At 47.8% G+C, this 70,570-nt stretch overlaps 2 protein-coding genes and 1 long non-coding RNA gene across 7 annotated transcripts in view; 1 reads left to right on the top strand and 2 right to left on the bottom strand.

Annotated features, from left to right (window-relative positions):
* CDK2AP1 (cyclin dependent kinase 2 associated protein 1) overlaps positions 1-255 on the bottom strand; it is a 7,785-nt gene extending 7,530 nt beyond the window's left edge. The window contains exon 1 of the mRNA XM_037051941.1: positions 161-255. Coding sequence (XP_036907836.1) covers positions 161-188 — 28 coding nt within the window. The 5' untranslated portion in view covers positions 189-255. The remainder of the gene's footprint in view (positions 1-160) is intronic.
* A 4,560-nt stretch (positions 256-4,815) lies between these two features.
* On the top strand, positions 4,816-6,547 carry LOC118991031 (uncharacterized). The gene is made up of 2 exons (XR_005067334.1): positions 4,816-5,235; positions 5,964-6,547. It is a non-coding gene; the product is annotated as an uncharacterized LOC118991031 (long non-coding RNA).
* Positions 6,548-14,467: 7,920 nt separating this feature from the next.
* SBNO1 (strawberry notch homolog 1) lies at positions 14,468-65,924 on the bottom strand. 5 transcript variants are annotated; one of them, XM_037051935.1, is made up of 32 exons: positions 65,753-65,924; positions 56,485-56,616; positions 55,433-55,537; positions 53,791-54,106; positions 50,645-50,745; positions 47,203-47,299; positions 45,662-45,822; positions 44,490-44,623; positions 44,265-44,355; positions 42,561-42,722; positions 41,569-41,704; positions 41,384-41,489; positions 41,115-41,268; positions 40,497-40,679; positions 39,376-39,473; positions 37,420-37,571; positions 33,898-34,095; positions 33,350-33,517; positions 33,084-33,259; positions 32,526-32,657; positions 30,526-30,661; positions 29,822-29,934; positions 29,667-29,738; positions 28,946-29,045; positions 25,458-25,532; positions 24,283-24,429; positions 24,103-24,197; positions 23,916-24,008; positions 19,897-20,034; positions 19,214-19,290; positions 17,213-17,406; positions 14,468-15,959 (listed from the first exon to the last, which is right to left on the bottom strand). In XM_037051935.1, the coding sequence occupies exons 2-32, from the start codon at positions 56,614-56,616 to the stop codon at positions 15,817-15,819; spliced, it is 4,185 nt and encodes a 1,394-aa protein (XP_036907830.1). In that variant the 5' UTR covers positions 65,753-65,924; the 3' UTR covers positions 14,468-15,816. The 5 variants fall into 5 exon arrangements, with proteins under 5 accessions (XP_036907830.1, XP_036907832.1, XP_036907831.1 ...); XM_037051937.1 differs by having other exon boundaries at positions 47,203-47,296; XM_037051936.1 differs by having other exon boundaries at positions 53,791-54,103.
* Positions 65,925-70,570: the final 4,646 nt, after the last annotated feature.

Raw genomic sequence — 70,570 nt, 5'->3', positions numbered from 1 at the left:
CTCTGACGGGGCCCGGCCCGCGAGGCGGCGGCGGCGGCGAGGCCGGGCGGCGGCGAGGCGGGCCCGGCGTCCGTGCGCCCGTCCGTGCGCCCGCCGAGCTCCCGCGCACTTTTTGTTGTTGACGGCTCGGGCCGCACCGGCAAATATGGCCGTCCCTCACCCTGACACCGCCGCAGTATATCACCCATACATCGGGCGGGCGCAGGGGCGGCCGCAAACTTTGAGCCGAGCCAGCGGGGCCGGCCCGGGCCGGGAGGGGGCGGCCCGGCGTCAGGGGGCGGCTCCGCCCGCAGCCGCGCCCCGCGCCTCCCCGCGCGCTCGGCGCCGCAACTTGGCAAAGTTTGGGGGGCTGGGGTCCCGGCGGCGCCCGTGGCCCGCGTGGGTCCCTTTCTTCTTCGCTTCCAGCACCTGAAGATTTCTTATTTTACCGATTTTTTTTTGTTTTTGTTTTTTTTTTAAATAGCAAGGTCGGATTTCGGAATTACTTTTTTGTCCCCTTGACTGTGGGGGCAGGGATGGAAAATTACCTGGAGAAAATGGTGGCGAATGGTATTTTTAAGCGCGTAGATCCTTCCAGACGCCGAGATCTGGCTAGCCCCCAGAATCAGAACAACCAATTCTTGACATTGATTTCAAATAAATTTCACGTCCCCGTCAGTAGTAAGTGGTTTTTAACCCTTTGGGGGCCTGCGACTCCTTTGAGACTGACAAAGCCAGAGCAATTTCCCGCTGGAAGATTCACCCTCGCATCCACATAATTGTGCATATTAACTCATTCAAATATTCAAGAAGCGCCTACTAGGTGCCGGATACTTACAGGCGCCAAGGGTACAAGAATGAACTTGGCCAAATTTCTCCTCTCCTACAGCTTACCTGATAATCATCTTTGGCCCTCCCTCGACCCCAGCCCAGTCCAGCCCAGCCCAGCCCAGCCGCAAATCCGATTGCGAGGTAATTAATCGTCAAATGTATTGGGGATTAAGATGATTAAGCTTTTGAAGGTCCTCTTTCTTGGAGTTCTGCTAAAATAGTAAAGCTCGTCAAAATGCACGAGGTGCCCACCCTTTTCCGCCCTTTTTAATCACCGTGGCTCGCAAATTTTTAAATTAGTCACAGACAGTCAGACACATCTGAAACTAACGAGGAAGGTTCTTCTCCCACCCCCCACCCACCCCACGTGCCTTCCGTCCTTCCCCTGAGGATTGAAGGTGCAGGCAGCACCCCCTGCCCAGCTTAACCAGCCCCCCTGGGGAGTAGCCCTAGGCTTGCTCCCCCAGGATGCTCAGCGAAATTTCACTTCATAAACAAATTCATGACTCCTTCGCCTTCGCCCCCCCACCCCCGCCCCAGGGACCCAATGCTCAAAAGTACTGTAGCGCTGTCCATTGCAAATATATTCCAAGGCCACGATGTAATTTTCAATGTTTTCGTAGTCACAGATTTGGAAGAAGAGACTGGGGAGATGCATCTTTGACACATCTTCTTTGACACCATACATCCCGAACACTATGGTTTCGGTGTGCAGCGAATACGAAGACATCAAGGTGCTTTACATTATTGTTACTATCCCGAGTCTTCAAACCCCAGCGCGCCTGGTCCACTCCGGGTGCGTCTGCACCCAGACCAGCCACGTTGCCAGCGCTCATTAGCCGCCGGCGCTGGCGGGTCTCCTATTGGCCGCGGCCGGGCGGAGGCTACAAGCTGCGGGCTCATAGGGCAGACGCCCGGCCCTCATGCGGGCTCCGCTGCCTGGGAGCGGTCGGCGCCTCCGAGTCCTTGGGGCAGCGCTCCAGATCGCAGCGGCTGCCGGCCCGGGCCCCCCTCCCCAGATGTCTGCGCTTTTCTCTTTCCGTGTGGTTGTGTTTTCACCATGAGGCCGGGCCCCCTCACTTGAAGTCCTGGTCGTCATTGGGAAAAAAAAATAGTGTTTGCCTTTTTAAATTGAGATACAATTCACTTAGCATAAAATTCACCCTGTTACAGTACAGCATAGTGGCCCGTAGTGTCTTCTCGGGGCTGTGCAGCCGTCCTCACCATCTCATTCTAGAACATTTCCCTCACCCCCGAAAGGAAGCTCTGTACCCAGGGGCAGTCACTGCCCTCTCCCCACTGCCCCTGGCTTCAGGCAGCCACCAGTGGGGTCTCTGTCTCTGGATGAACCTCTGAACCTGGGGCGACTCAGTGTGTGACCTGGGTCTGGCTCCATTCGCTCAGTGACATGTTTCCAAGGTCCCTTTCTGTGGTGACTTGCATGGGCCCTCTGTCTCTCTGGGATCTGTGGGTGAACGATGCTCCACTGGAGACAGGGACGGCGTCACCAGCTGACACATACTGGGTTGTTTCCAGTTTCCGGCCATTATCAATATGGCTGCCGGGAACACGTGTTCGCAAGCAAGTTTTCTGCTTTCCATTCTTCGGAGGTGTCCACCCAGGAATGGAATTGCCGAGTCTTCTGGTGATTCTACGGTTCCCTTTTGGGGGAACCCCCAAACTGCTTCCCGTCACAGCTGCCCCATTGTAGCTCCCCCCACGAGCAGTGGGTGAGGGTTCCAGTGTCTCCTTATCTTCAGCAACCCGTCCTATCATCTGACTTTTTTTTTTCAGGCATCCTAGTGGGTGTGGCCTAGTATGACCTGGGTTTGACTTGCATTTTCCTAATGAGTGTGATGAGCATCTTTTCATGCATTTACTGGTCATTTGTATATATTCTTTGGAGGAACGTCTATTCCAGTTTTTTGCCTATTTACAACACATATACAATCAGGATACCGGCCCCTTCTCAGATATGTAATTTGCAAATAGTCTCCCCTATTCTTTGGGTGGTCTTTTCATTTTCTTCAGAGGGTACTTTGGCACACACGAGCTCTTTAAATTTTTAAAATATTTATTTATTTATCTTTAATTTGTCCATTTTTAAATTTTCATGAAATCCAATACTCCCATTTTTCCTTCAACGAGCTGTGCTTTGGGTGCCATATCCAGCCCAAGGTCACGGTCATTTTCCCCTGTGTTCTTGTGGAGGAGCGTTTGTGTTCCTCCCTTTGGGTCTCCCGTCTCTTCCCCGTTCGTCTTTGTGTGTGACTGAGGCGGGTCTGGATTCGCTCTCTGTGTGAATGATAAAGTATGAGGGTCTGCTCCTGGGTTCGGTTCTGGTCCATTGACTGACTGACCCGATCTGCGTGCCTCCCCCGTGGCCGACACCACACTGCTTCGGTTGCTGTAGGTTTGTAGTAACTTCCCATGGAGGAAGCGTGAGTGCTACAGTTCCGCTTTTCTCTCTCGAGATTCTTTTAGCTGTTCTGGGTCCCTTGCATTTCCGTATGAGTTTTAGAATCCTGCTTGTTCATTGTGTGTGTGTGTGTGTGTGTGTGTGTGGGTGACATACAAAGAAGGCACTTGGGAATTTAGCAGAGCTTGTATTAAATCTGTGTATCAATTTAGGGAGCACTGCTGTCTCAATTGCAATATTAAGTTTTCCAATCCGTGAACAAAGGGTCTCTTTCCATTCAGGCAGTTATTTCTTCAACGATGTTTGATAGTTTACAGTGTGCAGGTCTTGTACTTCTTTGGCCAAATTCTTTCCCAAGTATTTCATCATCTTTGATGCTACTGCAAATGGCATTGTTTCCTTAATTTAATGTTTAGATTTTTTAAAGAATATTTTATTTTTAGACAGAGGGGAAGGGATGGAGAGAGAGAAACATCAACGTGTGGTTACTTCTCATGTACCCGCGACTGGAGACCTGGCCCGCAACCCAGACATATGCCCTGACTGGGAATTGAACCCGCGACCCTGTAGTTCTCAGGCTGGCACTCAATCCCCTGAGCCACACCAGCTGGGGCTGATGTTTGGATTGCTCACTGCTGGTGCGTAGAAATACACCAGGTTTTCACGTATTGTCTTGTATCCTGCAACTTTCCTGAGCTTATTAGCTCTACTAGCTTTTGTGTGTGTGTGTGATTCTCACTGGTTTTTCTACACATAATAAGATCACGTCACCTGCACAGAGTGTTACTTTTTCCTTTCCAGATGGGATGTCTTTTATTTATCTTTCTTGGCTAATTGCCCCGACTAGACCCTCAAGGACAGTGTTGGAGAGAAGAGGTGAGAGCAGGCACCCTTGTCTTTGATCTTCAGAGGCAAGATTCTAGTGTTCCACCATTCGTATGATGTGCCCTGACCGGAAATTGAACCTGCCAACTTTCAGTTTATGAGACAATGCTCCAACCTACTGAGCCACACCGGCCAGAGTCTAATGCGTGATTTTAGAATGATCTGGAATGGTGTCTTCTTAGGAACCATTTTAATGAGCACTTTAATGAGCACTTCCTGGATGGGCCTGCCGGGGACCAGGGGGCAGAAGGGTCCGAGCCCAGGGGAATCACTCAGCGCGTTGAAGCTCAGGACCTGCCACAAACCTCTCCTTAGGCCTCAGGTGACTGGCGTGGTCTCCCCGCATCCTAGCTCAATCTGTAGGGTTAGCGAGGCTGGACAGGATGGGGCTCTTCAGAATTCTTGAAACGTGAACATCCCAAGGAGGCAGACAGACAACCCATGTGCCATTTTCTGTAATGAAATACGCCAGCCCAGAAAGGCCTCCGCACAATTTCCACCCCTGTACGTCATTCTGGGGGTGCCCCCAAGGCGGTGCACCGGCCCCAGGCCGTGAGAAGGGAGACTCACGTGGGGGAATATAGAAATTCTGCCCACATGCGATTTCCCGTGTATACATTCGCACAGCAGCACACACGCACCATACACACAATTTACCAAACAGTGGCGAAGCTGTGTCCAGGGACGCTGCGAATTTTTAATTGGAAATTGTGACCGTATGTTTGGACCCCACTAACCTAAGAAACTAGTGACGTCGGTGGCCTGACCCGTAACTTTGACACGGGGATGTCCCATGGGGGGAGGGACGTGCCAAGGTCTGTGAGCTCGGGATGGCAAAGCCACACTTCGCGCTGCCATGAAGCTGAGGCGTGCGCACAAGTCTGCTCCCCAACCTGTCAGTTTGCAGCTGCGTGTCTGCCCATCAGTCCCCCATTTTGACCAGGAGCCAGCAAAACCGTTCCTGTGAAGTGAGCAGGTCGTACAGACTCCAGGCTCCACGGGCCCTCCAGTCTCTCAGCTGCTCACCTTTGTCCTTCTGAGCAGCCTGGAACCTAGGACCACGGCAACCAGGATGCACCCTGCTTGTGTTCCCATGAAACTTCACTTACGAACCCTGAGATGTGAGTTGCACGTCATTTTCACGTTACAAAATATCCTTCGATTTATTTTTTTCAACCATGTAAGAAAGTAAAAACTCGTCTCAGCTTGCAGGATCATTGAAAAACAGACAATGGAGTGAACTTTTCTTTTTAAGGTTTTATTTATTTACTTTTAGAGAGGGGGGAGGGAGAAAAAGAGGGAGAGTGTGCAAAAAATACATTGAGGGGTTGCCTCTCACACGACCCCAACTGGGGACCTGGCCCGCAACCCAGGCATGTGCCCTGACTGGGAATTGAACCGGCAACCTCTTGGTTCACAGGCCCACACTCAATCCACTGAGCCCCACCAGCCACAGCTGAACTGACTTTGGGCCAGTGTGTGCCAACCTATTTCAGATCCCAAGTTTCGGTTTCTTAGGCCTGACTCCCCATGGCCTGGATACCACAGAGACATGCAAACACTTGGAGACATAATACACCTACTTTCACATCAACCTCTGAACAAGAAACACACACAGGCAAAAACAAACTGTGGGAACAGGAACTCAACAGAAACCCACTGTTGTGATGGAATTGAGAGCTCTGTGTCCCTGGATCGAGGACTGGAAATGGGGGACCCAGGGGCCTCTTCCTACTCTAGCCAGTGGGCACCTTCACGAAACGCCCACCTTTCTGTGAAAGGGTCACGCCCTTGTTGACGTCCCTAGTGTCCTACCATTAATAACTTATTCTTGTGCGGCTCTCTCCAGGAACTGAAGGGCTCGCATGTGAATCCTTGTGAAAACGAATCTTGCCTGAAAAAATGCTCCCAACTGAAGCAGGAGCATTTTTTGTGACACTCAAAACCTACTCTCTGAAGTCCCCCAAGAAGAGACGCTGAGTGACAACCTGGGAAAGAGGAACAGGGCGTGGCTGGAGGAGCAGGGTGCAGACACTGTACCTTGTCACCTGCTCTGTGACTTCTGTCCCATTGCTGGTGGGGTCACATATTTAAGCAACCACCAAAAACGTAAACATTAAATATTCCAGACACCTTGAGTATCCACCTAGCCGGCCTGCCTTTGCCTGAAACCCTTGCTGGAAGTTCTTAACGACCGTGACTTGGAAGCAGCAGCGTTGGCACCTGCGTCTCCTCACCCAACAGTGCGTGCAACGCCCAGAGTGGGCAGCTCTCAGAGGACAAAGCCAACTTGCCGAGAATTGGACTCTAAAAATAAGCGTTTTGCACATTTTTTTAGCCTCCTTTCTCTCCGTAAAGGCCTCCACAGATGGCTTCTTTACATCCTGCTCTCAAATGACTAGCTGATAAATATTCATACTTATGGAAATTGTACATGCTCCAAACCTCTAGCCAATTCCCATTTGTACTTTCGGTCTCTCGGGGGTGGTGCCCCCTCGTTCCTGGGCCTGGTGCTCTGTGAAACACACACACACACTCATGTGCACATGCACCAAGAGCACAGACCGGGGTGGGCGTTGCCTCTCCGTGGCTGACGGGGCAGTGCTTCTCACCCAGGGCCGATTCTGCTCCGCAAAGGGTAGTTGGCAATGTTTGGGCACTTCGGGGTGTCACAGCTGGGGACAGGCACCCAGTGTCAGAGCTGGGGTGTCCGGGGGTGGAGGCCACGGATGTTGCTAAACACCCTCCAATGCCCCCGGTAGGCCCCCTCCGCCCCTCCCCGGCCGCTAAAGATTGGCCGCCCAAATGTCAATGAGTGCCGAGACCTGGGGGGAACACACTTCGGCAAGGCCCGGAGCAGACTTGAGTAGAGAATGAACCTGAAGGGGCACAAGGTCAAGGCAAATGGGAACAGAAAAACTCAGGATGGGGGGGGGGGGGTTGACAGGAAGTCTGGTCTCTCATTTCATATTCAAATTAATACTCAATTTGTCAACACTATACATGTAAGAACAAGTTTCCTTCCAGTCTTCAAGCTCACCTTAACAAATCTTCGAGTAAAATTGTAGTTGCAAGGTAAAACACTCCCTTCTCACTTGTTCCTCAATTAATGCTCAATTATCTTCTGTATCTGACAAGATGAAACCCCCCTAAACATTAACACTATTTGCAAATGTGATTAAATTCCCTCACGTGTTGCAAGCTACAAATATAAGGGTTTGCTGAAGCATTTCAAACCCCGCAGAGGACTCACAGAGAAGCCGAGTTCCAAACACGAAAAAGCACAAACCACACCCTCCCTCCCTCCGCCTGCCTTCCTCCAGGTCCGAGGGAGCCGCCACTCCCGGCTGGGACACCCGTGGGAAGGGTCCCAGCCACTTGCTAGGTCCCCAATCTTGGTGCCTGTCACCTCACCTGTAAAGTGACAGTCTCACACACGGCGAAGGGATCCAGTCACTTTTCTTCTGGGCAGCTGACCCCTCTCCCTTGCAAGATGTCCTCTCCTGCCCTCGGACCCACGTTCTCTTATAAGGAGCTGACGGGACTCATGGCCAACCCTCGTTTTTCTGTCACGGGGCCCACAGCTCCGTCCTAGCATAAAACCAACACCCCACTTTTCGTCTGCCCCACTTCCTCCAGGCTGCCTGGTGCCAGTGCAAGGGCCCCCGCCATCCTGGGCCCCCACCGCCAGGATGCCTGCACAGTCCTGCGGTCCCCTTTGCCACCCCAGCCGCTTGCTTACTGTCTGAGACCCTGGGGTTAGTGCCCACCGGCAGTCACTCTTGGGGGCAGCATGTGGCCCAGTGCGACACACAGCAGTTGCTTATGGAACCCTTAACGGAATAAATATTCAGTACAGGTACCCACCGCAAAAAAATTGGAGGCTCAAAGGCCTTTTGTAGCTGGCAAGTACAACTCTATCCGCAAGGGTGAGGGTTGAGGACCAGGGGAAGGAATACAGAAGGCGCACACTGCACACCCTAGGCGCCCCCCATTCCCTGCTAGCTTGTCTACAGTAGTTGGTTTTTTCATAGGCAGAGCTTAACTCTTAGGAGTTGCAGGTTGGATGGCTGCTGAACCTCAGGCACAGACTTTAAAGAAATATATTTACTTTTAGAGAGGGAGAGAAACACTCATGTGTAGTTGCCTCTTGCATGCCCCTCACTGGAGACCTGGTCTGCAACTTGGGTGTGTGCCCTGACTGGGAATCGAACCAGTGACCTTTCAGTTCACAGGTGGGTGTTCAATCCCCTGAGCCACAGCAGCCAGGGCAGGCATGGGTTTTCAGGACAGCCTCGTGCCTAGGTTCCCCCCACATGCAGGACTGCCCTGAGTTGGGGTGCCCTTCAGGGAGGACACCCGGTGAACTGAGTCTCCGGAGCAGTGGCAGCAGGCAGGAGCTGGGCCCGCTACCGGTGGACAGTCCCACAGGAGCACAGGGGAGTCCCGAGATGGAGGCAGGGGGACGTCCTTACGTGGAGCCTGGAGAGCTGAAAATACCCACGGGCAGGGCTGAGCCCAGAACACGAGAGAGATCACTGGGTAGAAAAAGAGCGCCCCCTAACCCCCGCCCCCTGCGGTACCAGATTGGTGGGGCACACAGAGGGGAGGCAGGCTCAGTGACACAGAAGTTGGAATGGTGCAGGGGAGGTTGTGGACCGGCCTGCCTGTCTAGCCTGGGGGAAGGGCGGGGCTGGGAGGGGACCCAGCGGAAGTGCCTGAAGTCTGGGAAGTTGGTCATCTTGAGGAAGTGCCTGGTCTGCCCCACGCCCAAACCACAGAATCCCTGGGGAACAAAGAACCACTCTATCAGGCTCTGGCTCCTGACTGGGCTCAGACAGGGCACTGGCCTGCTCCCTCCACAGGCAGCTGCGCATGGCCACCAGGAGGAGCCTCCGCGGCTCTCTGGGCCCTCTGGCCATGCACTCCCCAGTGCGACCCCAGCAGCTGCTTGGCCATGGCCACCTGTGCTCCACACAGCCCCAGGAGGGAGCCTGACATGACCTGCAGCTGGGAGCTAGCTCTACCACTCGGGTGGGGACCAGGATGGCATAGAAACCGCCTGCAGGCTCCAAAGGACTGGGCTCCAACCTGCAGCAGGAGCTCGGGACACCGGCTTCCTTCCGGTGTTGCTGCAGAGCTGAGCCTGGAGGCCGGGCCGCCTGAACAGGCCTCTCCCCTCTCACAGCAGCTGAGCCTGCGTTGCTCCGCTACAGCGCGGGCCCAGGCCCAAAGTCCCACCCACTCCTCCCAAACCCCAAGGAGCTCCACCATCCAAACCCCAAGGAGCCCTTGACCACTTGCTCTCACTGGACTAGGCCAGCTGACACAGCCCTCCAGGGGAGCGTGCTGGCCCGGACACAAAGCACACAGAAAGAAGCAGCACATTAGCCAGTTGCATTTATTTAGGAATCTTACAAAAAAAAAAAAACAACCCCACAAAAAACAAGAAAACAAAAATACAAAACCAAAAAAAACACAGCAGAGAATTTGTTCGCTGCACGGCTGACCGTTCTGACACGCACGGGTGAGTGAACCTTGCCCAATGCAGCCCGGTGCACGCTTACTGCCTGAGCGCCGGTGTTGTGGGGAGTTTTACACAGCGGACGGTGGACGGTCGCCTGGACGCCGGACCCTGGTGGCCACGGAAGGCGGGCACAGCGGTGCAGTGCCAGAAAAGTGCAAACTCTTCACAAGCTGACGGACGAACGGACGGACATGGAAACAGACCAGTAACACAGGGGAGTCTTAAAAAAAAAGACAAGGAAATGAAAACAACCCAGGAGTGTGCCTCCACCTTTGATTCGATATGTCTTTGGACTCTGTGTGCACCACGGCGGGTTAGTTAAGGAGGGAGGGCCACACCTACGTGTAAAAGTAAAAGTACCCTTTGCTCAGCAGAGGTAGAACCCGGCGGAGGTTTTATTGCAGATACGGGTACCTCCCCTGCCCCCCGTGGCTGCAAGTGGTTACTGAGGAAAACCAGCATCAGTAGTTCGCGAATCCAGTAAAAACCAGGGATGGGATGGTTTTGGTTAGATGGCGGTGAGACTTCAAGGAGCTGAGTGGAAAACACGCTTCTGGCCGCTCCCCCGACGTGGGAGGCAAGGCCAGAGCTCTGCTTCTTTGTCCTTTTCCGTGCTACAATGTGTCACAGCGACAAGGGCCTTCCGGGCAGGGGCAGGGCCGACCTTCAGGCCGAGACTCCCCCAGCCCAGCCCCTTGCTGACCAACCGCACTACAGGCACAGTCCCAGCCTGCCCACGCCCTGCCGCCTCGCTGCAGAGGACACACTGCCACCGCGGAGGGTGGCTCGACCGCTCAGTGGGCGGGCGCTGGAGGAGGCCAGCCCCACTCCACGGCACACGAGGCCCCCGAGACTCAGCCGAATGCAGACAACTCAGAAACTTTCGACAGCAATGAATAAAGTGTGCTCATGAGTGAAAGGCCCAAGAAATGCTCACAGCAGTCTGGCCTGAAAGTTACGGAGAACAGTTTCTTCCAGGTGCAAAACCTGGAGGTAAAAACCCAACGTCTGCCTCTCGGTGACGAGCCCCGCCACGTGGGTCCCCTGCTGGCAACACTAACAGGTAAGAAAGGCTGGGTCCAGCTCGGCCCACAGGCGTGTGGGGGGACTCAGGGAGGACACAGGGCCAGTCCCTCCTCCAGTCCCGGCCTGCTCTGCCCTCGGCGCGGAGTCTGCCCACGAGCTGCGGCCTCCACAGCTGTCCTGTTGTTGCTCTTCGGGGCGACAGCCACTCACTCCTTCAAGTACACTGTCTAGTGTCGCCCGTCAGCACGGACACAGGCGTGCAGCAGGCCTGTCTCTTCGCTTGCGGCCCCTCTCTGNTTACGGAGAACAGTTTCTTCCAGGTGCAAAACCTGGAGGTAAAAACCCAACGTCTGCCTCTTGGTGACGAGCCCCGCCACGTGGGTCCCCTGCTGGCAACACTAACAGGTAAGAAAGGCTGGGTCCAGCTCGGCCCATAGGCGTGTGGGGGGACTCAGGGAGGACACAGGGCCAGTCCCTCCTCCAGTCCCAGCCTGCTCTGCCCTCGGCACGGAGTCTGCCCACGAGCTGCGGCCTCCACAGCTGTCCTGTTGTTGCTCTTCGGGGCGACAGCCACTCACTCCTTCAAGTACACTGTCTAGTGTTGCCCGTCAGCACGGACACAGGCGTGCAGCAGGCCTGTCTCTTCGCTTGCGGCCCCTCTCTGCCAGGACAGAGCAGAGGCGGACGGCCTGGGTTCACTGCAGAGGACGTTTCTGATGGTCACTGGCGGGCTGGAAGTACAGGCCTGACTTCCCGGAGAAACACAGAGAATCTCGGCAGCAGCAGGATGTAGACCGCTGTTCAGACCGGCAAGGTTCCCTCCTGGCTGCAGAGCCACAGGCGAGGGACTCGGTGCAGGCCTTCAACACGGCACAGCCGGGAGCCAGTGGGTCTGCCAAAGAGCCACGTCCGACCCCGAATGCTCCGAGGAAGACAGAGGAGCTGGAAGGAAGTCTTGGGAAGAGCTGTGTGGACATCAGGCTCTCGCAGCTTCCGAAGAGGAACACGAATGAGCGCGACCGGTTGCAGAATGACAGTAGCAGAGATTGCACTCAAGTGCACCCCGCCCCCAAGCACACAGTAAAACTTTGTAGCAAAAATGCAGGACACAATCCGGCATATTGAAAAATATTAACACAAAACACACATTGGAATTCAAGGCAAAAATGCAAAACTGAATTCTAGAATATGTGAATAAATTCAATTAAGGAGTTTCCACACATCTCCACATTTAAAAAAATTATAAGATGCCCCGTATGAGAAGCCAAGAAAAGAATAAATAGGATTGAAGGAAGGGAAGGGGACACTAGTTGATAGGGGATGCCAATTTACAAGGAATATTTACACTGAGAATTCCAAAGAACTCGTTTCCATATATACATATCTATGTACATATGTAAGTACAGCATAAAATCAGAAAGTGGGTTTGGACTCAAGAAAATCACTAGCTAACTTGAGTTGCAGGTACCTAATGTGCTTCCTTCACTTACATGCCTTTCAAAGACACTTGGTTTGTGTTAGACAATAGCGGCCAATGAGAAGTTCCTGCAAGTGGTGTTCGCGCACGGCTGTAGCCATGGACGCACGGACTGCATGCCGCGTCCAGCAGCCCATACGGGCCTGGTGCACGTGCACGCGTGTGGTTGGCAGGGCGGTCCACAAGCCCACCATCCCAGCCCGTGCCAGATCGGCTGGGAGCCTGCCTGACCCGCCCAGACGCGTGCCAACTGGGCCCCAAGGATCACGGAGACGCAGGCACCCTCTCAGAAACCACCGAGCATCACCCAGGAGCGGCTGTCAGTCTTTAGACAGCGACCTTCCTCTTAACCTCGCATCAAGAAAAGGACCCAGAGGGAAAACACTTTGCCTTTGCTCCTACTTTCATTGAGCTGAGATGCATCCATCATTTCTAATCTAGCGCTTTCCCCCTCCTGCTAAACGAAAGTGGAATGGTGGTGGTGGTGGTGGGGGGGGGCAGGAGCTCCCATCACACAAGCGACAGTGCTGGTCCCACTGTCCCTTGTCACACCTGCTACGAGCGAGCAGCACGTGCGGCATTCAGCCAACGAATGCCCCAAGCGCCCCAGCCAGAAACCCACCTCTGCAACGGCCGGTTTCCCTGGAGCTGGGTGACCTAGACCTCCTACCGTCACAGATAAGGCAGAATGAAACGAAAAAGGTTCACTGGTGCAACTCGAGGCCACCTGAGTGCTAATTAAATGTCCTGCGATAAGTACACACACACACACTCTCTGCTGCATGACTCTGGATGCAGGGTCTTGCTAACTTTGGGTGCAAAGAAAAAATATGGAAGAAGGTACCTGCAATTTAGCAGCAAAAAGAGAAAATCGCTTAAAATACTTTTTGATTAAGGTATATTTAAAGAAATACTCTGTCAGTGCTCTCACGAACCCCCAGCGTGGGTCGCTTCCCTTCCCTGCAGGAAGAGACTCTAGTTCGGAGGCTGAGGAAGGCCGGGCATGCCCTCTCTCAGCCACCAGCCGGGCAGCTCCGGGCTAGGGTACCACCGACACTGCTAACTCTGAAAACGCCACCTTGACTCATAGGTGATCCTTGTGCTCGGGGGCGTGCTGCCCACAGGGAGAAGGGGCAGCACGGCGGACTCCCATGGGCTCCACAGGGCCCTGGCAGGCACGGCTGCTGTAGGGAAGGGAGCTGCCGTCAAGACCGCGTTCTTCGATGGAGCAGGGCCCCGAGTGCTGGGCTCTCCCAGGATGGAGAAGGCACGGTGTGAAGGTCACGTGCTCTCCTCCAGGGAGGGGGATGGGCAGCAGGCTCTGGGTGCTAACACTACCCCACGCAAGGCAGGGGCCAAGGGCTCTTCACTCCCTGCGCATGCACGCTGGCGGTCCCTGGGGTCCACCTGGCGGTGTTCAGAGACCTCACTTCTGCAGGTCACTTTTACAGAGCCCAACAAAGCTGTCCCACCAAGAACAGGGCATCCACACGCACCTCTGTGCCAAGCAGCCAGCCCCAGAGCAAACATCACCCCGAGAACTGCAGGGGTCAACTAATGGCAGGCTCGAGTCCTCATGCTGACACTGCCTGGGGAACACCCTATCCTGCTCGAGGTCAGCCCCCCACACACAGAGAAAAGGGGGCGGGGCCCACAGCCTCCGGAGAGCCTCCTGTCCTCCCCTGCCCTGCCCTTTGGCTGTCCAGGAGGGGGCAGATTTGTCAGGCTTCCTCCCCCAGTTCTATTCCACCTTAGTCTATTGACAGAAGCTGACTGGGCTACTGATTTAAAAACAGAAGGACCTGGGAATTTTTGCTGCAGGTGGGACAACTCCGCTCTTGGCTGCCAGCTGGGTCTGGTGGCCCTAACAAGCGACACTGGCTGAGCTGCGAGAACGAGGCTGAAGGCAGAGGCTGTGTCTGCTGGGCAGAGCACGCCCAGGAGCAGCACCCACTCTCAGTCTGCTCTCTCGGGCCTCTGGAGTAAATGAGCCCCGAGAGAGAAAACCTCTGCTGACTCTGACGCAGCCCCACCAGCAGGAACCACACTCAGGCTGACACAAACCAAACAAGCGACAGCCCTGGCTCCTCACCACTTAGCATGCGCCTCCCGACTCTGAGTGAAGCCAGAAGGTAACAAGGAAAACAAGTCAACTGGAGAACCACTGGAAGGTCCATCATTCGACCCCCTGCGTCCACACCCCTTGGTCTGAGCAGAGGTTTCGAGCCAGGCCCCGCCGAGCAGCGCCCGCACCCTGCCGCAGCGTCCCCGTCACAGCCTGCCTCTGAAGGTGCTGGGGGCCTAAACAAGAGTCCACTGCCGGTTAGGGTAGTAACTTTTATTTAGCATCTACAAGATTGTGGTATCTTGCAGCTTTCGGCCAGGTTTGTACAATCTCCATTTTTCAATAGTGCAACCTGTGCAAAAAAAAAGGGGGGGGGACAAAAAGACCAATTGTCCCCTCACTTTTTTATAAAACATCTATTATAGGCGAAACGAAACTTACCCATATTATAGATAAGTGTCTATTCACATTTGTACATTACCATTTTTAACAGCTTGAGATAAACTCTACAATGTCTTACAACACATTAAACAATACTCAAGTTACTGGGTAACAATAACAAGAAACCAACATACAGCAGAAGCCTCAAGTGTCCCTCACCGTCTACATCACGACCCCAGTAAGGTCTCCTTCTCAGGAGTGACCAACAAACGAAGATCTGAAGTACAAAAAGGATGGTTTGCAAGGTGGAAGCCAAGTTGTCCTTCTTTCTAAAACTATCTTAAATTAAGGAAAATGGAACTTTGAGAAAAGCAGGCTTGTAGCCGTTTTTGCAGCACTCATTAGGAATACTATTAATACATTAAAATTAACTTTTAAGAGTTTTATCACAAAGAAAATGTTTGTACTTATCACCTTAACAAGAAAGCTGGGGCAGGGAGAACGGGGTGGGGAGAAGGGCCACAGGGTTAGAAGCAACACCCAGGTAGGGACATTATAAAAATGCAATGACCGATGCGACACACCTACGAATGTTTCTCTCCGTCACGTGACACCTGTGTTAAGTCTTGTTTACGCATGCTTTGGAAAACATGCACTGTCAGAACAGAAACTAGGAAAAAACCTGAATGCGTGATGTGCAGCCTTTCGTTGCATGCTTTAATAACCTAGTGTTTAGTAGGTTGGAAAAAGAAACCGCTATATATTCTCTACATTTACAGACCCAAACGCATGCACCCGGGGAGAAGCGCCCCGGCAACGGCGTGGGCGCCCTGCATTGACCCTGAGCACTGTGGAACATTAAGTAAAGCCAGTTTGGGAAGTTCCAAGCATCTTCAAACCAACTGTGGTTCGCAGCCGTCACCAAACTCACAGACAGACAGATAGACGGACACACGCACGCGCACACCCCCTACTGCTCCCCCACAGTAGAAGTGTATGGGAAGTACCACGGGCAAAGCAAAAGGAGAGACATATGTGCCTCCATCGGCACTGCTGATTTTCAGTTTTGCTATCTATTCCAGGTTTGTCCTTATTCCCAAAAAAATTTAACTAGAGAGAGCACAACTGAAAAAAAATTATAATTCTTTGGAAACTGTCCCTGATTTTTATGCAAATGACATGCTCCAACAGCATCTCAGACGCATCCGTGTGGAAACCTGTCTGTCCTAAGTGCTGCTCAAGCTGGCGATGCTCTGGGGGTGGCGCTGCTGCCAGAGCTGCTTCTGCTGGACGGCGAGCTGCTGGGACTGGTCCGAGGTGGAGAGGAGGTTCACCAGAGGAGCCACGCAGTTCGCAGGGATGATCAAACCTGCCACCAGAAACGAGACTTTTATTAAAGGCCGCACCCAGGAGCACTCACACAGTATTTTACACTGCACGGCAAATTCCAAATAAGATGTAGGTGTGACAAACAAGACTCCACACAAAATCCAAACAAATACCTAACAACCAAAATGGCTCTTTCAGAAGAAACCCGATTCCTCAGCAGCGGTGCCCACAAACACCGGAGCATACCCGTGCATCTTCGTGTCTTCGTGGTGGAGGAAGAGGTCACATTCAGTACCTTCCTATCTTTCACTTCTTCGCAGCTCCCCAAACGCGCCAACACCGCCTCCTTTGGCAGGTACCAAGGTTCCAGCAAAGACCACGGAGCTGTGCCAATGCCAGCTGACGCAGGCACACGCCAGCCAACTGGACAGCATAGGCCCTGGCCTGGGGGACTTCGAACCCCTCCCAGGTGGGAGTGGGGAGGCCTCACTGTTCCGGAGTAGCTGCCGTGTGTGTTTTTACAGAAGACAAAAATTCAAGCTTTTGAATTTTAAAGGATGGACTCTAATTCAAATGAAATCTTAAAACCAAAAGTACTTGAGGGTCAAAACAATGCTCATGGATTGAGCACAGCCACAGGCTGCCCACCTGCAGCTGACGGCACAGAGGAAGGCTGCTCCAAGGAACAGATGGCCCGGAGGGGGAGATACGAGCACTGGGAGGACCCCCAGGAGGCCCAACACCAAGCTGGTGGTGGAACAGCCAGCCCCAGCCCAGGCCCCTGCAGGGTGCCAGTCCACCCTCTGCGCCATGGCTTTGAGCTACAGTCTCAGTCTGGCCCCGTAACTGTCACATGGCAGACAGACAGTCCTGGGCATGAGGCTGAGTGGAGCCTTCCTGCTGGGAGCGCACACAGACAGCAACGGGGAAGAAAGGGGCAGCGAAAAGGTCACCTCAGGACTTTAACCAGCAAGTGTCCACTCAGAGGCTTAAGTCCTGCTCAACATTTTAAGAACATACAAAGCACACTTTGCCCCATGCTGGAGGAGATGGTGAGATTCTAAGATCTAAGAACAGGCCTGGGCCAGGTCACTCGGTTGGCCAGTGTCCAGACACGCCAAGACTGTGGGTTGAACCCGGTCAGGGCATGTGTGAGAATCAACCAGTGAGTGCATAAATGAGCAAAACACCAAAGCTACCTTTCTCTACACACCCCTAAGCAATAAGTACATTTTAAAAGTTAAACTTAAAAAAAGGAAAAAACAGAGGTCTTTCCCCAGCGCTCAGACTCACCGACAATGCGCTGCCCGTCCTCCGTCCTCAGCCGGACTATCTGCATTTTCACGTTCGTGCCACTGACAGACGCGAGCACACCCTCGACTTTTGTCCAGACACTCAGTACCGAGCCGCACAACACATAGTACGTGCGGCAACGAAGGCCTATTTCACAAACTAACCCCAAGCTTGCTTTTTTGCAGTTGCCACGCCTAGGGGAGAGAGAGAGAGATTGTTCACATACACACACACACACAGACAAAAGACTTGCAAAGTCGACCCAAATTCCAAGTGGAAAATGCCATAACATCATCTGCCTACTACTGACAGTTTCTTAGATTACAATCCCTTTGGCACGCTGAATTACACTTTCCAATGTAAGCCATCACTAGATTTTTAAAATTAGTTATGTCTGGGGCCTACCTGTTAAATATCTTATTTACCAATTTCGGTATCAATGTAAAACAAACACTTTCCAGTTTAATATCCGCTAGTTTCCTGTGGACATTACTACATACACGAATGCTGACTTACAAAGTAACCTGCTTGCCCTGACCAGTGCGGCGCAGCTCGCTGGGGGTTACCCAACAAGGCCAAAGCCACCGGGTTCGGCGCCTGGTCAGGGCACACTGCCCAGGTTTCTGGTTTGGCGCCTGGTTGGGACGCACGGACCAGAGGGACCAGATCAACATTTCTCCTGCACCCCGAGGCTTCCCTCCCTCTCTTTCTCCTTTCCTTCCCCCAGCTCTAAAAATAAATAAATAAATAAAATCCCAGGAGAAAAAAATCCTGCCACTTGTTCCTATAATATGTTAGGTTAAGTGAAAAAGGCTTCAACAAAGAATAAAAAGCACATATAAAATTATTTTAAAAACTGAAAGAAAAAAAGTTTTATGGTTAAAGTTACTTTCACAATTCATCAATAAAAATATCTTTCCAGCCCTGGCTGGTGTGGCTCAGTGGATTGAGTGAGGGCCTGCGAACCAGAGTATTGCGGTTCGATTCCCAGTCAGGGCACATGTCTGAGTTGCAGGCCAGTTCCCAGCAGGGGATGCAGTTCCCAGCAGGGGGCCCACGAGAGGCAACCATACATTGATACTTCTCTCCCTCTCTCCTTCCTTTCCCGTCTAGATAAATAAAATCTTTAAGAACTAAAAAAATTTAAAAAATATCTTTCCAGTATTAATTCAAGATAAACACACAGTATTAGGGAACTTTTCTTGCTAAAACTCAAAGCAAATTTTTACATATAATTTTTGTAGGTTAACTTTTAAACAGAGTCTTCCTAATTTCTAACAGTACTAATTACTCACAAAACAAAAATAGTGCCCACATCAAAGCAAATCCATCTAACTTCATGTATATAAAAAAGTAAGTACAAATAATTTTCACACCTAGCTAAAATTCACCTGTGTATTTCATGTTTTCATGATGTGGGCTGAACACCCCGTTAACCAGATAAACATCGAAGAGAATCAAGAGCTTCAGAGGATTCAAATACCCTCGCCCAGCCCCGATAAACACTGCGAAACACTGTGAGGGTCGTGACAACGCCTGAGACCCACAGGGGCGGGGGCGGGGCAAGCAGCACAGGAGGCGCAGCCAGGGCTCAGTGGCCCAGCTTTTGTGCACTGTTAGCTACTTGAGGCACCCGTGGGGGCTCCCCCAAACTCCCTAGCCTTCAGAATAAAAAAACTGATTTGGGACTCAGGGAAGCTTTTAAAAGAGAGGAAAGAAAAAGGAAAACAAGGATGGAGAACGGGAGGGAAGACTCAGACTCAACACTGAGAGCAACACTTAAGCCCCATGACCAAAGGGCAGCGGGCAGCAGCAGCAGGAGGAAACTGACGGCATGGGGCCCACGCCTGCGCACTGGGGCTGGACGGAGCTGGACGGAGCTGCACGGAACCAGGTGCGGCATGCTCGTGTGTTCCCAGACAGAGTGAGCACTGCAGAGTGAAGGCACGCCGAATTACATCTCCACGGCACTTGGGAAACAGAGAGAAACCAAATACTAACCAATAAGCATGAGTACAAGTGTCTGCAGAAGAATTATACTGATCTAGCCAGTGAACCAGGGCGTCGTCCGAGACCACCTATGAAAGGAAGGAAGAAACGCCACCGAATCAGAATTGCATGACACAAACCAGCTACCTCTCTGGCCGGTAGAGCCAGCTTCAAACCCTGTCCACACAGAGCCATGCAACCTACTACTGGTTGCACCTGAAGACCACTTACCAGGTTCTACCATGAGGAACAAATTTCTCAAAGAGCTGGCTTAGTTAAAATTGTTCCCAAGTGACAATGCTTAAAATAGTGGTAGAAGGTATAACACCAATAATAAAATAGTAACAGCCCTGGCTGGTGTGGCTCAGTGAATTGAGCATGGGCCTGCGAACCACACGATCGCGGATCAACTCCCAGTCAGGGCACACACCTGGGTTGCAGGCCAGTTCCCAGCAGGGGACTCACAAGAAGCAACCATACATTGATATCTCCCTCCTTCTCACCTTACAGGTTTCTTAAAGGCAGATAACACTAAAACAGGAATACTAATATAACAAAACCTAACAAATTTTTTTTTCTGAAAACTATTTTCCAGTAATCAAGTATGAAATAATTTTATATACAAGTATGACGTTCTTCTAAAGATAGTTTCGATGTTATTATAAAATATAAATAGCGTACGAACAGAAAAATACCTTCTTATATTTCTTCTTTAGATCAGCATAAATTTCTAATTTCAGCTGTTTCCCAGTATTTGGTCTGTAAACTAAGAAAAGCTTCTTTTTGGGGTTCACTTCTTTAACTAAGATGGCCGTTTTCTTGTTGTTCCTTATCTATTAACAGAAGTGAGAACACGTGAAAACCAGTTACCACGCAGCATGAGACACACCGATTCCCAGTGCCGGCCCCTCAGCACACACTGAGACGCCAAACGTGAGCACACGGACGCAGAACCAACACAGCGACCAGGGCCACGTGCCAGAGCAAGGCTATCAGGCTGGACCCCGAGACTATCAGGCCTGGGACGCAGGCTGGGGGCCCGGACAGTCTTCAGGAGGCCATTGCGGGTGAGCCCAGACAGCACCGGCATTCAGGTGCCCGGCTCACAGCCCACAGAGCCCCTGGACCGAGAGCAGGAGTCAGATGTGGGCCCCAAGGGTCGGCAGTGGGAAGTTCTTCGCCCCCCGCCGCCTGTCTGAGCTTTTTCATAGTAACGTTACTCTTCTTCAAGTTACAATAACACACGGCCTGCAAAATAGCGATTTTGATCACTCATGTCCTCTGAGCCCCTCTCCCATCGAGGTGGACCCACCTCAGGGCCACCATGAGGGCGGGGTGAGGTGTCACATGCCGCAGTGTCCGGGGAGAGCTGCGCTGGGAAAGCCAGGTGCTGGCCACACACTACAAACCTGTGTGCGCAGAAGAGGGGACGCGTCGGACGAAAGAGGGAACGTACGGGCACATGATTTAAGTTGGACTCATGAGAGAAATCCTCAGAGGGAGGAGTTTTTGGAAGTTTCATTTAATGCAAGGAAAAGTATGGTTGGAAAATTAGTATCTCCTTTAAAGAATAGTGAACAACGACTAAGCAATAATCTTTGAAGGAAAACTGAAGGAAAAGGAAAAGTTTCCAAATAAAGGCATTTTTCAAGCCTTTCAACAGTCTGAACATTCTGCTGCGCAACTAAGTTTTTATTTTAAGGTCACTCTTACATTGGTAAAATAAAAAAAAAAAAAAACTTAACATTTTACTTTTCACAGATATTGAAGTTCCTTAGTCCTTTACTTGTTCAAATGATTTGAAACATTATTCATATGGTTCTGCAAAGCCTACAAAAACAGTGATTAAAGTGAAAGTTACATTTTCAATTTTTTTTATCAGCTGATGTAAAACACTCGATCAATTTACACTGAAAGCATGTTTCAAGCAAATAGCAGTGTGACCTGACTTGGCAGCGTCCAGTTAATTCGCCGTCAGCACCGCCTGTCACAACGCAGAGGAAAGAGAAGTGATCGGACACGGTCTCCCTGGTGCTGACACACGGGAAAGAGCTCACGAGGTGTGTTCTCCTACCACTGTGGGAGTCCGAGTCGCAGAGCAGACCTCCCCGGGGCACCCCCTCCAGGGTCACCCCTCCTCCCGTGCGGCCACCTGACAGAAGGAACCCAGGCCCGATGTCACCACACCCTTTCACTTAAGGACAGGCATCATCAGCTCATTCATCGAAATCTACCGACGTTTTAAATTCTGGCAATAATTTCAAATAAAAAACCAAAAATCAATACGCTATGTGAACCAATCAAAATCCCATCTAAAGGAGAAATACGGATAAAACCTGGTGAATTGTATCAGTGTCCTGGCTGTGATATTACACTATACTTTTGTAAACTGCTACCATTAGGGGAACTGTTATACAAGGAATTTCTCCGTATTTAGTTACAACTTCATGTGAACCTACAATGATCTGAGTAAGATTCTCAAGCAAACCAACCCAACTAAGAGCCAGATCCAATTAAAGAGCTTTTGCACTTGGGTGAGGAGCCAGTAAACCAGGCCTGGGGACCGAACCTGGCCCACAGCTCCGGAGTTTCGCAGTGTAAATGAGGGAAGGAAGGTATGAGGGACGGAGGGAGGGGAGAAAACCCAAACCACACAGGGCCTGCAAACCCTGTAACTGTCCTCGCTGTCCCTTCAGAGAGTCACACAGGGCCCTGCCTCTAGACAGGTCCTCTGCAGCCTGGTCCTGACTGCGGCGCCTGCACAGATGCTCTGCACCAGGGAGCAGGACCGTGAACCAGGTCTTCATTTACAACGGGTCCCTCTGTAAATATTTGTGACTGCGGCGCCTGCACAGATGCTCTGCACCAGGGAGCAGGACCGTGAACCAGGTCTTCATTTACAACGGGTCCCTCTGTAAATATTTGTGACTATCCACACCCTGGAATGGGACTCAGTTGCAAAAATGGAATGGAGCTCTGCAACAGGCCACAGCGCAGGTGAACCATGAACCTGCCATTCTGAGTGAAAGAAGCCACAAAGGGACAGACTGCAGGAGTTTGCTTAAATATGGAGATGCACAGAGATGGCAGGTAGACTAGAGGTTCCTGGGGCTCTGGGAAGGGGAGGGGGGCTTATTGTTTAACGGGTGTATTCTATTTGGGATGATGAAAAAGTTTTGGAAATAGTAGTGATGGTGTACAACACACTGTGAACATAACTAATGTCACTTACACATGGTGAAAGTGGCAAATTTTGCATATACTTTATAACAGTGCAAAAAATAACGCAATATATGAAAAAATTGTAATTACACAGTAAATGGATGAACTCTATGGTATATGAATTATATCTCAATAAAGCTGTTAAAAAAGATGAAAATAAGAAAAAATAAGATACTAGAAACAAAGATCTAATGTATGGATACAAAAAGGTACTGATAAAAGGAAAAATTCAAGGAAACAGAGGACTAAAAACTGCGCAAAAAGAAAGAATTCAGAAAATTTTCTCACGCGATTTAAAACCACATATTTCAAGAGCATGTCACATACCTAAGAATACTGACCAAGAATGACTAATAGCAACAAACACTCTAACAAGATCACAAAACTTTAAAGGGACCATTTTTGGGCATGGAGCCAAAAACCCCACAAACACACCCTCAAATTAAAAAGTGAAAGCAGCCCTGGCTGGGGCGGCTCAGGGGACTGAGCACGGGCCTGTGAACCAAAGGGTCACTGGTGTGATTCCCAGTCAGGGCACATGCCTGGGTCCCAGACCAGATCCCCGGTTTGGGGTGCATGAGAGGCAACCACACACTGTTTCTCTCCCTCTCGCTCTCCCTCTCTTCCCCTCTGCCTAAAAATAAAATAAACAAAATCTTAAAAAGAAGAAGAGAAAATTAGAACACCATCGAACTTGACGGCACTCTCCGTCAGAGCCAGCAGCAGCACACTGAAGACGAGTTCAGGGGAAGGAAACGTGCACTGAAGGCCTGTGGCCCACAGAACCGGCTCTCGGGCCCAAAGACACAGCCGGGCCTGCAGAGCGCAGGGAGTCCAGCCTCCACTGGCGGCCTCCTGGAGAGCCCCGCTGCAGAAGGGGCCTGCGACCAACACAACGACCACAGAGAGTGTCACCACAGGACCAGCGAGGGAGCACTGAGTGTAAGTCACTCTCTGCAGAACTGAGACATGAAGGCTCAAGAGTGCGCTGTGTAACTGCCACATGCTGACAATGCACAAGGGACACAACTATTTTTAAGGAGAGAGAATGGCAGAATATGAAAAAAAAAGTAATTAAAAAATTGTACTTTCAGGACTACTGTGTTACAGAATCCCTAGTGTTTCATCGCCCTGTGTGCCCTGGAGAGCAAGGAGTGTTAGTACAGAAGAAAGAAGACACAGATGCCGAGACGAGACAAGACGCCCCCGTGTACCAGGCGTGCATGCGTGCATGCTTCTGCGTGTGTACTCAGGTCAGAATGTAAACACACACACCCACACTTTCCTCTCCTTGGCTTGTTCCACAGGCAAACACTAAATAAAAGAGTGTACTCACACTAATAAGTGTACATATACAGAAAAGCCACAATTACAGTGATAAATTATCAAACCATAGAAACTTAAACACAACTCGAAAACTGGAATAAAACAAGCTGAGAACCCCAGTGTCCACAGTGAAAACGTGTTTCACCTTCAAAGGAACATGTCTCACCTGTAGGGACAAATAAAAGCCATCGTCTGGTCCCGCCAGCTCAGCCCAGATCTTGGTGGCTTCCTCCCAGGACATTCCCCTCTCCACACTAATCTGTCAAAGAAACAACAACAATGAAATCTGACTCCCTTCTATGAGCACCCACCAAGGACGGCCCACCTGAACGTCGCCTGACTTTGAGACTTACTGTATATAACTCTACGTGACCAGATGTCGAATATCCTGGAGTCAGAAACTTCTTAACATCACTTTTCCTCACTTTCTCATCTCCAGAGCCAAGATCTTGAATAAGAAAAAGCAACACATAAATGTAAAAAGAACATTTTAACAGGAATACATGCGATGGTTAAAAAATCTTCCCATTTACCTAAGATTCCCATATCATATCTTCCATTTTTTTTGGCATTCTGAACAACTGCAGTGAGCGTGTCTGCAAAATACTGAAATAACGCGTTCTGCTGATGCACCTCCATGCCCAAAATCCTATTTAAGAACTTCCCGATGTTGTTATAATCTGCAATGACAAGGTTATGTGAAAGGTTTAACAGACATGGCTGGCAATTAAATTGTGTTCATCAGAGCTCAGTTCAAAACCTCCATTTCTCGAGTCTTCCGTCCCAACTTGTGCGCTGTCCCCAGAACAGAGCATCTGACCATCTCCGCCTCCAGCAACTGGCTTGACCATAAGCATCCACTCAAAATGTCTGATGAACTGCGTTTTTGCACCTTCAGCTCCAGTTACTGAACACGATCTGACATGCCAATGTTCCCCAACATTAAGTCTCAGCTAGTTAAGTTTTGAATGCTACAAATCAGTGAAGGTCAGCTCTGGCTGCACAATTACAACGTTTCAGAACTGTGAAAGGTAACCCCACTGTCTGAGCTCCAGCTTGGACTTCACTTTTTTAAAAGCTCCACAGCTGCCCTGACCAGTATCACTCAGTGGGTTGGGCACTGTCTTAGCAAAGCAAAATGTTGCAGGCCAGGTCCCCAGTCCAGAGCATGCAAGAAGCACCCAATTGATGTTCCTCTCTCAAACTGATGTTTCTCTCCCTTTTTCTCCCTCCTCACCCCTTTCTAAAAATAAATAAATTAAATCTGTAAAAAATAAATATCCCTGGCTGGTGTGGCTAAGTGATTCCCAGTCAGGGCACGTGCCTGGGCTGCGCGAGCCAGGTCCCCAGGACGGGTGTGTGAGAGGCAACCACACATTGATGTTTCTCTGCCTCTCTTTCTCCCTCCCTCCCCCCCCACTCTCTAAAAATAAATAAAATCTTTGAACAGTACATAAATTAATAAAAGCTCCACAGCTGATCATACGCAACCTGCGTTGAGAACTGCTGCTCTTCACACAGAAGCTGAACCTCTCCCAAGTAACCAGAACAGAAAGAGCCCGCCCAGAGCTCTGTGAGCTCTCAGTAGCAAGGGATGGAGAACCAGGAACTCAAAGCCTCCTCTTCAGGCTGACGGAGGCATAGAGAACAAAACGGGCCTTACTGACACAACACCAGCTGTGTGCACGAGCAAAACCAACATTGTTACCTTTATCGAGAGTGAGAATTCCCGAGCGATCTTCTACATTTATCAGGCCAACTCCTATCAGTCCTTGTCGGACATCTGTAAGAAAATAAACTCATAAAAAACCCGACAGTCAAATCAGCTGTTACCTGACCAATCGAAGCAGACCACGCTCTACCATTCACACAGCCCAACACTGGCAGCGTGGCTCAGTGGGTTGAGCCCCAGCCTGCAACCCAAAAGGTCACTCCGGTCTGACTGCTGGCCAGGTCCCCACCGGGGGCATGCAAGAGGCAACTGATCCATACTTCTCTCCTTCCCCCTCCCTTCCCCTCTCTCTAAAATAAATAAAATCTAAAAACAAAAGGAAAAGAAAGAACAAGACAGCCTATGTATCTTCCACGGCTCTTACTAGCTGAACTAGATGGAACCTGCAGTTCCCCAAGGCCTTCAGGCACCCTGAAATCTTAAGCTTCACACTGTATTTTGTTACTTCATAGAAATGGCTCATCTTTCCAAAAGCACTCTTCGGCAGGGGAGATCCCTGGCTACACAGCTGTCACCGGGGAATTTACACAATCCTGGACATGCAGCAGGACACTACCTTACATAACTATGTAAATGAGAACAGAAACGTGCTTCCTTCCTAAACGTGACCCACCAGTATTTACAAGGTAACAGCCCCACCCCCGCAACGTGTGTACAGTCAGCACGTTCTGAATCACATTACTCAGAGGGCAGGTTATGGAACTCTAACAAATAATACTGCTGTCTTACAAAGTAAGAAAGAGAAAAGAATCAAGGGGAGACATGGAGACATTTACACTTCCCTGCAGCAAATGAGCAACAGCACTCTGCTGCACACTCCAAACTGCCTCGATTCTGTGGGTAACCATTGCACAGCCAAAGGGCTCTACAAAACCTCCTCCTATGGGAAACTCATTTTATCCCCCAAAATGACCAGCAGAGGCTGAGGCAAAAGTACGTTAACAGCTGTTTACATGGAAAATAATACAATTAAATAAAAAACTCTGAGTCCTGCCCAGGTAGCTCAATTGGTTAGAGCGTTATCACAAGACAACACGGGACTTCCGGCCAAGATGGAGGCATACATAGACACACTGTGACTCCTCGCACAACCAAAATAAGGACAACAAAAATTTAGACACAAAATAGCAACTAGAACTGACAGAAAAACTGAACTGTATGGAAGTCAGACAGCCGAGGAACTGAAACACACACATTCATCCAGACCGGTAGGCAGAGCAGACTCGGGTGGCCAAGCGGAAAGGGGTTGTGGCAAAGGAAGCGGTGACACCAGGCACACAAGGCACCCTGGGCGTACAGATGGCGATGGCAGACCATGGGCACGGGGTGGCAACAGGCAGACCCAGCAAGGTAGCTATTGTGAAGCAGGGCACCACACGCAAGGTGGTAGCTGACTGGCAGCGGTCCCACATTCGCATGTAGATAACTGGGGAGCAAGACAGACCACGCAACCCAGGGTCCCAGTGCCAGAAAGTACAGCCTCAAAACACTGATGGAAAACACCTGTGGGGGTTGAGGCTCAGGGAGAGACTCCTCACAGTGAGCTCTCACTGGACAGACCCACAGGGTCCTAGAACGTACACAAGACCACCCACCTGGGCACCAGCACCAGAAGGGACCAGTTTGCTTAGAGGAAGTGGCAGAAGGGACTGAGGTCCAACAAAGAGCGGAACAAGTGCCACTGTCACCTCTCGGACCCTGCTCTTACGTATAGCATCACAACCCAGCTACTTGGGTTGCCCCACCCTGAAGAACACCTAAGGCTACGCCCCTCATACCTAACAAGTGTGACAAGACACACACACACACACACAAGAAAAACTGGCCCAAACACAAGAACAGATCAAAGCTCCACAGCAAATACAACTAAGCAACCAAAAGATAGCCAACCTATCAGATGCACAGTTCAAAGCACTGGGATCAGGATGCTCACAGAATTGGTTGAATTTGGTCGCAAATTAGATGAAAAAATGAAAGCTGCACTAAGTGAAATGAAGGAAAATGTACAGGCAACCAATAGTGATGGAAGAAAACTGACTCAAATCAATGGAGTGGGCCAGAACGAAGAAAGAAACAACCAAACAGAAAAAAATGAAGAAACAAGAATTCAAAAAAAATTAGGAGAGGCTTGGGAACCTCCGGGACATCTTTAAACATTCCAACATCCAAATTACAGGGGTACCAGAAGGAGAAGAGGAACAGCAACAAGTGGAAAACTTATTTTAAAGGAGAACTTCCCCAATCTGGCAAAGGAAATAGACTTCCAGGAAGTCCAGGAAGCTCAGAGAGTCCCAAAGAAGTTGGATCCAAGGAGGAACACACCAAGGTACATCATAATTAAGTTACCCAGGATTAAAGATAAGGAGAGAATCTTAAAAGTAGCAAGAGAAAAGGAGACAGTCACCTACAAAGAAGTGCCCATCAGACTGTCAGCTGATTTCTCAAAAGAGACCTTACAGGCAAAAAGGGGCTGGAAAGAAGTATTCCAAGTCATGAAAGGCAAGGACCTACATCCAAGATTGCTCTATCCAGCAAAGCTTTCATTTAGAATGGAAGGGCAGATAAAGTGCTTCTCAGATAAGATCAAATTCAAGAAGTTCATCATCACCAAGTCCTTATTATATGAAATGTTAAAGGGACTTATTTAAGAAAAAGAAAATAAAAGACACTTATAATAAAGTGACAGCAAACTCACAATTACTAACAACTGCACCTAAAACAAAAACAAACTAAGGAAACTACAACAGGAACAGAACCACAGAAATAGAGATCACATGGAGGGTTAGCAACAGGGGAGTGGGAGGAGAGAGGGGGAAAAGATACAGAGAATAAGTAGCATAGATAGTAGGTAGAAAATAGGGGGAGGGCAAGAATAGTATGGGAAATTAAAAGCTAAAGAACTTAAGACACATGGACATGAACTAAAGGGGGGAATATGAGTGGGAGAGGGTGTGCAGGGTGGAGGGGAATGAAGGAGGGGAAATGGGACAACTGTAACAGCATAATCCATAGAATATATTTAAAAAATTAAAAAACAAACAAACAAAACACACACCAAGGTTGCAGGTTTGATTCCTGGTCAGGGCACATACAAGAATCAAGCCATGAATGCATCAATGAGTGGACCAACAAATCGATGTTTCCCTTTATCTCCCTCTTGTCCCCCAAAATCAATCAAAAACTTTTTGAAAATTAATCTAATAAAATGACTTTCCTTCATTAATCTAGTCATAACATGCAGTACGCTGTCAGGAACTAAAGCACTTCGTATAAATAAAATTTAATAAATTTATTGCATATTGTAATTGGTCAACATAGGTGTCTAGTAACCTTCTATTTCTGAATTTTATGCAATGGATGTTCAAAGAGAACTAAAAACTAAGGCAACACTGTGCGCGCGAACAAACTTGAGTGCCACCTTATCAGCACTCCCTTTCCTCTCTTCCGATTATTTAAAGACTTACCTTTAAAGAACTCTCCAGGGTAGTCTGGAGGCGGTGACACCACAGGAGAGTCCAGGTTTACGATGGATTTCATGACAATTTCCAGTGCGTTTCTTCCATACTGCAATAAAGTAAAGAGCAAAACCAGTTTTCACATTTGGGTACTATTTAATCATATCACCACCTGACAGTGTAAGAATAGTTATTGTAACAAAGATTTGAAAACAAAAGGACTGAGCCCTGGCAAGTGTAGCTCAGTGGATTGAGCACAGGCCTGTGGAGCAAAGGATCGCGGTTCAATTCCCAGTCAGGGCACATGCCTGGGTTGCGGGCTAGTTCCCAGTGGGGGACACATGAGAGGCAACCACACACTGATATTTCTCTCTCTCTCTCCTTCCCTTCCTCTCTCTGAAAATAAATAAATTTTTTTTAAAAAAGGACTGAATTATCTTTACACGTATTTTGTACTCACTGGTGCTTAATTTACACCTTTGCACACAGCAAACATTCAGTAATTTCGCTTCTAGGAACTCACGCTCACACAAGATGTATTATATTCCTATTTTCCAATAGGAGTAATACTATATTGTAGAGTTGGTAACTAAAGACCCAACTGATAAGTGAAGCCCCATCTTACTGGGCATGGGGAAACACAATTTCACAGCAAAACCCTACAAGGAGGCAGTTTTCAACGTTGAACGGTCCCCACAAGGTTTCAGAGACACTGAAGTCTGAACTGTACCTTATTATCAAAGTTGAACCTGCTCAGATCTCTCGATTCTGTTGCTCTTCTGTCACCATGAGTAAGTGCCCCCTACAAAAACACAAAATCTCCAATCAAGAAGACAGGTACCACGCACCATCCTTTACACACATCTACACAACTCAACAACTCACCAAACTCTCAAGTCTTTTAGCAACAATAGATGCAAATCTTTGTTCTCCTGCCAATTCAGAAATCAGAAAGACATATTCAGGCGCGGTGACTTGGTTTGACCTGTGAGTTCGTCCTGTAACAACATAAAAATAAAAATCAGCCTGTGTTCACTAGAGAGAATTCTGAGGTCTATTCCTAGAATTTAACACAAAGACAGTACCCAGACACCTTGAAACAGGAAAAATACAAAACTGTTAAACACTAAATGCTTGTATTATTGCTACCCTAGTGCAGTTAACCATGGTGTCGCTGATGCACACAGATAATCTGGACTCTCTCCAAAGTCTTGTGTACGATCACGGGGCACCAGGAGCATGAAGATGGCGGGGAGGGAAGAGCACCGTGCCCTCCGTGAAGACCCCCAGAGCTAAAAAGGACATGAGTGCACCTCAGGCAGGTGTGTGACGAAGACACCCCCGAGAGGCCTGGTCCTGGACAGGACGGCACAAGCCCCATGGAAGCCCACTGCAGTCTGCTCACAGTTTCAGACACAGTCACGTCAATTCATGATGAACTCTCTATTGGAGGTACATGCAAACCAGAAACGCCTCCGAAATCTAAATCTGTTCGGTTTCAAGACACTGGCCGTTAATTACAGATTTTGATATGCACACATCGCCCCAAGGCTCCCCTGTCTATTGGTGAGATAAGTGTAGGAACGTACCAAACTGCTGAATCGCCCTATCAGCACTCCAGGGCAACTCCAAAGTCATGTGAACTCTTCGCCTTTGATTTTTGGCTCTCCGATCTGCTTGCAACGAAATACCTGAGCTGGCAGCTTCTGATATGATAGCAATATTCTGTACCAAATGTAAGAGGAGAAGAGATCATCTCTGCACAAAGACACACAAGGATGCACCCTAAAAAAAGTCCTTAAGTTGAATACTGGGGGTCATCACTGCTCACTCTTCTTCCTAAATTAAGAACCTCCAATTTTAGCTGAATGCATGGCTGCCCAGAAGCAGGATTACATTTCCCAGTCTCCCTTGCAGCTCAGGGAGGGCGCACTCCAGCCAGTAGTTGTAGTGATGTGAACAAGGTTCAGAAAAGGTCCTGAACACCGACAAGGCGCCCTTCCCCTCGTCTCGCCTGTCTGCTGGCCGAGATGCAGACCTGCAGTGAATGAATCTGGAACAGCCCTTATACGGGGTGACTTGCAAACACTGACCCGCACATTAGAGAACAAGACAGAAGAGGCCTACTCTTCAAGCAGCCATAACCAGCCTTCGTTCACCTATTCAGGAAGACGTGTGCAGGGGAGAATGACCTTCTACCTTGATTAAATCAGTGTGCCTGGGCTTTCTGGCACTTCAAAGACAAAATTAGTTCCACTTAATACAATTCCCAATGCACAGGGGCAAATTCATGAAACAAGTACATAAAAAAAGAAACCACGTCTATCTACATCCTATGAAATACGTAACATGAGCTTTTAAATATATCTAAAACACAATTTTTTTAATGCTTTTATTTATTTTATTTTTTAATTTATTTATCTTTAGAAGGGAAGGGGAGGAGAGAGGGAGAGAAGTATCAATTTATGGTTGCTTCTCATGTGTCCCCTGCTGGGAACTGGCTTGCAACCCAGGCATGTGCCCTGACTGGGAATCGAACTGCAGTTGTTTGGTCCGCATGCCGTGCTCAATCCACTGAGCTACACCAGCCAGGGCTTAAAACACAATTTTGACAGCACTCTCATCTACTTTCTAGTTGCAAAGCAGAAAAACCCAGTGACATGTAATGCAAAGTGTGGGTAAACAGAGATGATCTGATTCTCCCCCTTTCACACTGAGACGTGGCATCGAGTGGTGCTACCTATTTTCTAAAACTCGCAGCAGCAAATACTTAAAGCAATTCCAACTAGATGGAGGAAGAACTGAGCTGAGAGTCTTAAAAGCTGACGAGGTTTATTTAACAATAAGAGCCTCTGGGGGCAACCGAGCACTCTCCAGAGCTCAGACAGGCCAGGCCAATCCACGAGTCACCCAGAGCCCACCAACCCAACACAACATGACCGAGTCACAAAAACAACAGCTAAGCCAAAGAACCCTAGCACACTGGGCACACAGCTAGATTCAGAATCAGACGAGGCAGGGGGTGGCATTACATACACGTGGAGCCCCTCGGGTGACCCGAGAGAATGCAGCCTTCCAACATTTGGATTAAAGATTCCAACACCCTCCGAAGCTACCAAGAACCATATCTAAGTCTCTACACAGTACAAAACACTTATTACATTTATTTTAAGAGAAAATAAAGTATGTAAGTGTTCAGTGATTGTGTGCAATTATTTAAAAATACAGAATACAACATTCAACAGGCATGATTTATATTGAAAGAAAAGGAACCTTCCAAAGATTAATCTAAATGGTTAAAAGTATGGGCAATATTCTTATCAGAGAAGAGCATCCAGCCCTGGCTGGCATAGCTCAATGGACTGAGCACAGGCCTATGAACTGAAAGGGCACTGGTTCGATTCCCAGTCAGGGCACATGCCTGGGTTGCCAGTCAGATCCCCTGGGGGCGGGGAGGCGCATGGGAAAAGCAACCACACACATTGATATTTCTTTCCCTCTCTTTCCCTCTAAAAAGAAATAAAATCTTTAGAAAATAAGAGTGCCCAACCAAAAAAAAGGGGGGGGGGGATTGGAAAAATAAACCTACCTTATCTCCATCCATAAATCTTTGTTTTTCTGTGATATTTAGTATTTCCACAGGGACATCAAGTTCAGACCTTGACTCGTAAGATATGCTTCCATCATCATTGCTCACGACCCTCCCCTTGCGGCCAGTCATCTGCAGAGCCAAACAGACAGTGCCTGTTACACTCACGGTGCCCGAGACCCGGCCCCGGACCCCTCACTGGGAAGCCTGGTGCGACGGAAGGGACGACCAGCCAATGTGCAATGCACACCTGCGCAGTTACCAGACATGCAACGTGGCCCCTGGTTCTGAAAAGTCCCAATGCCAATGAAGGCAGCAGACGTGTCAGTGACCCCAGAGGCCACCTGACGGGTGCAGGGACAGAGACAAGCATCTCGGAGCAGACACTCAGGTACGAGGGTTCTGGGATGAGGACTAGAGCAGAGCGAGGGCACCGAGACCCGAGAGTAAATGGCACAGACCGTTGTGTGACACCCAATACACCGCTCATTCTCCAGGGTTTCACAGATAGCAGAAAACCAGCAGAATGAGACACAACCCTGCTCAAGTCCTGTTTACCTCAGCGACATTCTCAGGGCCACCAAGTTCATCAATGAGTTCATCCAGGGTATTAGGAGGGAGGTCTTCAGCCAATTTTTCTAGTTTGTCAAGTAGGTCCTTCTTCATCTGCTGGGCCCTTTCCACGGCATCCTGACTTGTTATAAGGCTGCTGTTACTGTTGGGGTTACTGTTCGCTAGACAAAAATGCGTTCGTTAGAAGTCGGTAGTTTAAACGCTTGTTCTCTGTAAAAGCCCCACAGACAAAGCAGTGTGCACACGGGTACCTGGTGCGCTGTTGGGAGCCGGGGAGACAACTGGCGGAGACGAGAAACTAGGTCGTTTCGATCCAAGACCTGATGCTAATAAGGCACTTTGAATGGAATCTGGATCTATACTCTTCTTTCTTTTTTTATCTTTGTTTTTCTTGTGGTCTTTTCTGATTAACCAAGGATCTGAAAGTTAATAAAAGATACGTCAAAGCATTTGTTAAAACAAGTACAGAATCATCAAAGGAAAACAACTACTCAACTTTTTTGGTGTTGTCAGCTGGTAACTTCTAACTGCCTGCCAACTCCCTCGGCCCACGATGACACCCAAACACCACTGGGGACACACAATTCTGTGGTTTGAGGTTAAAAATAACTGCACTAACCTGAGGTCATCATCTCACATAAGTGAGCAAAACCTCCGTAAGACAGACAAGGTGACAGCTCGCCACCAAGTGGAGACTGGAGTCTGCATAACAGTTTGTACCTCACAGGAAGAAATCGTGTCTCCGACTACACAGAAACGACTGCCCCTCAGTCCCAACTCAGCAGGCTGACCAGCTCACCGTCCTCGTCGTCCTCGCTGGACTCGTCTCGGAAGGGGTTGAAATCGTCGTCGTCCCCAGAGCTCATGTTTTTGGAGCTCTCGTAGTCACTCTCCTCGTGGTCGGAGGCATCAGACTCGCTCCCGCTGTCATCGGAACTGCCGCCAGCCAGGCCGCCCACTTTCCGTGCCTTCTTGGCTTCCCGAGTTATTTCTTCACCTGCCCGCAAAGCCCAAGCAAGAGAGTCAGCCCCGACAGTGTTCCAAAGACCCAGGAAATGGCGTTTAGTTCATCGGTTAATTCAAACGAGACTGGTAGGAAAAAAGCATTTATGCAAGTACGTAACAACAAATAAAATGCACAAATAAGCACCAACCTTCTGAACTTTCACAGAAATAAGGTCACGTTCAATTATTCCTTTTTTTTAAAAGATTTTATTTATTTATTTTTAGAGAGGGGAAGGGAAGGAGAAAAAGAGGGAGAGAAACATCAATGTGTGGTTGCCTGCTGCATGCCCCAAATCGGGGGGACCTGGCCTGCAACCCCAGGCATGTGCCCTGACTGGGAATCCAACCGGCGACCCTTTGGTTCACAGGCCTGCACTCAAACTACCGAGCCATACCAGCGAGACAATTATTCTTAAGAAAAAATTAGATTGACTGCAGGCCTGCGAACCACACGATTGCGGTTCGATTCCCAGTCAGGGCACATGCCTGGGTTGCAGGCCAGTCCCCAGCAGGAGACTCATGAGAGGCAATCATACATTCATATTTCTCTCCTTCCCTTCCCCTCTAAAGATAAATATATAAAATATTTAAAGAAAAAAATATCAAAAATAAGAAAGAAAAAATTAGAGACATAAATACAAACTCAAAACTGCCTTCATGTACACAAGTTTCAAAATCAACTCAGAAGAGACCAAACACACTCGGAATCCCCGCCACTGTCACAATTGAACTGTCTTATCGGGTTAAGAGACAAGGTCTAACTGAGTTGTGCAGAACACTCAAATCAATAAATATGTCCTTGGCCAGGATATTTAAAACAAACAGACAAACAAACAAAACCCTGGTTGAAAAAAGAACCATAAAACAAAAAAGACTTGACGGAACACAGCCGGGCCTAATAGCTCAGGTTTGAGCTGCCTGGGCCCACTCACACACAGGTCTTCCTCAGTAATCACCACAAACGTGTTTTCTCTTTCTATGAGTTTAATGACATTTCTTTCTTTGAGTTTAATGACATTTCATGTAATTATTTCTTATTACATTAAGAAATAAGCTATTTCTTATCGTAAGAAATAGCTTACAATAAGCTGTTTCTCTAGTTTATTGTAAAAATACGGCATACAATGCACATAACATAGAAAACATGTGTTTACTGACTACTTACGTTACTGACAGGGCTTCCAGTAAGCAACAGGACACACAGAGAACAGACTAACAACCGCCAGAGGGGAGGGAGTGGGGTCTGGGTGCAGGTGACGGGTAAGCAGAAAACGAAAGAGCAAACCAACCACCTAGACAGGACAGTATGGTGATCACGAGAGAAATGCGGATGGGGAGTAAGGCGGCTGAAAGCGGGACAGGCGGGAATGAAACAAGACTCGGCTTGGGTTGGTGAACACACAGTACAATGTGCACATAATGCATTAAAGAGTTTACCTCTGAAACTGATAATTTTATGAACCAATGTCACCTCAATAAATCCAATTTAAAAACCAGGCTATTTAGTAGTTAAGTTTTGGGGGATTCAAAAGGTGTACAGGTTTGGATTACACAGGGGGTTGGAGCCCTGCATTCTTGTGTTCAAGGGGCGACTGCACAAAAAATGTACAAAACTGCATTTTTAGCCCTGTCTGGTGTGGGTCAGTGGAGTGAGTGCCTCGCCTGTGAACCAAAGGGTCACTGGTTCAATTCCTAGTCAGGGCACATTCCTGGGCTGCAGGCCAGGTCTCCAGTAGGGGGCGTGCAAGTGGCAACCACACACACATTTCTCACCCTCCTTTCCTCTCTCCCTAAAGATAAATAAGTAAAATCTTTTAAAAAACATAAAAACCTGCATTTTTAGACCTGGATGGTATGGCTCAGTGGATTGGGTACCAGCCTGCAAACCAAAAGGTCACCAGTTCCTTCTCTTGCCTGGGATGCAGGCCAGGTCCCCAGTTGGGGGTGTATGAGAGGCAACAAATCAGTGTTTCTCTCAAACATTGATGTTTTTCCCTCCCTTTTGCCAATAAAAAAAAAATCATTAAGAAAGCTGTAAAATACCCCTGCATTTTTAAAACCAAAATGGTGCTGATTTAAATTACCCTATTGAATACTCAGGAAGACAGCTAGAAGAATCCAATCAAAACTAAGAATGTTAAAAGGTTCACGTATCTGCCTTGGCTGGTGTGGCTCAGTGGACGGAGTGCTGGCCTGTGAACCAAGGGGTCAATGGTCAGGGCACACGCCTAGGTTGTGGGTCGGGTGCCCAACAGCGGGGTGCAAAAGGAAACCGCACATTGATGTTTCTCTCCCTGTCTTCCTCCCTCCCTTCCCATCTTTCTAAAAATAAATAGAATCTTTTTTTTTAAAGGTTCACATATTTAAGATGCCACTGATCCTAAGACATTACTTTTCACGCCAGTAAGGTAAAAAAAAAAAAATTGCCACCCACTTTCAGGCGTATTAAAAGTGTAAAAATGTATTTTTTTGAATGAATAAGGTTCCAGTGTCAGGCATTAAGTTTAGAGCACACAGCACATTCTTCACTGTGTTACCCTCACTATTAATAGGGGAAGAGCTTGAAAAGCAACTTCTCAAACATAGCAAGGACCTAAATACAAACCCAAGTTTGCGTTGCTATGAAATGTCTAACAAACATGGGCTAGTGTACCCCAAGAATGAGGAAACAACTAACAGAAGCCTCTTTCAAGAAGAACGTAGATCCGTGAACGCGGGCTGACAACAGGAAGGCCCGGAGTTCGGTTCCCACACACCCCCACCAGCTGTATGAACAGGGGAAAACTCCTTAACCTCTCAGTCTTCCTGTGCCCTAACTTCCTGTTTGTAACACTGAAAACCACTGGTGGCCAGTATGGCTCCGGGGACTGGGTGCTGACCAGTGAACTGACAGGTCACCCCTTCGATTCCGGGTGAGGGCACAGGCCTGGGTTGTGGACCAGGTCCCAGTTGCGAGCATGCAAGAGGTAACCAATAAATGTTTCTCTCCCTTTCTTTCTCCCTTCTTTCCCCTCTCTCTGAAAATAGATAAAAAATATTTTTAAAAATATAAAAAGAAAACTGAAAAACTAAGACCTGCTTTCACATGGATCCCTTGTGTGGCCAGTGTTTAACATCATGCCTTGCACTATTCAAATGATTCCAGCTCTAATTTAAAACAGGTTTCTTGTGCATTTAAAACTACATGAGCAATGGTGAAAATACACAGCCACTCGCCGTTTCAAGGCAGGCAGTAAAGTACCGAAATAAATCGGCTTCAAAATGCTCAAGTCTGTATACACTATGTTCAACACAAACAAACCAACCACCTACCCACCTTTTCGCTTCTTTGTTTTCTTCTCTTTGCAAGGACTGTCGCGTGGCGAGCTGCTGTTGCTGGGCGCCGTGAGGTCGATGCCCAGGAGACTGTAGAGCTTCCTGCGGTCGGGGGCCGGGAAGTGCTTCTCCACGAGTGACTGCAGCACTCCTCTGTTGGGGGGGCGGGGGGGGGGGGTGAGTGGCTCAGTTCATACAACTTACTGTGCATAAAACCTCACTATGAATACATCTTAAAAATCAACACTGTGTCCAATCTCACAAAATACGGATTATCCAACTCAAGTGAATTTCAATATTCAGAGAGGGCCATCCAATTGCAATACGATGTAAGCTGAGCCAAACAGGCAGCTTGCACACTTCTCGGCAGCTCTGTATTAAACCGCACACGACTGAAACCGATTCTAACACTCCATTTAAGTCAGGCCGCCTCGGCACGTGCGCAGCGGGCTGCCGCGCCGCTCCACCTGCAGTCTCTGGAGTCCGGTGCGCACTTCGCACTCATGGCACTTCCTCCCATGGTTGGGCCCCGGGACCGGCTGGGCCCCGGGACCGGCTCAAGTGCCCATGAGACCAGTGGCTATCGTACTAGGTGGGCAGTGCGAGGCACATGAGTCCAGGAAAGCACAGATTAGTAGGGGCACGTTCTGCTTTTAAAAGCAGTTTTCATTTGTATCTATTTTAAATGGAGCCACTTGAACATATCCCGAGAAAGACACAGCATGGCAGAAAATCATTTTGCTAATTTTACTACCAGAATTAGAATGGGCAGTTCAAACAAACAGGAAAACAATACCAAAATAACTTTTTTAGGAACTTATTTTTTACTATCTTATGACTGCTTGTGATTATTAAAGCTTACTAAACTAAGGCAAACCAAACTTGTTTCTTAACCCTTTCACACTTACTGAAGCTGTAACATCAAGCAGACAAACGCGACCCTGAAATGGACGCTATGCCCAGCTGTCTCAGGTGCCCACAGGGCGCAGAGCTAATGGAAACTGGGCCCGTCCTTAGTCCAGAGCCTGAGAACACTGCTGTCAGAACGTGCCCCGCGCAGAGACTCTCATGTACCCACACCTGACTATTTCCCCAGGGGCCTGAACTGCTTTTCCCTTAGACGTCAAAGAAATGACGACAACAGCCGACATAACAATAGCTGTCCTGTACAAATGAGTCAAAATTATACATATTTTTCTCAGATCAAGAAAAAATACTGAGAGGGGGGCAGGGCTGGGAATACAAGAAAGAAAACTGTACTTGAACAAGAGTTAAATTAAAAAAAGAAAGAAAAAATAAAAAATACTGAGAGGGGACCCCCCCCCCCGTGAAATTGTCCTCCGGAGGGCGGGTTCCTTGTAGTACAGTCTTCCCCACTAACTGAGTGTTTCGGAACCCATTTGCACCAGTGCACCAGTCAGTGTTGTTCTGAGAAGCTGCATTCAGATTCAGCAAAATTTTTTTTGAAGATTGTTTTTAACACGTCTGCCCATTTCATGGTAGGCGACTTTTGTTCACACCCAACCACAACGTGCTGAGTGGTCAGCAGTTTTTGAACAAAAACAACATGCCCCTGTGCCCCACCCTCCCTATTCACCCCATCCCACGCTGAGGAACCACCCCCCACCAAATGAAAAAAGCACTCAGAATTGTGGAGGAGGTAAAACAAACAGCAAAGCACTAAAAGGCACCAAAATCCATGAGTTCAAAAACCTGTTTGAGGGGTGGGGAAAAAGTCTCGGGAGGTGTGTTGTATCAGATGGAGAGTGCTTTGAAGGTGACTTGGTTTAAACATGCTAAAATAAATACAGTTATTTACAAATAAATTATGGGTTTATTATATAGCCCCCCCTTGTATAATAGTTTTCGGTGTTCTGCAAAAGTTTAGTTAGTTTGCGTTCCAAGAGATAAAGAAGGCTGAAATCACAAGTAAAAACTCAGAACCAGAAAACATTACTTGGCAGTTGAAACGAAGTCATTCAGCTCCCCGCCGCCCTCTTCCAAGGCCTCCAAGGTCCTGGCTTCTCCTGTCGACTGCAGACCGATGACCACGCACTAGGGAAGAAGACATTGACACCCAAGTTTACGTGGCAGTTATACACAAACATTACGCACGTGGCTGTTTAAAGACATTGTAAATACTAAAAAAAAGATTCCAAACAAAAACGACCACCACTGCACATGTGTGCTCACTTAGTCTGGGCATATGTGAGACACGCTTCGTGTGGAGACTTGGCTGGGGAAACAGGATCACAGCAGTGGACATGACCGAAGCCCATGCCCAGTCTCTCTGTGCTGCAAGGAGACACACACTCACCAAAAAGAATAAGCCTTGAGAAATAGAGATCCACGCCCTGGCCGGGTACTCTCTGTTGGTTAGAGCGTGGACCCAATACACCAAGGTTTTGGGTTCAATCCCAGATCAGGGCACGTGCAAGAAGCAACCAATGAATACATAAATAAATGAAACACAATATGTTTGTTTTATTTCACAAATGAAATAAATAAATGACAAATCGATGTCTCTCTCCCCTGCCCTGTTCCACTTCTTCTTTAAAAAAAATCAATTACACATATTATATACATATCTCCCCACATGTTATCAGTGGTTATACCTGTGTATGACCAAAACTGAGTCATGTGCCCTGACTGATGTGACTCAGTGGACTGAGCACCAGCCTGCAAACCGAAGGGTCACCGGTTCAGTGCCCAGTCAGGGCACACGCCTTGGTTTTGGGCCAGGTCCCTGATGGAGGGCTCATAAGAGGCAACCACACATTGCTGTTTCTCCCCTTCTCTTTCTCCTTCCCTTCCCCTCCCTCTAAAAATAAGCAAATAAAATCTTTAAAACAAAACAGTCATGTTTACTTCTCTACATTTTTTGAGCTATCAAAATTCTTTCCAACCAGGCATTGCTTCTATTACTTTAAAAAAAAATTTTTATAGTTTTAATTACATTAATAAGTTTTGCAACTATCCTTTAGAAAGAGGCTTTACAAGTAGAAAACCTCAATACCCAAAAGACTTAAAAAAACACACACATAACCAAAGAGTAAACCTCTCAATGCGCTGACTTACTTTTCCATTCTTGATTTCTTCTCGAGCTAGCTGCACAACCCGCTTCACTTTGGACGCTATGCACAAGTACTTGAAGAACCGCTGGTGCGCAGACCAGAACTGCCCCCACATGGACTTCTTCATGCGCTGCTCAGCGTCAATCAGGTCTGCCGCCTGCTGAAACCGCTCCCTGGCAATGACCCACTGAGGACACACCATCAATGCCTTAGGTGTTTCGTCTTTGAGTGAGCGCACAGTATTAACTAGTTCAGTCAAAACAATGTTAAGGGCAAGACTATTTAACATTAATTGAATGAAGCATAATCAGTAACTTGGGATCTTTAAAATTTTTTCCAAGATGCTCACACAGAGCTGTCCCAAAATTCTTAGTAACTAATGCAGGTGTTTTAGGAAATAATTACATTGTGATTTTAAAATTATGCAACTAAGCAATGGGTACTTTTTATAAATCAGCAAAGAGGAGGCTTTGAATATGAGAAAAAAAAGAATCTGGTGATTTACCTGTTGTTTTCTAGCAGAAATGAACTCTTGTGGGCTGACCCACATTATGCTGAACAAAACTAACAGAAACAATTGTAGGTACACTAAAAATAGTAGGAATTAAGAAAAAATTCTCACCAGCTTGACTGCTTTGTTATACATTTTCACATAGCTCTGAGAAAGAAGAACTTCCTCAATTTTGAAGGTCACTCCAGTAAAGCTCAGCTGCCGAGCAATATACATTCCTCTGAGCTTCATATCCATAGCAACTATCTCCATGGCACCAACACCTCTGAATAAAATTAAGAGACACAGTCACTCTCGGCAAATACAAGCAGGGCTTTAACTGACATGAGAGAGGTCTGGGCAGCACCCATCTCTGAGACTGCTCCTGTGAGCTGCATCACCTCCGTTCCACGGCTTGGATAAAATCACTGAACTCTCTAAACGGAGTTCCTTCACCCCATATTCCGAGACGGTTCATGTAGGCCATGTTTCGTGGTTCAGAAGCACCTGGAAAACACCAAAATAAAACATATTACAGCTGAAAAGGTAACCTACACATACTCCTTTTAAGTAAATAGCTACTCACCAGTGGCACTAGCATAGACAACCCTGGCCTTCGGCAGTTTGTTCTGAAGCTCTAGAACTGCTAAGCCTGTCTTGGTTGGCTTTGAAGAACCAACAGGACACAAGTTTTTTGCTTTATGACATTCATCAAACACTATCTGTAAGAATGAATTAAGGAATGAATCACAGTAGCTCGTCTCTTCAATCTTTCAAGAAGTTAACTTCTGTTTCCCTGAGGCACTGGGAAAGTCCCAGATTTCTAGGGTGACGGCCCTGGGATAAAATTCAAGATTATTAGGGGAAAAGATGCTGTTAATAGTGTGCCCCTGGGTATTAACCAGTTTTTAAAAATACCCACATGAAAGTATGGTCCCGCTTCGCCAAACCATAACATTCTGCCATATTTGCTTCAGATTCCGTTTTCATTCAGATCACGATCGCCAATGATGCCCTGTGCGCCAAGAGTGGCTCCACACCCTCCTGCCTGAGGCCTCGGAGGCAACCACACGCTTTGGGGTTCATTAGAACCAGACACTCCAACCGCAGTCAGAATAGAGGAAAAGGTCCAGCGCAAAGACAGCTCTGGCAGGCTTTGTCAGCAGAAGCCTGACGGCGTATCGAGTACGTAAGCCACGTAGCCAGCATATCGAGTACTGCCGTCCCCGCCTGTAGGACAGTGAGGTGCGGGGCAACAACCCAGCCTCGACAGCTCCAGGGCCAGTCCCCCTCCGGAGCTTTACCGCGTGGACCTGCAGTGGGGTCTCCAGGAGGGAAGTGCAGTCCTCAGCATTTCGCACACCTGCGGACACCTTCCTGCACCAGAGCACAGATACTGGCCCCTATTTGAAGCCAAAGGACAGAATCCGTCCTGTGACCCCCGTGGACTCCGTGTAACCATTAAAGCCAGCACCCCAGCCAACTTCTTTAATCTCAGACTCCTGGTTTCCAAATGTTCGCCCTTACGCTAATTCTTGTGTCACGAACCAATGTAAAAACGTCTGCTGCAAAGGATACCACACCGTCAAAGTCATCGCCGCACCAGTGCAGAAGCTGTTTTAACCTTGTTTTGTATTTTCCGCCGGACTGGCTTTCACCGATGAGGGAAGAATACGTAGCAAAAATAACACCCTTTTTCACACTCCCATTATGTTTGGAAGAGATTTTTCCATACTTAAACTAAAAGGGAAAGAGAAAAAAATTAGGAAACACACTTCTCTCTCTGAAACGCTTACCCCACCCACACTTCCACAGGAGGAGGCCGCTCAGGGAAGGCAAGGCTCCCTGAGATCACCCCCGAAATGTCTGACACACGAGTGCACACACACAGTGCACACACCCACCCAAATGTGCACAACCTTACAGTGCAAGGGTCCATCCAGTCCTCAGTCTTAAAACAAGCCCATCACCAAAACCAGATCACAAACCAAACTCCCCTACAAAGGTCGTATTTACTCCACAGATATTTTTATGCATTTAACTGTAACATGCAAAGCACTGTAATTAAGTTCTAAGGGAAACATAGAATCATTGATCAACAGTTCATGTGCCCTCCTCCTTCAATTACGCTGACTCAGAAATCAAAAATACTTTGATGCCAGTCACATGCTTCTGTTCTGACCAGTTAGTTGCCATTCAAGGCATAGAACTTTGCCTATTGGTCCAATGAGGAACGCTCACCCCAAAAAAGCCCTGGTGAGCAGGGCCACAGCCTAGGACTCACGAGGCAAGTAGTTTATGTTCCTCATTTTCAAAGGGCCAAAGGAAGGGACTCGAAGGACCCAGGTCTGTCTATTCTATACTATAACCCTAGCAATTTGTGCATAAATGGAAAACAGTNTTAACTGTAACATGCAAAGCACTGTAATTAAGTTCTAAGGGAAACATAGAATCATTGATCAACAGTTCATGTGCCCTCCTCCTTCAATTACGCTGACTCAGAAATCAAAAATACTTTGATGCCAGTCACATGCTTCTGTTCTGACCAGTTAGTTGCCATTCAAGGCATAGAACTTTGCCTATTGGTCCAATGAGGAACGCTCACCCCAAAAAAGCCCTGGTGAGCAGGGCAACAGCCTAGGACTCACGAGGCAAGTAGTTTATGTTCCTCATTTTCAAAGGGCCAAAGGAAGGGACTCAAAGGACCCAGGTCTGTCTATTCTACACTATAACCCTAGCAATTTGTGCATAAATGGAAAACAGTCAAGATTTGCTAAAAATTAAGACTGTAATCACATGAAACTGCGTTTCAGACAGTAAGACACATTTTCTTCCACTTGACAGAACTGTCTTAACATACACGCAGGTAAGGACACCCAAGTCCACTGGGTGCACAAGCATCTACGCCGGTCTCCATGCCGCACAGGCCCTCTGATGCTGCGACAGGCATGCCACACCGCCTGTCCACGCAGCTAGGGTACATCCTGCCCTTTTGCAGTGATGAATTTCATCCGTACACAGTAACAAAATAACACCGAGGACTGGAGAAGAAACCCGGGAAAGAGACAATACACCTGGGGTTATTTTGTTACACCCCCACCTGGCACTGCGTGTGACACACAGTCACCCACGCACTGCCAGAGGCCAGCACTCATCAGGTTTTCTGTGAAGTAACTCACTGAATCCTTGTAACAACCCTCCAGAGTAGAAATAGATTATTCCCACATCATACACGAGACAACATTTACTGAATGACCAGCCGAACAGACAACTTTCTCATACCTTATTTAATGAATGGACCAAAATGTTTTTTGCTCCAATATCTCTCAAATCTCTTTCAGCATCATACTTTAAATCATTTGAAACACTGAACCTGCCACAAAAATAAAGAAAAAATGCATAAATAAATGCAGGTTCCATCGTTCTGGCAGTTTTCAGGAAAAAACAGAACCAAGTGCTGGAGAGACCAGCGCGCACGGACACTCCCACGGCCCCGCCGGCACTCACCACAGCGCTCGTTTCCTGCTCAACAGGTAGTTTTCGTAGATGATCCCGGCGATTGTCCTTCCTTTCCCTACCCCGGCACCGTCGCCAATTAAGAAGCCAGCCCGATCTCCATTAGGTAGGAATGTTTCGTGTTGCTGCAAAAAACCAGAAAAGGCTGGTAATTAATCTAATCCCCTTAATATTTTGGTGGTCAGTCTTCCACACATGGTTTTGGGATTACGTTCACACGACCTACATTTATGTAAATGGCATACAGGTTGGCTCAGCGCAGACACTTTCCATCTACCACACATTCAGTCTTGCCCCCTCACACCAAATAATTAATGTTAACGAATTGATGCCCACTCTTCCACCCCCTTTCCCACACTCACACAACCAAAAACAAACTTTTACGTCACGTATGTGTAGGGGGCAGGTGGCTACTTGGCCATTGTTTCATTTACAAAGACAGAGTATGACAGCAACCCTTCAGAAACAGCAGGCATAACTGTTTGGAAAGCTTGACATGACACCCGAACAGTAACACCAGGCCACTCCATCACCCCAAGGATGCAACTTTCAAACCTTTTCCAAACCTTTCAGCTACTGCAGGGAAAAGCTGCAACAGACAGCCTGGATGCTTTGTTCTCACTCAATGTTCTACGGGCTAGACCCCCAACAATGATACTGCTGGTCAAAGGGTACACGTACTGGAGTTTTGTTTTTTTTTAAAGATTTTATTTATTTATATATCTTTAGAGGGGAAGGAGAGAGAGAGAGAGAAACATCAATGTATGGTTGCCTTTTGTGCGTCCCCTGCTGGTAGTTAGCCTGCAAGGAACCGGCCTGCAACCCAGGCATGTGCCCTGACTGGGAATCGAACTGCGATCGTCTGGTTCGCAGGCCCGCGCTCAATCCACTGAGCTACGCCAGCCAGGGCCTCGTACTGGAGTTTTAATACATATCCCCAGTGCATCCCAAACGGTTACGTGTAGCCTCTGTCATTTCCAAGAGCAGTACGCTCCCCATATGCGTGCTACCTCCATTTAACTTTCCAACACACAGAACGCCCACAAAAATCACACTCACAAGTTTTTCATGCGAGAAAAACTTATCTCTGGGCTAACAACGATGGTGCACAGACCAAGACGGAAAGTAAGCAGGGCGTGCAGTCACGTGAGAGCGCTGCTCACCTGGGCTGCGTAGGTGACCGCCTCGAGCTGCAGTGCGGACAGCCAGCCGTTGTCGATGGTCTCTTCGGAGATGGATGTCTTGTACCAAACATCAGGAGGGGTAACACTGGATAAAGAACTAGTTTCCACCACAGCGTCCGGGTGACGCAGGCCAATTTTTACTAAATGAAAATTTTTAATACTTCATTTTAATAATTCTAGATAATGTTTCCAGTTGTATTTTAAGACACTGTGTGTTCTTTCTCTGACAGAAAATCTGAGTAAGTAAGTAACTGCACACTCCAGGACTCTATAAAAGTCACTGACGAGTGGGAGCACGCCGTTTACGCCTACTGAGCCCGGCCGGGCAGCTCAGCCGGTGAGAGCACAGCCCGCCCGGGGACGGCTGCGGGCCCCGCATGGGCCAGGGCCGCGCCTCAGCTGCAGGTCTGCTCTGCTCAAGGTGTGCATGGGGGAGGCAAGCGACCGATGTTTGTTCTCCTCCCCCCCTTCCTAAAAAAAAATCAGTAAAACACATCTTCAAGTGAGGATGTTTTTTTAAAGTATGGCATCAAAAATTTAAAAAAGAACTCTTGGCTACAAAATTAAACAGCAACTAATTCTTGAAAGTGTATAAAGTGAATGTAATTTAAAACCGGGGCCAACAACCCTCTTCTGTTAAAGAGTGAGGAGGGAAGTGTCTGCAGAGCACCCAGCCTCCTGCACACCCACCAACACGGCTGTCGCAGAGCAGCCCACAGATAAACCAACAGGCAGGGCTGTGCTCCCATAAAACTTCATTTACAAAAACAGACGATGGTTCAGATTTACTTCAATGACCTCTGGTTTAAAGGGCCATTCAAAAATTTTCAATCCTTTGGGGAAGAGACTATTACTGGAAGGGAGGGACACAAAATTTCAGACAGTACAACCTAAAACTCATTATAAATGACCAGAAACGTACGGGATCTTAGAGCCAATACATGATTGGTAAACAGGTTTTTAGTTTAAGTGGTATTATTAGTGGCTTTTTATAGAAACCCAGAGCAGACAGAAGACAAATCCTAGCTGTAAGTTTTTTTCATCTTATTACTTAATTTAATGAAAACATGAAAAAATTATTAATTTTCATGGCCATTATTGAAAAAAGGCAGAAATGATGTTACTGTAAACCACTGAATTCAAATAGCACATTCTATTTTTAAGATTGTCACTTTTTATGATTTGTTTCAGATAAGCTCTAAAGACACATTTATAATCACTGTTAATATGAGCAAAGTTTACTTGAAACAAAGTAAAACCCAAGCTTTTTCACTCTTGGTTTTAAAAGATTTCAACCTAAAACAAAGTTCTAAATTTGTGCAGGAAAAAGAAAAAAACCGACAGTAAAACCTCCATGCACAAATGCATCGCAGGTTCAAATACTACCCAGCATGTGCCCGCCAAACCCGAGGCACCTGCCCGACACTGGCAAACCCCGGCAGACACCGACGTGTGTGGGGAAGTTAAGCTCAGGAGGCACCCGGAAATCTTTCGTTGGTCCGACAAGTCCCCAGACGTACGTTTTATTGGCATGTACTCAGCATAGGTCTCTGCATGGCCCATCTCCTCTTCATCTTCCTCCTCCGGCTCGTCTTCCTCTTTTACAACAGGGGCCTTCTGCGGCACAGAGAGGGCACCATCAATTCTGGTTCCAGAGAGCAGAGGCCCAGACAACAAAGAAACACTATGCTGCGAAAACACCCCCAATCTTCAGTCCTAGAAGCATGACTCGCCACCTCCACAGTCCCTGAAACTGGGGTTCCGCCTTGAGGCGTCCCGGCTGCTCCAATGAGCGCAGACAATCCAGGACCTCCTCGCGCCCCTAACACACAAAGGGGTCACCACAGGGCCCCACCTTCCCTCCACCACCTCAAATGCTGGCCCCTTTCATTGTGCCCAAAGTCCAGGACAGGGCAAGGGCGTGGTCTGGGGGCGGAGAGTCTAAGTGTCAGGCCCTACCCTCTTTCCACCTCCACCTGTCTCCTTTCCCTCTGTGCCTAGCGCCAACACCCCAGAAAATTTGGGAGTCTGAAGGTCCCTCTGAAGGACAGAGTTTACTGCAGACTCCCGTACTCCACTGACACAGCCGCCATACTCAGGGGCCCCTATCAGCCATACTCCAAACCCTAGCACGTGCGACAGTGAACTGGAGCTACTGGTGACTACACCTGGGAAGCAGGAGAAACCCGGATTGCCCCAGCAGGCAGAGCAAAAGGTCACCACCACCGTGCGTTCCCTTTGTTTCTCCAGAGTGTGGAAGGGACGGGGTGCGGTGGGACAGGGACAGACAGATCCTGAACAAGCCGCTGTTCGCTCCCTGTAAACCCCCTTTATGAGCATGAGCTTGTTCAAGGCAGGAGACAGAGAGGCAGCCGTGAAGGCCAGCGCACCAAGGAGGCAGGAGAAGAAAGAGCAACCCAGCAGGACCTACAGAGAAAGCGGAGGGTTCTGCTCTAGACTACTCCATTTTTACGTAGTCTAGAGCAGAACAGGAAGGCACAGAGATGCCCAATAAATGTGGGAAGAAAAAAGGGCGGTGGGAGCTAAATATCCAATCAGTATCAACCCACAGAGTGCACAGGGAAAAGCCCCATAAAACTCGGAATGTACTGAGCAAGCACGCCAAAATGAAACCCACTTTCAGAAACAGGACACAGAACGGGGCCAAAGCAACATCTCTGAGCGCTCATTCCACTGGGTGGTTCAGGCAGGGGCCTCACATTCTGAGCCCTCCCAGCTCCACCTCCCCCACAACAGGAACACATGCCAGGTTAAGTGCCCAGGCTCCTTCTGTCTCCCTCTACCTTCTTTCTCCCTACATTTAAAACATATTTTTAAGTTAAAAAATAAGTAAATAATTTTTTAATTAAAATATTTTATTTATTTATTTTTAGAGAGAGGGGAAGGGAAGGGAAAGAGAAAGAGTGGGAGAGAAACATCAATGTGTGGTTGCCTCTCACGTGTTCCCTACTGGGGACCTGGCCTGCAACCCAGGCATGTGCCCTGACTGGGAACCGAACCCGAGACCCTTTGCTTCACAGGCCCGTGCTCAATCCACTGAGCTACACCAGCCAGGGCGTAAGTAAATAATTTTTAAAAAATCACCAGTAGTACAATTAGAAGATAAGCTGGTAATACCAAAGGGTTGCAAAAATCTTAGAAACGTTTGGTAACATTTCTAAGCCAGCTGGACACCAAAGGGCAGCTGCCAGCAAGCTCAGGGTCAAGGAGACACATGGAAACAGGGAGACCACAGAGCCTGCTGTACCCGCCCAACACACAAAGCTTGTGCTCACCACACAACTGCGGGCACACGTCACCAGGTGGGGACCATGGGCACACAGCCGTCGGGCACTCCTATTTTTTAAGGGAACCTAGATATCAAGACTTTTGGGTGTTAGCAAAAATTCAAAAATTTTCAAAAATTGTGGAATACCACACAGAACACATGTATGCACTGGTCTTGATCCACAGGCAATGTGTTCCATGTCCCCTAACTGGGAGCACAATCCAGAACTATAGCAGATCACGGGCAAACACGGGGTGACTATGACCTGAGCGCTAACTGTAAACAACGTATCTTGGAGAAACACGCATTCTTACCTTCCAAAAACCACTCTCCAGTAAGCTGCTGGCACGCCAGCGTTACACCCTGGGGACCGCCAGCACTGGTTCTCCTGGCCCCAAACACAGCCTGAGGCCCGGCTGCACTGATGTCCCCAACTCCTGTCCCACCCCCAAGTCCCATCGACCCTCTGACACCGTCGTGTGCAGTCCTCTCACACTGTCTTTCTCTTTCCCTTTCCCCTCACCCTTTCCAACCCCCCGTTTTAGACTCTTATTACTTCCCTCCTGCATTACTTAACCAACCTCCTCTCAATCTCTCGCCCCACTTATCCCAAATCACTAGCAGGTCCCTCCACAATCCGGGGCTGCTGCACCAAGTCCAAAGTCCTCCAAACTCAGCTCAGGACCCCCCAAAAGCCCAAACCAACCACTCCATCTTCCTGCAAGCCAAGTGTCTGGGCTCCATGTCACCTAAGCACATGGCCACCCCCGCCCCCATGTCTATTAGTGCTTTCATGTTGTTCCCTTCCTGACATGCCCCTCAGAGTTTCTCCACACCCAACACCAACCGCAGATCGGTCAGCTGCTGGGAACACCAAGTCTTCCCAGGCCAGGACGACCTCATCTTTCTCCAAATGCATAGCCCTCACTGTGCACAGCACCACGTGCCTTCTGCCATAACTTGTTACTAGAACATGCATTTGTCAAACTGCATGTTTCTTTGAGGGGAAGCCATGTAGGACACTTCCTGTAGAAACCTACCACACACACTCAGTATTATACACTGCACAGTTATTGAATAAACATACAGAATCAATGGACTCAAAGCGTGCAGCGTTTCCATGAAAAAGATCATACCTAGACCACCGTACAATCTCATAGCTCATCAACAGCCATGCACGCAGGTTTAGTTTTAAAATGAACGGTCACCAAATACTCATCTCCACGTTTGTTGTTTTTTATTGCTCAGATCAGTCACAATAAAAAGATGTCAGTAGTGCATACACTGCTATGTCCACCTCGTCAATTTTCCTAGTTCTAACTACCGTGGTTAGAGTATGTTGGTTTATCCCAATGAGGTGTAAGCTTAGTTTATGCACCTTAAGAGCCCACCTTCACCCAAGTAAAGTTCCTGAGGACCGTCTTACTTTACTGTTTATCGATCTGAGAGCGAGCATTGGAGACAGAGACGCCGCCTTGCGTCCCACCTAGTTATGCCGGTGTGTGTCCCTGGTGTGTGTCCAGACTGAAGATCGCACCTGCAACCTTGGCATGTCAGGATAACGCTCTATCCAACGGGGCTGCCCAGCCAGGGCATCCGAGGGTTGTTACAAGCACTTTTAGCCAAGTGTACTTTCCTACCACACAAAACACAGACACAGCTTTGACACTCACCATGGTCGGGGAAAAACTCCTCATTTTCATGTCATTTATCCATATTCTTGCTACTTCTTTATTAGAAGACTCTTTCTTTATCGTACCATTGCTTACATCAGCTGAAGGAGAGAGTCAATTTATATTTTAGAATAAAATCTCAATTTCTTTTCCTACAATTTCTTTAAAAATTCAGCAGTTTACCCACTTCCCAAACTGAAAAACACCAATCTGCTTATCACTAACTTAAAGTAATTAGAATGAAAACATTCAACGCTGGGTACCATTACGGAAGAATCAGTCTTAAAAAGAAATGTGTGCACAGAAAATATGAAAACCATTTATCAAAAAGACGCCTTAACCAGAACTGTTTGATAGTTCGTTTCAATACAAACGCCAAGAGCTGGCATTACTTTGAGATACTTCATCTGGTTCAATAAAAACCGGGCGCTCTCACCAGGACAGAATCAGTCTCCCCAGACCTGATGGCCCTTAGTAACTCTCAAGGCAAAATAACTATTTCCAGAAGAAAAAAACAACTGGGAGCTCTGTCTTTTCTTCTTAGGCACAGCACTAGAAACCCTCGTCTGAGCGACGGTCACAGTGGAACTACTGGTTGGGGAGCCCGGAGCCTCTGTAACTAACCGGCCTCCAGCTCTCAGTGCCCCGAAAGCATTCTGGCACACCCGGGGTCCTTGGGGTCAGTGTGCAAATCACACCAGGGACACTGTTAGCACCTCGTCTACTCTACCAACAGATGAGGAATATTTGGGGACCTGTCACTTGGGAGTCCAAAATGACCAGGATTAAAGTGCTGACAGACGAGGAACGCGGGGAACAGAGGCAATACTGCCACTGTGTGGCACGGTCTGTCCCACAGAAGTGTGGGAGAGCCAGTGAACAGTTCGCAGTGACAGACGGCTCCAGTGACAGACGGGAACCCAAAGAAAGCCTCTAACGGCTCAGGGCTCTGAAAGGGGCGAGGGCCGCACAGGTAAGAGATAAAGAAGAACACACCAACATTTTGCTCCTTGCAGTTTCACACTTTTAAGGTGTTTCCCTTTCAGCAAAAGGATGACCTTCTACAACACAACCGTTCGCTGATCCCCAGTGCCCCCTGCTCCTTCCCAGCCCCGGCCCAGTCTCACGGAGCTTCCCGGGCTTCCACACAAGGACACCCTGGTCTGAAGTCTTCCGTCTTCGCAAGTGATGGCCCTGCATGCGGGCGAGTCGCTGCACCAGCCGTCACTCGGGCAGCTCCATGCTCTCCTGTGTCCTGCCGTGCTCCCTGGACTAACCTCCGCACGGCACACGCACCTCTTCCAACTTACGAAAGCACGAACTGAGTAAGGAGTGGGGTACGACCCTCGGAGAGCCGCTCCCCTCGAGGCAGCAGTCCTTCGCCTCACAAAACCCAAGGCCGCTCGTGAAAAGCAGTCTGCACTCACTGATCACCTTCAAGTCTCCCAGGAGCCACCCCAGACGCTGCCCTGAACCTCGGCTGGGTCAGGGCCCCAGTCCTGCTCCCCACAGCAGAAAACAGCCATCAGCCCCAAGACAGTTAAGGCGAACCTCACCCTCATTTAGTTAAGGATGATGACACTGAGAGGAAGACCACAGCCAAAGAGCACAGCAGTGTAGACCCAAAATAAAGATGAGCGCATCGGGCACTTTAATTGCTTGTCACCGGACACAGTTCTGTATCAGCCCACAAACACTTTTTGCACCCCTTTCTTCGGAACACCCCTCACTCTCTACTTGGTAAACACAAGCAAATTTCAACTGCCAAGCAGTCGATTCTGCCACAGAATTAGATACTGGTCTATAGCAGGTATGAAAACTTACCTCCCACTATCAGAAATATAAAGCAGCTGTTTGAAAGGAGGAACCACCCTACTCAAAACCCACCGCCTCATTCCAGAAGCCTGTGGGACTGCGCTAGTGTAGGACAGTGGTCGGCTCAGGGTACGACTGAGGTCAGAGTGAGCGTCTCCAATAGAGCCCGTCGTGGTCCGAATCCACGACAGAGGCTCAAAGACTATTTAGTTCAATGGAAAAGATAAGAAGAAAATATCCCTCTTAAGAATCCACATTTTTCAGTTTTTAAAAATATCTTTTTAAAACTCGATATAGCGAGAGTTAAAAAAAAGACAAATTCCTTCTCTTTCACCCTTAAAAATGACCTAACTGCACTAAACACGAAGCCTCCTCTGAGCACCACCCCTGAAACCCTGATGGCTCCCTGCCCCGCACGCCCACCCCCCGCGCCCCGCAGAGCACAAACTCCACGGGAACGGAGGCTCGAACAGTTCCCCTTTCAGCCGCAGCCTCAATCCCAGAACAGAGCTCCACGCACAGGTGCTGGACAAGTATCTGTTGAATGAATGAGCAACAGCAAAAAAAAAAACCCACTCCCGAGAAGAAAACTAACGATAAAATCGACATTCTTCACACATAAATTAATCCCCCAAAAGGTGGGATCCAACCACAACTGCGCCTTTCCCTCTACACCCAAACCTACCCTTAAAGTGCCCTGGATCAGCCAGCGGTAATGGTTGTACGATTCCGCAACTACACTAAAATCCACTCAAATGTATACTTTAACAAGTGGTAACGAAAAAGCTGTTACATTAAAAAGTATTATGTGAGTTCACCCTTCAAAGAAAATACAGTATTATTTTATAAGAGAGTGTATGCATTTTGAAAGAGAATTTCCCAAACAAACGACTACCCACAAGCAATGAAGCCAAACCATGAGACTGTGAAGGTCAGAGTTAAAGGATCAAACTATCAGTTCAAAAGCCTATGAACCTCAAGTACGGTCCAAGGATCACCAGCAACAGCACCTCCAACGAGTTACTAGAAATGCAGACTCCTGGGCCCCACCCCAGACCTACTGAACGGACTGTTACTGAACAAGATCCCCAAGTGATTCACAGACACATAAAGTCTGAGAAGCATTGGTTTAAAGGACGGAGAAAAGTGTTCACTGGTTATCCACAATTCATAAAACTGAGATCTCAAGATGCTGATGAAGCCACTTGGTAATTCCGCACTTCGTTTCAAAGCTAAATGCTAAGGCTTATGAACTTTTGCTTCCCTTGACCTGTACAAAGACTAAGTACCACGGGCGGACAACGGACACCACTGAAAACAGAAAGACTTACTAGCTGCTGTTGCAACGGGCTGAGCAATATTGGCTGGTGGCTTCAGTTTCATGAGTTCGTTCAGACTGTTGTTTTTCAGCAGGTCCTTCAGTTGAACCTGGTCCTTTGGAGGTGCGGAGGTCACGGCATTTCGTGCTGCTGGTGCTGAGACGGCAGGGCGTGTGTTTGCAGTGGTCTGGATGAACTTTGTCAAAGTGATGGTCTGCCTGTGACTAGTTGTCACAGGTGGTGTTTTAGTCATCACAATGGTAGATCCCAAGGTCGGAAGCTGATTTATCTGATTCAGCACAAATGTTGTCGTAGATGGAGGCTGCTGCTATTGCGAAAAGACAACCATGTGCATCACCACCACTGAAAATGCTTTCTTCTCCAATATAGCCTATACCCACAAACACAGGACGCCATGTAAAATCCAAAATGAACTTTCATTCTTGCCTAACTATTGGCACTTCATCTTAATTAAACATGAACCAAATAAACTACCAAGTTAAAATACACCACTCTGAGGAAAGAAGGTACGGGGTGGTGAGATACCTTACACAACTGTCGGGGTGAGCAAACAGCACAGGGGACGTGCAGCAACCCTACAGAACCCGAGGGCCGGGAGCAGGACGAGTGCAAAACCCCAGCACGGCCCCGGCGAGGCAGACGACGGCGGGAAGGCACCGAGGCCTCTGGAGGCCCAGCCCCTGCGGACCGTGCCCGTTTCCAGCACTTGGCGACTCCCGGCCACCGCTCTGTTCGCTCTCCCACGGACGACACAGATGTTTAGGACTTGACAGGATGAAACCATCAAGCAGAGTCTTAAACACCCAGGTCACAAAAATGACCCAGCTACATGAACCACAAAAACTGGCGATGACATGAGCACTACCTTTGAGCCTAAAACAAAGCTGCACAGCGTTTCTACAGGGGAGGGTAGGCGCTGGATGAAGATGGAAAAAAAGGTCGAGATTTACGGATAACAGGACTACAAGCAACTACAGTCCAACTGAGATACTTTTATGAATTTAAGTGCCTTTCTACTTCCTTTCCACCTCAAACTACCTTGTTTCTCCATAATGCCTATAATGCCTAAGAGGCTTCTAGCTACTACTTACCACTTTTACATAAAACTCTCAAAACAATGATTTACCACAAGTCGTCAAATTTTAACCAGTTTGTCCAATAATTTTATACCACTCCACTTAAGTTAATAACTGCTACATTTAAGGTAAGGTCAGAGAAAATCTATATTTAAAGCACAATTATAATCACATAAAAGTTATGTATACCGACAACTGTAACAGCATAATCAATAAAATATAATAAAAAAGTCACATATACCAATGAACAAAAACTGAAATAAACTAGCAAAACTGAACAGTGTAGTGAAATGGTAATGCGTGGTTGGTCTTTTATTTCATAAATTTTGTATCATTTGCAATAATAAGTTTGTTTTGTGCAAATTATCTTTTGAACAATATAACTATGATAAGAACAGAATAAATGTTTTTACAAAGTAGGAGATGACAGCAGAATATTGTGAAAAAAATAGCAAAAGACAGAACTACTAAGATAAAAGTGTTTCGTACAAAAGCTTATTTGCTCACTACACTCCTAAACTATTTCAGGAGTAATGCCAAATCTAAGTAGTTCTTACCCTAACATTTAACAGTGCTGGGCTAGGTACCGCCTCTGGTTCCTGTTTAACGGGAGCTGCTGCTTCAGTCTCCAAACCTAGTTCTAACGTACTGAGTGGCACTGACTGGAGAGAAAACAACATTGAGAAAAATAAAGAATGACACAGTGAATTCCATTTCAAGAACAAGAGATGTATTTATTTCATTAAAACAAAGAGCCCTGGCTGGTGTGGCTCAGTGGACTGGTGCCGGCCTGTGAACCAAAGGGTCACCGGTTTGATTCTCAAGTCAGGGCACACGCCTGGGTTGCGGGCCAGGTCCCCAGTTGGGGGCGCACAAGAGGCAGCCACACACTGAAGTTTCTATCTCTCTCTCTCCCCCTCCCTTCCCCTCTATAAAAGTAGATAAATAAAATCTTAAAATCAAATAAAACAAAGAAGGTCAGCCTTCACTTTCAAACAGAACGGAAGAGCACAGATGCCAGGGTGGCGCCGCCGTCTCTCCAAGTCTTCACAGAATCGCACTAACACCAGCGTCTCCCTTTTACTTTCAGAAAAAGTGTAGAGTGAAACTTGGAAAAGTGTTCCTATTCAGTATATAGAGACGAACTATTAAGGAGATTAACCATCCTCCCAGAAAACTCTACAAACAATTCATCTCTTACTTTTACATATATAGCACAGTAAAACAAAAAATGCCTCAATTTTCATTGCAAATGTTTTTCACCTCATGAGTTAAGAATAATACTAACTTAAAACCTTAAACCCTGGCTGGTGTGGCTCAGTGGACTGGGCACCAGCCATGCCAACCAGAGTCACTGGTTCAATTCCTAATCAGGGCACACGCCTGGGTTATGGGCCAGGTCCCACAGAGGGCCCAGTAGGGGGCACATAAGAGGCAACCACATGTTGATCTTTCTCCCCTACTACCCCTCTCTATAAAAATAAATAAAATCTTTTTGAAAAGCTTCATATGTATATTTAAAATTAAGGTTTAATAATACCTACTTTTGTAAGTACAAATTAGCCTGAAGAAAACCCCTAATTTTCAGAGGCTAGGAAAACTCACTCACCTGGTGAACTGGAGGGGGCGGTGCTGGAGCTGCGAGCCCCGCGTCTCCACCGTCGACACCGAAGAGGTCATTTGCACTAATCCCACTCTCACTCAAAGCAGCGAGCAGTAAATCTTGCCCTGGCTCCACCATCTTTAGAACAAAATATTACATATTAACATAACAAACTTAAAATGACAATTAACTCTCTTCTACATACAAACCAACATTTTCTACCAGACCCATTCATTATTTATGAAGAACTTGAAGCATGGGAGGCAAAAAGGATGAAAACAGCCTCCGATCCCCAAACACACATTACGATAGAAGGGACGTAACTGTTTGAAAATCACTGCACAAGTGTGTCCGTAAGACAGGGTGGGAACCGAAGGAAACACCACATCTGACTAGGGAGGGAGGCCACGCAGATGACCGTGGAGTTGAGTCTCAGCGAAGAACTGCCTGGGGGACTAGGATTTTCAGGACAGCGTACTCAGTCTCCTGCAGGCGTTGGGCGACGCCAACCCTCTTCAAGACCAGCAGCACAGGGGACCTCACGGAACGGCCTCGGCAGACCAGGAGGGCCTCTGCGCTGCACCGGTGGGGCCCAAAGACAAAGGGGGGGCATGGATTTCAAGGTATTTAGAAAGGAGATTCCCTAAGACCAGGTTGCTCAAAATAGAAGAATTTTTTTAAAAGAAGAGTTGATGGACAATTAGAAAAGTAATCAAAAGTTGAGGCCAGGAAGCCCTGGCTGGTGTAGCTCAGTGGATTGAACGCGGGCCTGCAAACTAGATGATTGCGGTTCAATTCCCAGTCAGGGCACATGCCTGGGTTGCAGGCCAGTTCCCAGCAGGGGATGCTCTTTCTCTTCTTCTCTCCTCCCCTTCCCCTCTAAAAGATAAATAAATAAAATATTTAAAAAAAAGTTGAGCCCAGGAGACCTGAAAGATAAGTTATGTGAATTTTAGGGGAAATGCCTACGTAGAAGCAGGCAACCACATTTTACCATAGGGTTTCCCAACTGTCCTCTCCTCTTAGGAGCAAGATCAAAGCATTCTGCCACCAACAGGGAACAAAACTCCAACAGAGCTTTCTCAATTTTAACTTTCCTCATTAATGTATTGAAAATAACCAATTAGTAAATACACAAAAGTCTTATGGGAAAATCTGTCATTTTTCTCAGAAAATTAATTTCATGTTATATAAATAATATACTAATTTTTCAGCTAGTGCATTTGTTCTCAGACTACACAAAAGAACGCCAGTGTTTCATTATGTCCTATAAAAAGATGTTAGCCAAGAACGCCATGACCATGACTCCCACACACAAGGACTACAGTATTAGGTGAAAGCATGATATTTAACCAAGAAATCCTTCACTAGGTAGGTCTATTATCACACATGCTTGTGTATCGCGCAGAAAAGTTATAACGGACACACGAATGAATTTAAGGTAGAAAACCACAGACATCCAGAACTGAACCTTAGGGCAGACCCACTGTTTCAAGGATGGGAGGAAGGACAGAGAGCCCAAATACTTACCAGAGAAAGGGAAAGAAGCCTAAGGAAGACCACAGCCTGAGCAGGAAGGTGGACGGAGAGGGAGCGGACAGTTACGGAGCGTCCTGTACAAGCCTGACACAGTGTTGGGCTTTTCATGCACATCACGAGAGAACAACCCAAAGCAAGATAAAAAACCGAGGCTCAGGAAATTTCAATTACCTGGCCAGTGTCACCCGCCCACATCTAGATGGTTAAAGCCCGTTGTTCTCTTTTCCATGCTGAGATCAAGTCACTGCTGGCCTTGCCAGGTGGCTCAGTTGGCTGGAGCACCGAAAGGTTTGATCCCCGGTCAGGGGGCATAAGGGAAGCAACCAATCACTATTTCTCTCTCACACTGATGTTTCTCTCTTCTCCCCCCCCCTTCTTTCTCTCTAAAAGTCAGTAAAAATTTTGATTTTTTTAAGGTGAGGATTTTTTTTTTAATTTAAGAAGTCAGTGTTGGTAACGTTGAAGTTTTAACACTGAAAACTGGAAGAGGATGCAACCTTTGACAGCAAGATGGAAACAGTAGGAAAGAACCGACCATCAGAGACAAACAGCAGGAATGTCCTGAGATGGACTTACAATAACGTTAATCCATTTTTGTAATATAGACATAGTTGACCATACTTTACAATTTATCTAAGTACACAGTAAAAATATGTATCACAAGAGCTTACACAATGCTTTGAAAAACAGTTTCAATCCATACAATACCTCATTAGGACCTGTGGGAATAGGGGGTCTTGGCCCATTTGCTCTGGCTAATCTTGACCTAAGTTAACAGAACTCAAGACTATCAAAATGCCATCCTCTAAAAGTAAATACTGGAAATAGTTTATTTACATTTGAAACTAAAGCACATTGTTTTAAACCAGTGACTGGTAAACTACAGACCACAGAATGCCTGGAGGTCCCAGGGCCCATTAATTCATCAGATAATTCACCAAGCCTCATCTACTTATACTCACAAGTATAGAAATGTTACTAATGAAACAAAAAAAAAATTCACTAAAACATGTTACTGAATTAATGAGAGCTTTCTGAAATATACTTTTGAAACAATGCGGGTTAAAAGTACAAAAATATCTTTGCCCTGCCTGGTGTGGCTCAGTGGACTGAGCACCAGCCTGCGAACAGAAAGGTGTCCATTTCAATTCCCAGTCAGGACACACGCCTGGGTTGCAGGCGAAGGTCCCCAGCTGGGGGTACGCAAAAGGCAGCCAATTGATGTGTCTCTCACACATTGATGTTTTACACACTCTCTTTCTCTCTCCCCTCCTTGCTCTCAAAAGGTAAATAAAAAGAAAATCTTTAAAAAAACCCAAACCCTAAGACTACCTGTAGATTATAGCAAATTGTCATGAAAAGTGGAATTCAAAATTGGTAATAAACTTAGTCCTGTTTGTTGGTTGAGAGCTGCTTTCACATGTTGACAACATATAATTAAAAATACATATTTTTTCATGGAAGGGAGGAATTTGGGAAAGAAACCTGTTGGTGTTCAGACCAGAAATGACGGCACCAGTTCAGTCACCGACTCACAATTCACTCAGAGAAGCCACAACCTGAGACCTCTGATATGAGAAGTGACCTCATACTGACAACATCTGTAAAAGACATTTTCTTTTACAAGCTATCAATAAAAGACATTTTCACTTTGTACACGTTTTACACCCAAACAAAATCTAGGGATATCTCCTCTCTCAGCCAAGCGGGCACGAACTCTCTAGTCGCGCTTTTTTTGCAGTGAGGGGCAAAAGGAGTAGAGGAGCCCTGGCTGGTGTAGCTCAGTGGATTGAGCGCGGCGGGCCTGCGGTGGTTCCATTCCCAGTCAGGGCACATGCCTGGGTTGCAGGCCAGTTCCCAGCAGGGGACGCACGAGAAGCAACCATACATTGATGTTTCTCTTCCTCTCTCCTTCCTTTCCCCTCTAAAGACAAATAAATAAAATATTTTTTAAAAAAGGGGTAGAGAAGAGATGTGTGCCCCCAACTCCAGAAGGCAAAACTCGTCATATCTAATCATGTTCCTCTTGTGAAATTACTACAGACTCATGGAATTTAAATGCTCAGGCTGAGAACCCTTAAAAGGTGATACTACCCAATTTTCTCCTCCTCAGTTTACAAATAAGTAGGATTTATTCCTGAGGGAAAACATTTTCACTCTATAGCCATGTATAAACACACAAGTACATATAAATACACAAGTACCATATAAATGCAAACACTGTTAAGTGTAAGAGAACTGTGTTACAACGTGTCAAAAAGGCTTTCACAGACCTCATTCAACATGTAGCAATCTAACAAACTCAAAAGTTACTAACGCGGGGATTCTATGGCATCTCCAACAATGGACGACAAACTGGCTCCATTTTTATCACAAATACATTTGAAAATATCACCTATTTCAAAACAGTACACTATGCAACAATGACAAGTAAGAAACAAGGACACAGGAGTAGACAGAAACTAAGAGCCATCCCTGGCAGGCAGAGAATCCCGAGGAAACAATAGCCAATCCGAAGAATGAAAGGATTCGGTTCCCACCGAGAAGACCAACACCAAACCTGCCGGCTGGGACAAGGTTCCTCTTGTTGAGACCTAACACAGACCTTCAGTCTCCGCTCCCGCTCCGGCCAGACGGATACAGGGACGGGTCCGCAGAGGCGGCAGCGGCACACGACAGAGGCTGAGGAGACCGTGGAGTGACACAGAACGCCTAGGTTCAAATACTGGCTCCATCACCCACTGGCAGTACAACAGGGTCAGGTAATATCCTGTGACTCGGTTTCCTCAACTTCCATGGGAAGAAAATAGAACCTACCTCATAGGATTGCTGTACTGTCTGAAATAAATGTTAGCTACTATCGTTTTTCTTTCTTTCCTCCTACTATCGTTTTGATAAACATTAGTATCATATCCAAGATGTGTCTTCTTCCATATTGCTGATGCAAGTGTATTTCCCAGAATACAAACTATCTGTTGTCAATCTATTCAATAGTTAACTTCTACATTAGTTCTATGAAATACTACTTCCCATTTTACCGAAAGTGTCACACAGCCACTTTATTCATTTGATCTGTTAGTGTCTTGGGGACAATAATAGACACCTTTATTTTTTTATTTTTTATTATATTTTATTGATTATACCATTAGTTTTCTATTCACCCCTTCATTCCCCTCCCCCCGCACACCTCCTCCCCCCTTTAGTTTATGACCACGTGTCTCAAGTTCTTTAGATTCTATATTTCCTCTACTATTCTTGCCCTCCCCCCATCTATTTTTTACCTACCGTCTATGCTACTTATGTTCTAGACACCTTTAAATGTACACAGAAAATACCACTTAGTACCTCTGCCAGAATAACAGAAAACATTTTTTTCTCGTTAGTTGATAGTGCCAAGCCATGTCTGATTTTTTTCAGCTTCAATTTTGCTTCTCTGCAGCCCAAATGTGATGACTAACATATAGTTTAAGAATCTGAAAGACCCTGGGTGGTATAACTCAATGGATTGAGTGCAGGCCTACAAACCTTTAAAGGTTGCTGGTTCAATTCCCAGTCAAGGTACATTGCAGGCCAAGGTCCCCAGATGGGGGCCTGTGAGAGATGACCAAGATCTCCCTCTCTAAAAATAAATAAATAAAATCTTTAAAAAAAGAACTTGAAGGATAATGATCCACTTAGAATTTAGCTGATAACAGTCCATCAACAAGTATTTATTGAGTGCTGCCTAAGAACATGAAAAAAGGGTCAGTATGAAGTTCCTCAAAGCTGCTTTTCTTTAAAATATATAATTTCTTCTAAAAATATATTTTATATATAGAGAGATAGATTTATTTATTTATTTGTTTGTTTATTTATCTATCTTTAGAGGGGAAGGGAAGGAGAGAAATATCAATGTACGGTTGCCTCTCATGAGTCCCCTGCTGGGAACTGGCCTGCAACCCAGGCATGTGCCCCGAATGGGAATCAAACCGTGATTGTGTGGTTCGCAGGCCCACGCTCAATCCACTGAGCTACACCAGCCAGGGCTAATTCATGTTTTTTAAACACTGAATTCTCAAGGGAGCAATTGCTCAAAGTGCCCCTCCTCCCACTCTCATTGCAAAACCTATAGGAAGCAAGGGCTCAGGAAGGATCTGTAGATCATGAATAACTTTCCAAAAAGTCTTTACAAAAGAAACATTAGAACCAGGTGAGGAAATGAAACTGATCACTTCCATCACACTCACAGGGTCAGCCTTCTTCAGGTTTAGTACAGGGTTGGACCTCTTTTCTCCTTTAACCCTCAAGATAGCCTATGAGTAAATGCTGCCCATTATCCCCTTGTCACTGATGAGAAACTGAAGCCTAGAAATAACGCCTAACAAGGTCACACCACCACCAGAGCAGAACAGAATTACAAACCCAAGAAGGTCTGACACCACGTCTCTCTAAGATTCTATACTCTTAACCTTATACCAGTGTTTTCCAAACTGCTGGCCACAACGTAGTGGGTTGTCCAAGCAATTCAGCAAACCATGATCAGCATTCTTAAACATTTCAGCATAGAAACAGAAAATTAGTGCATAGCATGTTGCAAGAGAGGTTATTTCATGAAATGAGTTTTTCAGTTCCATGCATATATACATTCTAAGTCACAATGTAAAACGTATTTCTTACTGTAGTACACAGTAAAAAAGTTTGGGGGGGAAAATGCCCTGTGTTATATGATGCCTCCAAAAAAATAAATAAGCAAGTTAATGTGATGTTTTTTAAGATTTACTTATTTTTAGACAAACGGGAAAGGAAGGAGAAAGACTGGGAGAGAAACATAAGCATGAGAGAGGTAGACACGTTGCCTCTCGCACGCCCCCAACTGGGGACCTGGCCAGCAACCAGACATGTGCCCTGACTGGGAACTGAACTGGCAACCCTCTGATCCACAGGCTGATGCTCAATCCACTGAGCCACAGCAGTCAGGGCTGATGGGTTCTGTACTGTACCTTATTTATAAAATAGGTTCTCCTCTTTAAGATCCTCTCTTTTCCACCTACACAGAATTCAACCACAAAGTGAATCTGTCAATTAGCATTAAAACAAACAAACAAACAAAAACAAAGAACACTGCAAAAATCTTAGGATTACATCATCTTGGTTACTAATTTACTATTTAATATAGAAGCAACTTCCCTCAAAAAGTAGCTTTAGTTTTGGCAGGCATAGTGTGGGAACTCACAGAGCCTCCTGAAAAGTCAGATCCCTCGGATCTGAGTGTGCATGTCCTTCACAGGTGGAAATCAAAGCTCCATCTAGATACCAAGAACTGGCGACATGTATCTGTAACTTTAGGGGAATCTTTTCTTAAAATTGATTATTGATTTTATGGAGGGAAGGGGGAAAGAGACAGGTGGAGGGAGGGGGGAGAGAGAGAAAAAAAACATCAGTTTGTTGTTCTACTTACTTATGCACGCACTGGTTGTTTCTTGTGTGAACCCTGACTGGGGATCAAACATGCGACCTTGGTGTGCCAGGACAGTGCTGTAACTAGTGGAGCTATCCGGCCAGGACCATGCATCATTTTTTAAAAACGAGGTAAAAGAATCTCCATAGTACCCGTGGTAAAATAGTCATTCCAGCAAAACTTTTGAAATATGTAAAACTGGCCCAGGCTGGGTGGCTCAGCTGTTTACTAGAGCATGAACCTGACAGCCAAGGCTGCAGGTTAGATCCCAGTTGGGGCACATACAAGAAATCAGCCAATGAACGCATAAGTAAAACAACAAATCAATGACTGTCTTTCACCAAAAATCAGTAAATTAATTTTTTTTAATGCACATAGTCCTGATGGAAGTAGCTCAGTTGGCTGGATGTCCCGCAGAGCAAAAAGACCGCCAGTGGATTCCCGGTTTGCATGTTCCCCCCCAGGTCAGGATGCCTTTGAGAGGCGACCAACTGATGTTTCTCTCTCACACTGATGTCTCTCCCTCTCTCTAAAAATAAAGTATTTAAAAAAATGAAAACACGTATAAAACTACCTGACATAGCAACAGTCAATGAACGAATGAATGAACTGCAAGCCCCTAAGCCTCTCTTTTTAAGGTTTACCCAGCAACTAATGTAAAACTTATTTAAAACAGTGATGAGAATCACATGGCATAAAGCTAGACTGGGAGATGAAAAGCAGAAACCAGAGAAAAAGTAAAAATGTCTTACCTTTGGTAAAGTACAATTGGGAAATCTTTTTAAACACGAAAATAAAACATTCCCTTGCTTAGAAAACTAATGTCCTACTTCAGGCACTAGGACGAAATCCCGCATTTCCCCCTAGAAATGCTGTACCAACTATCTCCTGTGAAACGATGATGGTTTCTGCCGCAGCTTAAGGAAACCAGTTCTGCTGGCCACCGGTTCAGAGCTGACGAAAATAACTTGGAAAAAATGCGGTCCCTCCCCTCTCTTAGCTGGCTTTGCGTGTCTGCGGAGTGCGGGCTACGGGCTGCAGGCTGCGGGCGCCGGGGAAGCTCCGGCTTTGACAGCGAGCAGCGCCCTCCCGGCGACCCCGTTAGCAGCCCCATTCTGTCTCTAACTCCGATCGTCTAGAGAGTACGAAACATTTAACTGAACATAAACTGCCAATAATCAACTTTCAAAGGTCAAAGGGGACCCAGTTTTCCACCTTCCCTCATCAACACGTGTTCAGTACAAACTTCCGGGTGCTGTTACAATTGGCTGCGCAATTCAATGGATAAAAATGTTGCTTTCGTTGACTCCCATGTTCTCGCCCGTTCTTTTCCCACGTTTCTCCACCAGCGACTCCCCAAAACAAAAGCCGCCCACAGAGGACGGAGCACGCCCATGAAAAGAGCTTCTCTGTGCGAGGATCAAGTTAGTGGTCCGAAAACATTCCCCAAACAGAAGCACAAAGCCGGGGAGGGGAGGGGCTGCACGGCCAGGGAAGCAACAATCGCAAGCTCGGGAAGATCCGCAGCTCCTCAGCGGTTAAACCGACCCACACCACTTCTGGGAAACCACCCGCACACGCTGCTTTGGGGAACTTTGGGTTCCAGTTACGCCTGACACTCTGAGGGTGAGCAAACCCCCGCCGCCCTTCCCCTGCACAGAGATGCTGCGGGTCGGGAGACGAGCTCGCTCGCTGGAAGCAAAACTGCCCTCAAGACCGGGGGAGGCGTGCAAGGGGTCCCCACGTGTCCCGCGTACCTTCCCCACAGCCCCGGGCGCCGGGTGATCGCAAACTGCCCGGGCGGGGTCCAGACTTGGGGCGACCCTGCTGTCGCCTCCCGCACTCGCCCTGAACTGGGAGCAATCCTCCGGCAGCAGGACTTTTGGAGGATTGCGGAGCTCACTTTCCTGCGGGTCCGGGACCTGGCAGACCGCGTGTCGAACGGGGCAAGGAAGAGAGGCGACCCGAGTGGCGCCTGAGCCGGGGTCCGCACACCCTGCCTCCTCGCCCAAAGGGGGTGCCTCCGGCCCGGGACAGCGGGGGCCCGTCAGCCCCACACGGCGACCACAGGGCCCGGCGCTGACGGGCGGAGGAAGCGAGCGCGGCGGGGCAGCCGCCGGGACCGTGACCCCGAGGCCCCCAGAACGAGCAGCTGAGGGAGCGGCGAGGGAGGCCCCAAACCGGGGTGAGGTGGCGGCCCCCCCCAGCCCGGCCCCGCACAGCTCCCTAAGGAGGGTGGGAGTGGGAGGCTGTCCGGGAGAGCGAGTGCAGAAGAAGAGGGTTCAGGAGAGGACTTACTTTCCCCGCGGGATGCGACGCCGGTACAGCTTCTCGCGGGCGGCGGAGCTTGAAGAACCACAGGCGACAGGAGCGGAGGCGGCGGTGGCGGCGGCAGCAGCGGCGTCCGGCTCTGCCTACCTCCCCGCCGCCATCTTGACGCCCCTCCCCCCAGCCCCCCGCCCCGCCAGGAGCGGAGGGGGTGGGGCGACGGATGAGGCGCAGCGCGCGCCGCGCGCCCCACGTGACTTCCTCCCTCCCCCACCTCGCTCCCCCGCGCCCCTCTCCGCCCCGCCTCCCTCCCAAGCAAAAGGAGATGATACACCCCCCCCATCTTGACCGCCCCCTGCCTTCGCCGCCAAACACGGACTCCGCCGGCTCCCGTCTCCCTGGTACCAGTGGTTGGATCCAAGGAAATTCCGGAACCCAAACGGTCCATTACCGCGGCTCCAGGGTGGGAGAGGGTGAGGGGGCCGGGTTTCCGAGAAGGGGGAGGGGGAAGGCGAAGGCCGCTGAGGAGAGTCACGTGTCTACTGCTTCCGCTGGCGCTCGAAAGACCTCGCGAGAATTCCGTTTCCCCTCCCTTTCTACCCCGCTGGCTGTCGGGAAGAAGGTCCGAGCGGTGGGTGCCACGCGCAGGCCCGCGTGTGGGCCGGGCGCATGCGTTCCGCACCGGCTTTCAAAGTCGGGCTAGGAGGGGCCCGAAGCTGTTTTCAAATCCCCTTTGGTGTGTGTCTTCGGCCTAGGAAGTTATCTACTGGCTTCTCTTGTTACTTTGGAAAACTCTTCATTACGTAGTCAACCCTAGGAAAAAAATGTTCGCACATGCGTTGCTTGTTCGCTCGTTCAAAGCACTTTATTCAGAATGAAACCGCAAGGGACTCGGGGGCCCTTCGGAGGCAGACTGCCGTTATATCCTAAGGAGTGTGAGCGCCGTCAGCCCCAGGTTTTGCCGCGCACACACCCGGTAACACGAAGAAACTACTGCCCTCAGTGATTGCTGCAGAGTGCCTTGACCCAATGCCTCTAGTCTGTCGCTACCACCTCTCATTTTCTTACAATGACCTAACAGAAGAAACACATTTACTTCTTGCTAACTCTTTTGTAAAGTCATTCTGAGAATGCTGTTTGACTCGGTTGCTTAGGTAATTGGCATGCCTGGTTAATTCTTGCCCCCTACTGGCGGCGCATCGCACTCGCCTTGTGTTGAAACCATGGCGTTGGGACGCTTGGAGGTTAAGGGGTGAGCGAGCTCTTCAGGACAAACGGGGCGGGGAGTAGTCAGGGCAAGAATGGTTATGGATCTTCCAACCTAACGTTTAATACGTAAGACATAAGTACGTATTGTATATGTGTCTCCACATAGATAAACTAATTGCTTTGCTAATAACTTCCATTATTTCATTTAATTCTCACACACACACACAAATCTATAAAGGTAAATATAGTTCCCTAAAAACAAGACCTTCGTCAGTCGTGTTCAAAGCTATTCTCTAGACTAGTTTATGGCTTAGTGTAGGTGACAACAATTACAAATCTGTCACGTTGTGAGAGGAGGAAAAAATACAGAAGGATGCAGCAAAGAAATTTAAGACACTGTTGTTAGTGCACCAGCGTCCTCTGAGCTTGATTGGAATAATTCAGTCTCAGCGTGGCTCCCACGCCGCAGTTGCATCCCGAAAGCAGAGGTCTAACCTAGAAACTCACACCCTTTGCGTTACTTTTCCAGCATCCAAGCCAGATCCTTGCGGCCATCTCTGCATAAGCCCTACCTTGAACCAACGTAAAAGAGTGGTGTGTCAGTGGACATTTATAATACAGCGGTTATAATTTGTGCCTAACATTTGTGTGCACAAGAAGAAGTTGTGTCGAGATGGGAACTGAGACGCTGCTGGACGCGATTCAGGGAAATCCCCATTCAGGCGTGGCGCTGACTGCCTCTCATCCATGGGCACGCACACTTCTCACTCCATTCAACAAATGTTTAGTGAGTCGTTGTGCCAGCGACTACGTTAGAGGTTAGGAACACAGGTGTAGGAAAAACAAGTCAAGGAGGTGGCAGTGGATGGTCCCGGTCCTTGAGATTAATGCCTTTACAGCCTAGTGGGCATTAACCAAAACATTCCCCAAAGTCTAACCCTGGAACTGACAATGGGACAGAGACGCCAACAGAGCCATCATCAAGGCACTTGACCTCATCAAGGAGTCAAGGAAGGCTTCCTTGAGGGAGTGCTAGGACGGAGCCGAAGTAGGCGTGCACCTGGCAGAGAGAAGAAGCACCTGCATTCCTCATTCCTCGGAGAGGAACCAGCGCTTGCAAAGCAAGGAGGAGGGGCAGTCACAAGGCAAGTGCGTCAGTTACCCTGACGCTGCTTCTCAGCTCCCCACCTCCACCTCTAGCCCCGCTCTGTGATGCACAGTAAAACCACAGTTCTGCCCCTCCAGCTGTCACAGGGGTCACTTGCCACAGGGAGTGCTCCGGGGACACTGCTGGGCTGCAGGGCGAGAAAAGTTTCCTGCCAGCGTTATCCCAGCAACACTTCCCCCTGACAGCTGTTTCCTTCCCAGAGCAGCGGCCTGCCAGACAGGGGGACTAGCAAGAGCCCCCTCCTTGAAGTCAGGGCTTGGTGTAATTGCTGAGTGGGAATCCCACCAACCCTTCCCTCTGCTCCCTGAGCCGCAGTGGTGAGAGCGGCTTCCTGCAGATGCTACCTCAGGGACGCCTTCAAGTTTTCTCTTTCTGTTACCTAGTGCCCAGTTGATATGCGGTTAACAATTTCTTGCACTGAGTTCTCTGCATCGAATAACTGGCGTGGTTTCTGTCTCCAGTCTGAACCTTGACTGGCGTAGCAAGTCAAAAGCAGTTACCAGTAGATGTGCAAAAGTAGGCGAAGGCCGTTCTCAAAGAGCCTTTCTCTAGGTGGGTTTGGGCTTCATTCTTCAGGCCGCAGGGGCCTTTGGTGTGAGTTGTGGGAGGCTCTCCAGGAGCCGTCTAGCAGGTCTAAGAACTGGGCCGCGGTATGAAGACAGACAGGTCGAGAGAAGTTACGACAGAACCTGAACTGGAGCAAAGTCGTTGAGCAATAGAAGAGGGCCAGATTCAAGAAATATTTAGGTGGTCAAGCCAGCCTGACACAGCGGCTGGCTAGATAGGAGTGGGGGGAGGAAGGGTTAGAGGATGACACCTCTGTGGCTCTGGCTTGAGTGCCACTAACTGAAATGCTGAATTCAGAAGGCAAACAGGTCTGAAGAGGAAGCAGTGCCCCTGGCCTTAGATATGGGGAATATGCATACTTATTACTATGTAACATAAACGACCCCCAAATGTAATGACTTGGCACATTTTCTTATTTCTCATGATCCTGCCAGCTGAACAGTTCTTCTGCTGGTCTTGCTGATAGTCACTTGTGTGACTATAATCAGCCCATGGATCAGCTGTGACCTGGGCTCTGCAGGAATGCTAAGACAGCTGTATTTCTCTCTCTACATGTGGTCTCCCAGCAGCCTCTCCGTGGTTCTTAAATGGTGGCTCAGGGGTCCAAAGAACAAGTAGCTAAGTTGGTTAGAACGTCGCCATGATACACCAAGGTTGAACTGCCAAGGTTGCAGGTTCAATCCCCAGTCAGGGCACATAAAAGAAGCAACCAATGAATGCATAAATGAGTGGAACAACAAATCTATGTTTCTCTCAAACTCAATTAAAAACTAAAAGGAGCCCTGGCTGGTGTGGCTCAGTGGATTGAGCACGGGCCTGTGAAGCAAAGGGTCACTGGTTCAATTCCCAGTCAGGGCACATGCCTGGGTCGCAGGCCAGGTCCCCAGTAGGGGATACATGAGAGACAACAACATGCTGATGTTTCTCTCCCACTTTCTCCTTCCCTTCTCCTCTCTCTAAAAATAAATATTTTTTTAAAAAGAAAATCTTTTAAAAAACTAAAAATAAGTAAAAATAAAGCATACGTGGATATAGCAGTTTGACATGATAGCCATTTAGCAGTGAATAAAATCAAGTTTCAAAATTGAAAACTGATTTGCAGAGCAGGGAAGAGAAAAGGGATTTGGACAAAGAGGGCAGCACCATCTTCAAGGGCCTATGTCATCTAACCCCTACCTTTCAGCCCGATCCCCTCCCGTCTTCCTCTCATATTCTTTTCTTTTTTTTATAAGATTTTTATTTATTTATCTTTAGAGGGTAAGGGTACAGTTTAAAGCCACCGACTCAGAATTTCTCTCACTTCACCAACCTAAAGAAGCCACCTTCTCTTTCCCCACTCATGCTCTGTGAAATTACCCATTTTCATTTTACTCATGACATGTAATATTACCTTTTCATATTATCTTTTATTATCTTTATGTAATATTATCTTTTATTTATTTGTTTATTTATAATTCTTATTCAAGTACAGTTTTCTGTCTTATATTCCCAGCCCTGCCCCCTCATCTTTTAAAAAGTGGTTTCCCTGGGTGGTATGGCTCAGTGGATTGAGTGCGGGCCTGTGAACTGAAAGGTTACTGGTTCAATTCCCAGTCAGGGCACATGCCTGGGTTGTGGGCCAGGTCTCTAGTTCGGGGTGCACAAGAGTTGCAACCACACATTGATGTTTCTATCCCTCTTTCTCACTTCCCCTCTCTCTAAAAATAAGTAAATAAAATCGTTTTTTAAAGTCGTTTCTTCCCTAAAAATATATGCATGTGTGTCTTATTTGCCACTGTGTCATCCTCAGGGGATCACACAGTGCCCCGTATACAGCTCAAGATGTTGACTTCATGAATTTTAGGGAAAGTAAGGACTTCTCTATATTTGTGGAAGCTGGAAGAAACCTTGAAGATCACTCTTTA

This window comes from Sturnira hondurensis, unplaced genomic scaffold (genome assembly GCF_014824575.4).
Source record: "Sturnira hondurensis isolate 20B ecotype Veracruz unplaced genomic scaffold, ASM1482457v3 Scaffold0007406, whole genome shotgun sequence".
Lineage (NCBI taxonomy): Eukaryota > Metazoa > Chordata > Mammalia > Chiroptera > Phyllostomidae > Sturnira > Sturnira hondurensis.
Note: the sequence above shows the minus strand (reverse complement) of the source record. Positions and strands in the feature narration are given on the sequence as shown.

Bases quoted from the DNA above. Each gene is read 5' to 3' on its own strand.
- SBNO1 (XM_037051935.1), bottom strand. From the start codon at position 56,616: ATGGTGGAGCCAGGGCAAGATTTACTGCTCGCTGCTTTGAGTGAGAGT. The intron at 19,291-19,896 runs GTATTTTTCTGT...TTCCTTTCATAG, and splicing joins TAAAGAAGAAATATAAGAAG to GTGGTCTCGGACGACGCCCT. The intron at 15,960-17,212 runs GTGAGTCTGAGC...TTCTGGTGGCAG, and splicing joins GGACGGGCAGCGCATTGTCG to GTTTGATCATCCCTGCGAAC.